The sequence below is a fragment of the Cibotium barometz genome, chromosome 52 (assembly GCF_041138505.1).
Source record: "Cibotium barometz isolate CiBa-2024 chromosome 52, ASM4113850v1, whole genome shotgun sequence".
Taxonomy (NCBI): domain Eukaryota; kingdom Viridiplantae; phylum Streptophyta; class Polypodiopsida; order Cyatheales; family Cibotiaceae; genus Cibotium; species Cibotium barometz.
This window is the reverse complement of record NC_141097.1, coordinates 8,680,346-8,752,434: the sequence shown is the minus strand read 5'-3', so window position 1 is coordinate 8,752,434 and position 72,089 is coordinate 8,680,346. Positions and strand designations below refer to the sequence as shown.

Sequence of the window (72,089 nt, the reverse complement as noted above, 5' to 3'; positions counted from 1 at the left end):
TCAAGAATTTGATCTCTAGAAGGAATAGTAGTCACATCATTCAACTTTTTACAATCCACATATACCCTCGACTTTCCATTATTTTTTATAATTACAATAGGAGAAACCTAATTAGACTCTTACAAAGGAAAAACAAACCTAACTTGAAGAAGCTTATCAATTTCTTGCTTTACCATAAGTGAGAACTTAGGGCTCATGTGGTAGCATCATTGCTAAACTGGTTGTGCCCCATCCGCCAAATTCCACTTGGTGTTCCACCATGATGACTTGTTTGAGATACTTGTAGTCAACTACAAAAAGATGACCATAACAATGAAAAAGAGAGGAAGTTTTCCTTTTTATGATCGGTGTGATAATGTCTCCTAGCAAAATGGGTTGAAGTTGTTCCTTATCAATCTTTGCATCAAATAGACAATGCCTATCCGATGGAGGTCCCACCTTTGGAATCACTTCAAGTGCATGCAAGTCAACCTCCGTGTCTTCATCCATCTTTGTGTCCAAGTCAGAGTATCCATACTTTTCATTTTCTTCACTTTGCATCAAATAGACAATGCCTATCCGCGATGGAGGTCCGACCTTTGGAATCACTTCAAGTGCATGCAAGTCAACCTCCGTATCTTCATCCATCTTTGTGTCCAAGTCAGAGTATCCATACTTTTCATTTTCTTCACTCTGCACATTTTGTGACACAATGACATTAGTAGGTGAGATAAATATTTTCTCCTTGTGGGAATTCTTACCAATGGTTATGTACCCTTCACTCTAATTTTCCTTTTCATGAACCCTTTTTAACCAAGGTCTTCCAAGAAACACATGAAAGAAGTTAGATTCCTCTTCATAATTTGAAAATCTAAAGAGGTTGATAGTCATAGCACCTTCAGGTTTCACACTTGCCTTGTTTGCCATTCTTAAGGTAACATTAGACTTGCAACTAATTTTAAGCCCCAATGTTTCCATTAAACCTTAGAAATAACATTGACTGCAGAACCACCATTAACAAGAACATTCTTTACATGCAACATGCAAACCATTATATACTACATCAACCAGAGTAGAATAGATGTCCGCTTTTGCCTTCACTAATTAAGCTTGTATATCGCTCTATCTCCTTCTAGCATTGATGCTGCTTCTCAACCCCCTTCTCAAATAAGGAGCTAATGCAACAGAAGGCCCTTAACCCTTGGAGAGGCCAAAGTTAGTAACTCCCAAGTGCCTTCTTCTTCTTTGAGCTTTGTTGCTTTTACCTTTTTCTTTCATTTTTTGCTTTCAAAGAAGCTCTTTCTCTTCTACATCCTTATCCTTCATGGGTCACAAATAATCGATACCTTTACCTTTATCTTTAAGAACACATTCCTTCTTAGTGACATATAGTAAATTTACAGGACTAGAGGAAGAAGAAGCTCTCTCACGATAATCTCTTTGATAATGCCCTTTCTCTTGTGAGACCTCAATTAGCAAGTGATCATACTTATTCTCAGGTAAGAATTCATCCAACAAGATTGCATTTAGCTTATCCTAGTCACTCTCATCAACACTTTTTGCCTCTTGATCTTCTTCCCAATTAAGAGCTTTGATTTTCCTTAAACTCTCACCGCTGAAAAGAAAGACAGTAAGTTGTTGATGGAAAATCTTTGACTCACTACAAGATTCACATATAAGGGAGGGAAGGGTTATATGAGAATATTTTGGCAAAACATTGAGACATGAATGTGTTTTTACCTCCTTTTCTTCGAATAGGATTGATCTCCTTCAATCATGAACACTATTGAAAATCATATGTAGGTTGGAGCCTTCCATTAGCTCTACTTGAACAAATCAGCCCCACCATAGCACCTTTGTATGAAGCATACCGAGCAAGGTAATCTGTACTCCTTGTGTGTAGTGACACCTTCTACACAGTCTATCTTAGAGTTAAATATATACTGCATATAAACTCAATATATACTGCATATAAACTCAAAACATTATCCCAATAGCTCGTTTGTAAAAAGATCTCAAAGAGCACTATAACTTTTCTTTTTGAGGCACTCAAAGATTCATTCATTTGCAATAGTTATTGCCAAAATAGTTAGGCTTGATGCCCAAAAATAGCACGAGGCCTTTCCACATCAATTATGAATGACCACCTTCCACCTCTAAAGCTTGACCTTACCAACAATCCAAGGTGCTAAATAAAGACATTAGTTAGAACTTCCAATTGTATCTATTAATTTGAAAATACCTCCTTTAGTGATGCTTAATTACATGGCCCAAAAAGTTACATTTTAGGACATCTTTGACTCTCTCCACATAACAATCTCACTTAGAGCTCAATATATTCTACATATAAACTCAAAAAGTGGCATCCATAAGCTCATTTTCATAGTTTGAGAGATATGATCAAAACTGTGAAGTTTGAGAGATATAATCAAAACCATGAAAATGGATGGGTTAAAAAAAAAAGCGAAATAGTGACTTTTTATTTCCACATGTGAATAACATTACTCACATCATGTCCCCTTATTGAGAAAGATCTTGGTTGTTGTAATTTAGCTTTTGTGGTGCCTTTAAATCCCCCACACCAATTTGGAATAAGTCCACTTTAATTGATGATAATGAAGAACCCAAAATCGATGACTTTGAGATAAAGCTCCTCTCCTTCTCCTTGAATTTGATGAGGTTGTTGAGATATCGAGCTCAAATAGTGTCGCTTGGGTGATAGCTTTTGCACTTACACCATTAACATGGTGAGATTATGTGTGATATACTACTAGTGGTTTCTTACAGGCTGTGTGATATACTACTAGTGGTTTCTTACAGGCTGTGTGACAGCCACTTTGGTGTACTAGAGTTGTGGCATAGTTGTAGCACGAGATCATGTAGTCGTGTTCACGCTTTGGTGTACTAGAGTTATGGCATAGTTGTAGCACTAGCTGATATAGTCGTGTTCACACTATGGATCGATCTTTGTATATTATATTAGGAGAGTAATCTCCCTCATATTATGTACGCTTATCTCTTTATGTTAATGATTTTTGTAGAGAAGAGAAGGGAAAGAAGAAAATTCAGTCATCCATCTCTCTTGTGTGCTAACCTTTGTATGTAATAGTAAGAAAGTACTTTCCCTTATAGTATGTACTCTTATCTCTTTATGTACTTTCCCTTATAGTATGTACTCTTATCTCTTTATGTTAATGGATTTTCTAGAGAAAAGAAGGGAAAGAATAAAATTTAGCCATCCATCTCTTTTGTGTGCTAACCTTTGTATGTAATATTAGGAGAGTACTTTCCCTTATAGTATATACTCTTATCTCTTTATGTTAATGGTTGTAGAGAAGAGAAGAGAAAAAAATTCAACCATACATCTCTCGTGTGCTTGTCTATTCTTGTGTGTGTTTGCTTGTAAGGAGCTCAAGCTAACGCTCTCCCCCCTATTCTTCTCATGATATTAGAGTGCCGATTTGTGATAAGAGCTCAAGAGGCAAGCAAGCCAACGGTACACGGGCAAGGGTAATTTCATCTCTTTATTTCTTTGATTTTGGAGTAACACCTGTGAGAGCTACAAGAAGGAGATAGGGAAGTTACTATCTTAGATTGAAGCATCCTCTTAGGTGAAGGAAGAAGACCTTGTTGTGTTTAGTTAACTTTTTAACTCAGTTTAATGGCATTTCAAGGGGCAATTTGGGCGCATTTTAGGGGTGCCATTTTGGCTCTGCAAGCTTTTCGCACTTTGTGAAAGTGTCGATTTTGATTATGTATGCCTAATTTCTGGGTGCAAAGTGTCAATGTTGATTATGTATGCCCAATTTCTGGGTGCAAAGTTTTGATAGAAATTTGGTTGGAAGGATAGTTTATGCAGAGACTATGTGATTGTGTATGCTCAATTTTTGGTTCAATGCAAAGTTTCGGCATAAATTTTGTTGCTGAATAGTCTGTGTAGAGAATTTGGTTATTGGATAGTTTGTACAAAGAATACGAGATTTGCAGGTGGATATATATTTGTGTGATTGTTCCATATACAATTATAATATAACATGTTTATAGTACCATTGTGTTGAAGATTGCAAGTTTACTATAAGTGTGTAGAAGTATATGTTACTATAAAGGTAAATAAAGTTCCATTGTTTATGCAAGATGGCAAAATGAAGTACTTGGTAGATGTGCTTCTATTAGTATATGTTCAATGCCCGCCTCTCAACATGTATCTCACATTCATGTATGGTGCACATTTGCACGGCCCCGCCCCTCCCATTATGAGGAGAAGCCATTGGTGCACATATCTTTAGTGGGAACCCCAGCTTAGATGTTAGAAGGGGTCATAGTTGTGATCATTGATGGTTACGAGATGATGAGGGGGGCACAAGCATTAGCCCAAAAAGGTATAGGGAATATTCTTTGTAATATTTTCTTGGATACTAATTTCGTCATCAGGGGTAGTGGTTGGTTGGGATGCGTTATGAATACGCGGGTGGTGATCCACGTCAATGCAGCGTAGCCCACGCCTTGGACGCGTCCACTACATTACCTACTGTAGCACTATAAATGGACATAGTTGGCACAAGCTAAGGCATCCAATGCTTGTGAGCATATATTCCCTATACTCTCAGTATGCCCTCCATCCAGAGTTTGTATCCATTGCCATCTAAGCTCTATACTAGAGCGCACGGGTGGACAACACCATCATATTGTACTTATCTCTTGCTTGGTATAATCTGAATTTTAAAATTCTCTCCATTCTCTCTATTGCATTGTCTAGTGTACTTTCTCTTGTTGTATCTTTTTGTGATGTGCCATATTCTCACAACTTCATGTTCTCAATATTATAAAAAATCTACTTTTTGTTGACAGATGGTTGAGCAAGGTCTGCAAGTGAGGTTCAATCCTCAAGGGTGCTTTATGAAAGGCTTTAAAAAATCAGTACCTCTTGGTTTTAAAGGAGGGTAACAGAAATGGCAAGATATTTACTTTGGATGTTAACATGCAGGAGGTGAAGAGAGCCATGTTTGCACATGGGACATCGGTCATTATAGATATTGACACATGGCATAAGCATATTGGTCATGTGAATATACAATGGCTGAAGTCTATATATAGGCCCAAAATATTGTTGTAGGTTTGGCAAAGTTTAAGGTTGATGGTATGCTCAAAGTATGCAAAGCATGTAGCTTTGTAAGTAGGACAAACATGCTTTTCCACATGAAAAGCATGTCAGTGTGCAAGGCCATTGGATGTTAACATTCTGATGTACAGGGGACCGACCAAGACCATAATAATTGCATGTTGTATGTACTATGTTACATTCATTTATGATCACACTAGGAGGAAAGTGTGGGTTTACTTCGTGAATGAGAAAAGTGAGGTGTTTGCTTACTTTTAGAGATTTAAAGCCTTAGTTTGAGAAGGAAAAAGGTACATAGATCAAATGCCTATGGCAGGGGAAAATATTTTTCCAATGAGTTCAGTGATTTATTGAGAAATGAGGGAATCAAGAGGCAATTCGCATGCACGTACACTCCGCAAACAGAATGGTGTTGCAAAAAGGAAAACTTTACACAAGTAACTTATATCTTGACGTCTAAAAAAGAATATGCTGGATTATTTTTGGGCTAAAGTAGTAGTAGTTGTTTACATGATGCTTAAACAGAAGTTTATAGGCATAAAACCAAATGTGTCTCACTTAAAAGTGTTTGGATGCATATGTGCATGTTCCTGAGATGAAGTGATAACCAACTTGGATCCAAAGGCAGAGAAATGCATCTTCATTGGTTATGCTTTGTAGCAAAAAGGTTATAGATATTATTACCTACCACTCGTAAGATGCAAGTAAGCAGAGATGTTGTCTTTGATGACATGAGTAGCTAGTATGCGCACTAGTGAAGGTAACTAAAGATGCAGATGTAAGAAGTAATGATGTTATCTCATATGTAAATCACATGTTTTTAGAACCTAGAGAGTCCTCTAGTAGTGGATCCAATGTTAATCCATGGTCAAATGGGTTGAGAACAGATGCAAGAAATGTAGATGTATCATCTCGTGGTACTACAGGTGTTGGTACACATTTATCATGCAAAGGAAAGGAAAAGGTAGTGCAACCTTTTATGCTTGATCTGTCAGCAAGGCAAGTCACTCTTATGTGGATGGTGACTATAGTGGCTCCAAGAAAAGCCTTGATAAGGAGATTGGCATTACTCCAGGTGCACGGAGAACCAGGGTTGTTTTGAGGACACCTGTCCAGATGGACGCAAGTCTACTTAGGTTAGATACCATGTTGATGAAAGGTTGAGAGATGGCAAATATATAGCCCATCACTATGCTAACATGTTAAAGCAATACAAGAGATAGAGCCTAGTTGTTTTGAGTAGGCACTTAGAAATAAAAAATGGGAAGATGTCATCGATAAGGAGATGGTAGCATTGGATACAAATACGACATGGAATTTAGTACCTTTGCCTAAGGATAAGAACACAATTGACTATGAGGAGACATTCAGCTCGATTGTGAGAATGGCAACCATGAGAGTTGTCGTTACTATGGCTATGCAAGGAGTTGCGTGAAGGGTTGGTCTTTACATCAAATGGATGTAAAGAATGTATTCTTGCATGATGGTAATTTATAAGAAAAAGTTTACATGGTGAAGCCACCAAGTTGAGCGATACACATTTAGATTTTGTGTGTAAGTTACTTAAAGCCTTGTATGGCTTGAAAAAGCAGCATGGTCAAACAAGATCACGGAGTATCTTGTTACCATTGGATTTCAAATATCCAATGCATGTTTTTCACTTTATGTGAAAAAGATAGAGGGATCATACTATTAATCATTTATGTGGATGACTTGATTATCATTGGTGATAGTGATGCTGACATACATGATGTGGGGATGATTTTGAAGTAGAAGTTTGAGATGAAAAGTTTGGATGAGTTGTAGTATTTTGTTGATATAGAGGTGGTAAGATCACTTGATGGCATTTAACTGTTATAGAGGAAGTATGGCTTGGACATGTTGTCTAAGTATGGTATGATATGCTGCAAGCCTATGCCATTAGAGTAGAACACTAAGCTTCTACATATGGCTTTTGGGTAGCTTGATTACAAGGCTAGATTTGAGATATGCCCTTCGACTTGTGAGTTGGTTAGCTCCTAGAGGAAGCCACACTTGCGAGTCAGCTTATGTAATGTTCTAGGAAGCCATACTTGGATGTGGCTAGACGGATTCTCATATACATAAAGTCCACAATTTATTATAGACTTTTCTATGAGGCTGGTAGAGAGATACAACTATATCGATATACATATGTTGATTAGACAAGTAGTGTCTTAGACAGGAGATCTACCAATAGCTTTACGTTTTCTTTTGGGAGTACTGCTATGAGTTGGAGCAACAAGAAATAGCCATCGATAGTTGCTATGGCAACTTGTGAGATAGCGTGATTTTAGGAGCTACTAGTGATACGGGTGAGTTCATGGATAGGGCCATTGTCATTTATTGTTGCGACAATATAAGTAGCATACAACTAGCCACTAGTGACCTAGTCTATCATGCTAAGCATACAACTAGCCACTAGTGACCTAGTCTATCATGCTAGGACGAAGCATATTGAGGTGCATTATCATTTTGTTGGATAGGGCCATTGTCATGGATAGGGCCATTGTCATTTATTGTTCATGGATAGGGCCATTGAGGTGAGTTCATGGATAGGGCCATTGTCATTTATTGTTGCGACAATATAAGTAGCATACACCACTAGTGACCTAGTCTATCATGCTAAGCATACAACTAGCCACTAGTGACCTAGTCTATCATGCTAGGACGAAGCATATTGAGGTGCATTATCATTTTGTGAGAAAGAAGGTTCTAGCAAGTGATGTAGATTTGGTATACACAGAGGATCTTATGGCTAACATCTTCATGAAGGCACTGGGTACAAAGAAGCTCCACAAGTTTAGGAGCTTACTTGGAGTGCAGAGTGTGGAGTTGAGCTTGAGGGGGAGTGTTGAGATATTGAGCTCAACTAGTGTTGTGGACATTGATGACCCACTTGGGTGATAGCTCCTACACTTATGCCACTTGTATGGTTGGTGAGATTATGGGTGATATGCTGCTAGTGGGGCTATGTGATAGCCCTCTTGGTGTACTAGAGTTATGGTATAGTTATAGCACCAACTCACGTAGTCGGGTTCACACTATGGATTGACCTTCGTATGCTATAGTAGGAGAGTCCTTTCCCTTATAGTATGTACTCTTATCTCTTAATGTTTACGGCTATAGAGAAGTGAAGAGAATAGAACAAAATTCAGTTATCCATCTCTCTTGTGTGCTTGTCTACTTTTGTGTGTGTTAGTTTGCTTAATAAGCTCTTGAATTAAACAATTAGCAAACCCTCCTTCTGGCATGTAGTTCCGCTTGCATAGGTTTGAACATTTGTTCATCGAGGGCATTAAAGATCACATTTATTCCTTAACAAGTTTTGCGCTTGTGGATGTTTTCTTGGCTTCAACCTCGCTTATTGATGTCTTCTACTTGCATTTTTTGACTCATGAAGGAGCTTCCATGAGGTGTAACTTTCTAATAGCTGATCCACAGAGCTTAAATTTCCCTTTGAGCATCCATATCCTTGTTTTTTGCCGACTACAGTTTCAAGATGACCTAAGTTCCCACATGATTCCCTCATATTCAAACCCTTTTTGTCAAAGTGTGTAAATTGAGCACCTATTTCGCTCGCGAATTGGCTTTGGAAGCAATCATTCTCTTGTGCAAGACACCTTCAGGGTGTGCCCATTTTTCAATGTATTTGCTCTTCCCAGAGGGTCATTTGTCATATCAATCCTCTGCTCAAAAGCTGCATTTCACATCTTATTGAAAGATATGAAAATCTCACCTTAGATCTCACTTTAATTTTAGGCTCTAATAACAGTGCAAGCCAGACTCCGCAATGCTTTAACTGTAGCTTCTTACATAAACTTGCCCATGATTTTTCACATGTGTTTTCACCAAGCTAGGAACCTATAGCCTCCCCCCAATGGGTCACACAACCTCCGATTGTCCCCATGGAGCTTTTGCATAGTGTCCTTTGCCCTAACCTCCAATGACATCCCTTTTCTTAACTCCTCATTCTGAAGAGGAGACATAACAACCAGAGAAAACACAAAAGTGGTAGCAAACAATGCAATCATGAAGCCATTTTGCAAACAATACAAACTCTAGCTCTAGATGTGTATGATTCTAAAAGGCAAGTCTCTTAACTTCCACAGTAAAGCAAGCCATGTTGACTACATAAATAATCAACTAAATTCATACATTCAATCTCAATCGCATCTAATTTCATGCCCAAGTGTTGAAATTTCCTACATTTTCCTTGATTTCTTTCCCAATTTGATTTGACAAATGATACTTCGAAACCTTGCCGTTTCATCCCGATGGACGAAACGAAATGTGTAGAGAAGATGAAACAACAAAACAGAGGAAACGTTTCTTGCAATTTTGTTTTTTTACTTGTCCACATCAAGTGCCTCCAAGATTTCGCATTGTACTCTAAGCTCTCTATTTGTAATTCTAATTAAATCTTCAACGAGAATCAAAAATCACAAATCAAGTTTCACAATCCAAAATGTTTGTTTTTCACAATGGAAAACCAAAATATTTATTTTTCACAATGGAAGTAACCTTTTAGTTCTGGATCCATGCATCCATTTCAACCCATTGAAATACACATTTGAGAGCCATGTTTATTTAGGTCTTCTTTACTCTATGTACTCTTCTATGAGGTTCTGATACCATTTGTGAGGCTCCAAATTACTCAACTAAAGATATTGCACTTGAACACTATACACAACGAATTTTTTTTTGAAAAATCCACATGAGAAAATCTCACACTCTTGAAGCCTTGTTTGTATGTTCAAACCCATGTGCAAAATCCGTATCATTACAAATATCGACTATCACATATGACATCACCATGACATGAATATATAACATCTTTAGAACCATTAAAAACAAAAATAAGACACAAGTATGTATTCACCTCAAATGTATCAGCTTTAAAATGGCTTCAAATTTTACATGTTTTCTAACATTTCACAAGAATTTAGGAAGTTTTTGGGTCAATCACAAGATTTTTTTGTTACTTTTACACCCCCCTAAAGTTACAAAAACATTCAACGTAAAGGTACGACACACTTTTGGAACGTGTATTTAACACCTCGCAACTACGCAATTAGCAGTAATATATTACAGACAAGAGGACACTATAACCAATGGAAAGCCCTTGAAACAAGCCACTCACATCGATCTATAGGGATAGCAGCTATGGATGCTACCACATTTGGTGAAAATTCTATGAGGAGACATGCAAGCTCTCCAAAAAAAACCAGTTTCATATCCTGATTGAATGTGATTCTGTACACTTATACACTAATACAAAACGAGAGGAGATACAAGTTGAAAGATGAACGTAAGACAAGTACAGTTTTGCATTTCACAGCTTCTTGGTTTGTATAAACTAAGATGGATTTAAAAACCTTCTATGGTGACATGATTGAAGTTTGCTCATTTGAGTTTGATATAGAATCACTTCCCCTTTACAAAACTGGCCCTGCTAATTCGAGGATAACAACAATTTGTTATCTCGAAATTCTGGCAACACAACCTACTTGAAATCCTCTCGTGCATGAGAGAAGATGGCACACTTTGTGTGTGTATGCTGATGCAGTGTTAACAAGCTTGCCTAATGTAAGCATGCATACAACTTATTCGCTTCCCATGGCCATCAAGAATTCTCCCTCACAAACCACTTCACCACCAACATAAGCTTTGCCTTCCATCTTTGCTATTCCGAACCGCTTCTGCAACTTCACAAGATTCATACGCATGACCAGTGTGTCCCCAGCAATGACAGGCTTTCTGAATCGCACTTTGTCAATTCCTGCAAAAAAGAAATTGTCTTTCGAGCCACCGACTTCAGGCTGCAGCATCACAATGCCTCCAACTTGTGCCATTGCCTGAATCATGCATAAGTAGCTCCGATTCAGATAAATGAGTGTTGCTTCCCCAAATAAAGCAAGAGATGCAATCATTATACATATCATATATCATGCTTGCATAGGCATTTCACATATGACATTGCCTGCATCATGCATGAATTGGTGATTTCCATGTCATTGCCTGCACCATGCATGTGTTGGCAATGTGCGTGTGCTGTTAACAGCCTGCATTGTGCATGCATTTCAATGTGCACACGAAATTGCTTGCATAGGTTGTGATATGGATATTTAAGCCATGTGCATATGCCATTGCCTGCATCATGCATTACGTATATGTAGGCCATGACATGTGACATTGCCTGCGTGCTTGTGATGGCAATGTGCATGTGCCCTTGCTGCTTCATGCATTATGCATGTAACATTCTTGCATGCTTGCAATGGTAAAGTGCATGTGCCATTGCCTGCATCATGTATTATGCATATGTAGGCCATGGATGTGTAACACTGCCTGCAGGCTTGCAATGGCAATGTACATGTGCCATTGCCTGCATCATGCATGCTTTGCAGTGTGCATGCGACGTTGCCTGCATTATGCATGCATGAAGTGTAGGCAATGTGAGTGTGTCATTCCCTGCATCATGCATACGTAGGCCATTTGTGTGTGCCATTACCTGCATTGCATGAGTTGCCAAAGTGTGCACGACATTGCCTGCATCATGCATGTGAGACTGTCTGTGTGCCATTGCTCACAGCTAGTATTGAATACACAAGGCTGAATCCATTTACAAAGTAAAGAATGCTATTCATTTGACACAGAGATTTCAAGTCCTACTTTCAGCATTTACCTCAACCATTAGTACACCCGGCATGATTGGCCTCTCGGGAAAGTGGCCAGGAAAGAAATTGTCATTGATAGTCACATTTTTTATTGCAACAGCTGATACACCAGGGGTGAACTCTACTACTCGGTCCACTAAAAGAAATGGAAACCTGCGTTACACGCGCACAGCCCCCCCCCCCCCCCCCCCCCCCCCCCCCCCAAAAAAAAAAAACAATGCATGCATGGAAAGAATATAGCATAAATCAAAGTAAATAGCACAGCATGCCAACACCAAAAAAAAAAAGACCTAATCCATGTCCTATTTTGTGCTACAGCATGTTACCTGTGTGGAAGAATGTCACGAATCTGATTAATGTCAAGCACAGTAGGGAATGCTGGGAAACCTGTTTACAAAAGAAGCTGTGTAGATATAAATGAGGCTTTTTTCCTGTACGAAATGCAGCTGTTCGAGGGGGCAAAACAACAACAAAGTTTTCTTGTGAAAATGCAGCCGTGATTGCAAAATGCATCATCATGTGTCCGCACACACTTAAACACACGTGTAGAACAAATGCATGTAGATCGATCTATGGCCAACCATTTTGGCTGATTACGGTGAAGATGAAGATTATGCCAGCCCTAATTAGCCTGATTAGATTAAAGATGAGAGCGCCTAGTTAACCTGATTAGCATGAAAAGGAAGGCCATGTATGCTCTGGTTAGTCTGATTAGCATGGAAACAAAGGCCATCGTTGGTCTGATCATCATGAAAAGGAAGCCCATGTGAGCTCTCGTTATTCTGATTAGCACGAAGACAAAGGCCATGAGAGCTCTGGTTAGTCTGATTCGCATGATGAAGGTCATTTGAGCTCTGGCTAGACTGATATGCATGAAAATGAAGACTACGTGAGCTTGGCTAGCCTGATCAGCATGCAAATGAAAACTCTGGTAAGCATGATTAGCACAAACATAGGAAACGCGAGCACTTGTTGGCATCAATATGATGCCCATTTTACACGAAAGTGAAGGCCATGCTGTATGGAAAGGTAACCCTAGAGAGCCTGATTAGCATGAAAAAGGAACCATTCGTAGCCTGATTAGAGTGAAAATGGGGGGCCCTGGTTGAGATGAAAGAAAGAACCTACGTTTTTCGATGGGGATCTCGCTGTCGGAGGTCTCGGCGGCGATGGGAGAGGCGGAAGCCACTTCGAAACCGGCGCGGGCGGAGCTCCACCGGAACGGCCGAATCTGCGGAACATGAAAACATGGTCGAGAGAACTTCTGTTTCTTCCCTGCGCGCAAGCTCGATTGTGGATTGCTCCAGGAGGCAGGCAGGGCAAAGTGCAGAGAAGAATAAGCAGCTGCCATGACAAAAACCCGTTCGCTTCCGACCTGCGAACGGGGCTATGGCGGACGTAGTGTCAGACTTGTGGTTTGTCCGTCATTTTGTGACGATTACCCCAATGCGTGCCTCGCCCCCCGGCCTTTCTCCCTTGTGTGGACTCGTATGGACTGCATTTTTGGTTGTAAAATACTTGCAAAATTTTAAAATACCAGTCACAAATTACACTAAAATACAAAAAAACTTTTTTTTTCCACCAAACCAGACAATTTTGAAGGGCAACGGAACCCGCCAAAAATAAAGCCCGGGTGGACCTACAAGGCCCTTGCAGACTTAGCCGGCATAACAGCTTTCACAATGGCCACTAGAGATGAAACACTGTGATCTATTTTATTAATGAAAAAGAGACTTTGATTGGATTAGTGAGCGGTTGTTTCCCTTCCAACATAAGCAAAAAAAACCAAAATTCGTCAAGCTCACTTGTTCACGTGAACCTATAATTGGACAAGAGTTGCTTGTTTGCATGAAGTTGTTGCACAAGTCACAGTGAAGCTTGTCCATTTCGTTTGACACTAGACATCTTTAGAAGGCACTGCAAGGGTTGCACATAATTCCTCATGTAAAGCCACCCTTAGCACAAAAGTTTGAATTTGCAACCATGAAAGCATCATGCCCTTACAACATCTTATAGATGGTTGGAGAGTAAGACGTAGCAGTTAAGCAAGTACAATGTCAACTTTTCATGATGAAAGAAATGAGTTTAGTTTGTAAAATGGAACTCAATCACAACCTACATCTCCTTCCCAATAACAAGAAGCACAAGTAGGTGACCCACACATTGCTGCGTGTGGCATGAAGTTTTTGCTTGTATGCATATGTGCATATGCAAGTGTATGATTGCATGTGTGCGTGTATGCATCTATGCATGTGTATGTATATGCAAGCATGTGTGTGTGTGTGTGTGAGTGAGTGTTAGCATGTATATGTGTCGCATGTGTATGTGTATGTGTGTGTACGTGTGTTTATATATACCTGTGTGTATTTGTATGCATGTGTGTATACACTTGTGTGCGTGTGTCTATGTGTGACTCTCTCACATAGACACATATCTATGTATGTCTCTCTCACATTCTCTCTATGTCTTTGTCACATGCACAAACACACGACCCTCTCACATGCATACACATGCATGTGCATTCTCTCTCTTCTCACACCCGTCTCGCATATACACTTTCTCACACATGGTAACTCTCTCTCTCTCACACACACACACATATACACACACCTTGGGCCTTCACACGCACGTGTGTGACTGTGTGTATGCATATGTATGTGTGTGTGAATGTGTTCATATATAATAGTATTATTGTATATTTACTATATATATGTTTAATTTTATATATTTTAATTTTTTAATTATATATTTATATCGTATATTATTATCTGTATTTATATATTACATTGTATTATCCATATATCTTTATATTAAATTACCATATTTATAATATATTTACTATATATATGTGTGTGTGTGTGTGTGTGTATTCTATATATATTTTATACTTATTTATTATATATCTTTATATTTTTGTATTGTATTATTTATTTAATTTTCTTCTCCAATGTACCCATACTCTCTTGTCTCTCTCCCCCCTATTCCCTCTCTCTCTCTCTCTCTCTCTCACACACACACACACAAACACATGCATCCTCTCTCTCTCTCTCTCTCTCTCTCTCACCACGCACACACACACACACACACACACACACACACATATACATACTCGTACGTGCACTAATGTAAATGCACACTCTCTCCCACCACATACACTCTATCACACATAGAAATTATCTCCCTCTCTGTCTCTCTTTCACACACACACACACACTCCCTCTCTCTTCTCACACACACTATCCCACACATAGAAACTCTTTTTAGACGCATATATCTATACATACATTTACATGTGTATTTATATAGCATATATCTATACATACATACATATATATGTGTATTTATATATAAATAAATTCATATATACACACATATACACATAATTTTAAGTAATTAAATTTTAATTTAGATTAAAATTTAATGGGTGGGTATGCATGGTGAGGTGTGCTCACTCTCAAATAAGTGCATCTTATATGTAATGTCTCTCTCTCTCTCTCTTAAAACACACACACGCACACACACACACACACACATGCACCCTCTCTCCCTCTCTCTCTCTCTCAAAACACACACATGCACACACACACATGCACCCTCTCTCCCTCCCTCTCTCTCTCTCTCTCTCTCTCTCTCACTCACACACACACACACACACACAAATGTTGAAACTCTATCTCTCTCTCTCTCTCTCTCTCTCTCTCTCTCTCACACACACACACACACACACACACACACATGCGCACATGCACTAATGTTAACACACACTCTCTCCCTCCCACATACACTCACTCACACATAGAAATTATATATATATATATATTGTTGAGATATCGAGCTCATCTAGTGAGGCGGTGGACACTAATGACCCACCTGGGGGATAGGCCCCACACTTACACCACTGGCATGGTTGGTGAGATCATGGGTGATATGCGCCTAATGGGATGACAGGCTGTGTGACAGCCATTCTAGAGACTGGCATAGTTATAGCGCCAGCTCATTTAGTTGGGTTCACACTATAGAGAACCCTAGTATGTATTTGGTTGAGTACCTTTTCATATTGTGTGTACTCTTATCTTTGTATATGGTGTGTTGAGTGTTGAGTGAAGAAGAAGAAGATTTTCAGCCTCTCACCTTGTGTGTTCTCTTTTAGGGTTTTGTGAGTGGGTGCGTGCTTGCAAGAGCTCAAGCTCTCTTCTCCCCTGCATCTTTTCATGGTAGCAGAGACTGGTTTATGCTAAGGACCGAGTTGCAAGCAAGAGAAGCACAGGAAGCGGTACGAGGGTAAGAGCTTCATCTACTCTTCCCTATTTGTGTTGGCGACTACACCCTTGTCGGGAGCTCTACGGGAGGCATCGGAAACGATCTCTCATTGAGGAGCTTTCTTCGCGGGAGTACAACTATAAGGCAACTACATTGTCTTATCGGACTAATATTTTCAGGCCGAAAACGCGTTTCGGGCACGTTATGACCTCCGTTTTCAGAAAGCAGGTGATTTCGAGCACTGCGGGTAAGTCATCGATTCTATGCAGAACTCTGTTTTAAAAATTGCAGGAAGACATATTGGTTGTGCAGACATTGTGTGTGCTGCAGGGAGGTCAAACAGTTGCCATTGGGTGTATGTATGCACATTGAGGTCACTAGTTGTTGTGACATTTGAGTGTAGTATAGTACCGCTGCAGAAAATACAGCGGTTTGTGCAGGACAAACCAGAGTGTTGTTTCTGGTGAATTTATGTATTTGGCAAGATGTCAAATGATGGCATAAACTAGATTATTGCTGAGAAGCTTGACAAGAACAACTTCCATGCTTGGAGGTTAAGGTTGACAAATTTCCTCATGGGAAAGGGTTACTGGGACTACATAGAAGGTGAGCATGAAGAGGCACCGGAGATACCGGAGATCAATCCGACTGCTCTGCAGCAGATGTGAAAGAGTTCACGGATTGGAACCAAGGAGCCATGTATTGGCTCTCTATCAGTATACATGACACCATGATTTGGCACATACAGGATGCCAAGTCCCCCAAGGAGGCGTGGGACACCTTGGTAAAACTCTATGAAACGAATACCAAGGCATGAAAGATACAGTTGAAGAATGAACTTCATACTGTGGAGAAAAAGAGTATGTCTGTGAATGACTATGCATTGAAGATCAAGGGTATTGTGGAATCCCTTGCATCTATTGGCGTTTCAGTAGATGATGATGATAAGGTGGAAGTCTATCTACGTGGTCTCGGGCCACAAGACAAGGCGTTCAAGACGTCTATTCAGACTCGGGAAAACATTCCCAATTTCATAGATTTGGTGTCTATGTTGATTATAGAAAAGAAGAGCTTGGGTGAAGACCAGCAGTCTTCACAAAACAAAAACAGTTCAGAGAGCAACAGGCCTTCTACACAAGTTCAGGAAGAGGACGAGGTAGAGGAGGCCGTGGATGTGGCCAAACAGGTAATCAGAATTATGGCAGCACTAGCAACAACAACAGTCCCAGAATTCACAACAACAACAACACGTAGGTGGAAGAGGCCAATTCAGAGGCAGGGGGAGTCAAAGAGGTCGTGGAAATTGGCAAAGGCAGTATAATGATACACGTGGATGCTTTTATTGTGGTAAGCCTGGACATGTGCAGGCAGATTGTCATAAGAAGCAAGGTGACATGCAAAATGGGAAATTGCAGCAAAACAACTATGCATCCTCGAGCAAAAACACTGAGGATAATGAAAGCTTGTTTGTTATGCAGCATGTTGTTAATGCCATGTCTGAAAATGTTGAAGCAGCACATAAAAGATGATGTATGGTACGTTGATTCAGGTGCTTCGAACCACATGACAAGTCATGGGGAACGGTTCAAGGAGATGAAAAACCTTGAAAGACCAGGTTTTGTGGTGGAAACAGGGGATGACACTGCTCATCCAATTGCCCATGTTAGAGATGTGCCATTGTCTATGCAGGATGGCAAAGTGAAGTACCTTGCAAATGTACTTCATGTTCCGACTATAACAAAGAATCTGGTTTCAGTTGGCCAGATGATTGAGTAGGGTTTACAGGTTCGGTTTAACCCTGATGGTTGTTATGTTGAAGACTTTAAAGACAAGTGCAGGTTGGTTGCAAAAGGTAACAGAGTGGGCAGAATGTTTACATTGAATGTAAACATGCCTAAAGTGAGTGCTGCTATGTTTGCAAATGGTTCAGGAATTGTTGTAGACACAGACATTTGGCATAAAAGAATTGGACATGTGAATGTGCAGAGAATAAAGTCTATGTAGACTAAAGGAATTGTGACAGGGCTGCCAAAGTTTAAAGTTGAAGGTATGTAGAAAATATGTGAAGCATGCCAATTTGGAAAGCAAACAAAGCATGTATGTCCACGTGACAGAAATGTGAGCAGAAATGCACCAGATGTTGTGCATTCAGATGTATGGGATCCTACGAAGACCATGTCTATGGGATCCTACGAAGACCATGTCTATGGGAGGCTACAGGTATTATGTGACATTTATTGATGTGACCACACAAGGAAAGTGTGGGTATACATCATGAAGGAGAAGAGTGAGGTGTTCACTCATTTTCAGAATTTCAGAGTTATGGTTGAAAAGCAAACAGGGAAACATGTAAAGTGCCTAAGGTCAGATGGAGGGGGAGAGTACTTCTCCAATGAGTTCTCTAAATTTTTGCAGAAGAATGGTATTCAGAGACAGTTTACATGCATATACACTCCGCAGCAAAATGGAGTTGCTGAGCGAAAAAACAGGCACATTGCTGAGATTACGCGAGCATTGATGGGAGAGAAGAATATGTCGCATAGCTATTGGGCTGAGGCTGTTTCTACAACAGTTTACATCATGAACAGGACTCCAACTGTAGCCATACATGATGTAACTTCAGAGGAGAGGTTTACTGGCAAAAAACCTGATTTGTCTCATTTGGATGCATTGCATATGTGCATGTGCCAGATGAGCTGAGAACTAAGTTGGATCTAAAAGCTGAAAAATGTGTGTTTATTGGGTATTCCCTTGAGCAAAAGGGATACAGGTGTTATAACCTTGCTATACGTGAGTTGAGGGTAAGCAGGGATGTTGTTTTTGATGAGATGAGCAGCTGGTATGCTGCTGGAAATGTGGTTGCACAGAATGCAAGTAAGCAACAATCACAGTCTTTGAGTGGACCAGGAGAATCCTCATCTAGTGGTTCAGTTGATAGACCATGGAGTGGTAGGCTGCGTCATAATACTAGTCCTACAAATGTGATTAGTACATCACATAAAGGAAAAGAGAAAGTGATTGAGTCCCTTAGTATGCTTGACATTTCTGTAGGGCATTCTCATGTTGATGGAGAGTCTAGTGGCTCAGAGATGAGCCTTGATGAGGATCTTGGGATACCAGCTATGAGAACACCTGGTGTAAAGAAGGCTATGGAAGCCATGAATGCAAAGCTGCGAAGATATGGGAGAGTGAAGAATCTTGTGGAGAGGTTTACCTATGATGGTTATGTGGCACATCACTATGCATACATGGCAAAAGTTGTGCAGGTTGTAGAGCCCACATGCATTGATGAGGCTGTTGGAAATGTGTGTTGGGAGAAAGCTATGGATGAGGAGATGGATGCACTATATGGAAATGAGACTTGGGATTTAGTGCAATTGCCTGAAGGCAAGAAAGCCATTGTGTACAAAGTAAAACATAACAGTGATGGAAGCATAAGCAGGTACAAGGCTAGATTGGTAGCCAAAGGATATGCGCAGACATATGGCATTGATGATTATGAGGAAACTTTAAGCCCAGTTGCCAAGATGGCAAAAGTGAGAGTTGTGATAGTAGTGGCTGCATCAAAGCAATGGTATTTACATCAGATGGATGTAAAGAATGCATTCTTGCATGGGGATTTGCAGGAAGAGGTGTATATGTTGCAGCCACCTAGTTATGAGGATGTGAGTCACCTCGAGCATGTTCACAGGTTGAAGAAAGCCTTGTATGGTGTAAAACAAGCACCAAGAGCATGGTCTGATAAGATTTTTTGAATATCTTGTCACTATTGGCTTTCATATAGCCAATGCAAATTTCTTGCTGTATGTGAGACATAGTGATAGAGGGGTTATGCTTGTTGTTATCTATGTAGATGACCTGATCATTATTACGGGGGACCATGATGTAGAGATCTTTGATGTAAAGATCTTGCTTAGACAGAAGTTTGAGATGAAGGATCTGGGGGAGCTCAGATATTTCTTGGGCATTGAGGTGATTAGGTCACGACATGGTATTGGATTACTGCAGAGACAGTATGGCTTGGACATGTTGTCCAAGTATGGTATGACAGGCTGTAAGCCTATCTCAGTGCCATTGGATCAGAATGGCAAGTTGAGTGTAGATTCAGGAGAGATTTTGGAGGATTTTGGAGGATCCTACTATGTATAGGATAATAGTAGGAAGCTTGATCTACATACGATCACCAGGCCAAATTTGAGGTAAGCTGTTGGGTTGGTGAGTCAGTTTATGTAGGTTCCTCAGAAGCTGCATTTGGATGCATTGAGACGCATACTGAGGTATGTGAGGTCTACTTTGCATTGTGGACTATTTTATGAAACTAGGACAGAGATATGTGTACATGGGTACATCGATGCTGATTGGGCTGGTAGTATCTCAGATAGAAGATCTACTAGTGGCTTCATGTTTTCTTTGGGGAGTGCTGTTGTGACTTGGAGCAAGAAGCAGCCTACGGTTGCTCTATCCAGTATAGAGGCCGAGTACAGAGGTGCTGCTATGGCAGCATGTGAGGTAGCTTGGTTGAGAAAGCCACTTGCAGATTTGGGTCTAACAGTGGTGGATAGACAAGTTGTCATTTTCTGTGACAACATTAGCAGTATATACAGTTGGCCAAGAACCCAGTTGGTATACTAAAAAACTCGCAAAATCCACATCATTGCCAATCATGGAAGCCATGCTAGCAAGGATTACATGTGCCTCGTTAGCACATTCACATGAGCATTAATCACGGCTGCATCTGGCGAGGATCATGGCTAGGATCACGGCTTTGGTGCCATGTAGGATATCACGGTTGGTGGGTCACTGATGTGACTCGACAACAACAGGAAGCTCGCACCATAGAGAGAGAAGAAAACTTAAATTTAGAGAGAGAAGGAGGTGAAGATAGAGGAGAGAGAAATTATAAGATAAAGATTTTCTTACTTCCTACTTATGATCTTATCCCAAAGCTAATCAACATAACCATTGTAGTGAATGAAATGAGCCTAAAGATAGATTTTTGACACTTTTTGATAATGTTCTTTGATGATTTTGGCACTTTTTGATAATGTTCTTTGATGATTTTGGCACTTTTTAATGATGTTCTTTAACAAATTAAATGCTCCAACCTAATACTAACCCCTATTGCATCCAATTGCAAAATCAAAATGCTAATCCAAAGCAAAATATGAAACTAATTATTCGAGCATTCAACTCTTGATAAAGAATGCCTCCTATAAGCATTGGGATGTTAGATTGGTGCAAGAATATATCAATTCTTGAGTTATAATTACTGCACCCCAACCAATCTTAGTTCTCATTAGATCCTTTATTTTTTGATTTTCTTATCTCTTGAAACACGCTTATCACCCTCCTTAATAAAAAAACAATCCGATTAGTAAAATTAGTGAAAATCAAGTTGGTTCTGTTTTTTCATGATTTTTTAATGCTATTCCCTATAATGCACAAACATACAACAAAAAACACCTAATAGATGAAAAATTATAATTTTGTGCTTTATGTTAAAACATGGAAGAGTGCTAAGATTCAATGCTAATCCCTTATTTGATTCAATTAGTACAATCTAAACATAACTAGGCAAAAACACATTCTTTGAAATATGAGAAGAAAAAGAGTTAAAAGACAACAAGAATCACATAAAACTCACACCAATCAACTCACGATCAAATCCACCTCTTTTTCATGAAAAATCACTAACCAAGAGCACTGGCAATGTATGCTATGGCAACTTGCAAGGCAGCTTGGTTTCAGAAGCTACTTGGTAATATGGGTGAGCCCGTGGTAGAGCCCTTGTCATTTATTATGACAACATGAGTAACATTATAGCTAGCCAATAACCTAGTCTATCATGTTAGGACAAAAAACATATAAAAAAAGGTAGAGATATTGAAGGATCATCCCCAACTTAATAGATGAGGACATCTTGATTCTCGAAGAGGAGGTGCATTATCATTGTATGAGGTAGAAGGTTCTAGCAGGCGATGTGGATTTGGTATATGTCAGCACAGAGGATCAGGTTGGTTGACATCTTTATGAAGGCATTGGATACATAGAAGCTTCACAAGGAGCTTACTTGGAATGCAGTGTGTGGAGTTGAACTTGAGAGGGACTGCTGAGATATCGAGCTCAACTAGTGAGTGATGATCTACCTGGATAACTTCCAGACTTATGCCACTAGTTGGGTTAGTGATATTATGGGTGACATGCCACACTAGTGGTTTAGAAGTAGATATTGAGCTCAACTAGTGATGACCTGCATGGATAGCTTCCCCACTTCCGTCTCACTAGATGGGTTGGTGAGATTATGGGTGACATGCCACTAGTGGTTTAGAAGTTGTATGATAGCCACTTTGGTGTATTAGAGTTATGGCATAGTTATAGCGTCAGCTCATGTAATCGCGTTCACATTATGGACTCATCTTTAAATGTTGTAGAAGGAGAGGACTTTCCCTTATAGTATGTACTCTTATCTCTTTATATTATGGCTGTAGAGAAAAGAGAATAAAAAAACATTCAGCCATCCATCTCTCTTGGGTGCTTGTCTAGTCTTATGTATAGAGAATAGTATGTACTCTTATATCTTTACATTATGGTAATAGAGAAGAGAAGAGAATAACATTCAACCATCTATCTCTCTTGTGTGTAATAGAGAAGAGAAGAGAAGAGAATAGAATAACATTCAACCATCTATCTCTCTTGTGTGTATTTGCTTGTAAGAATCTCAAGCTCATTCTCTCCCCTACATTCTTCTTATCTAAATCTAGCACTGTTTTTTTTTAATACTACCCACCATTGGGTTCTACTATGGGAGTACTTTTTTTTCACATGTATGATGTTGAGATATCGAGCTCATCTAATGAGGCGTTGGACACACACTGATGACCCGCCTGGGGGATAGGCCCCACACTTACACTAGTGGCATGGTTGGTGAGATCATGGGTGATATGCGATCATGGTTGGTGAGATCATGGGTGATATGCGACCAGTGGGATGACAGGCTGTGTGACAGTCATTCTAGAGACTGGCATAGTTATAGCGCCAGCTCATTTAGTTGGGTTCACACTATAGAGAACCCTAGTATGTATTTGGTTGAGTACCTTTTCATATTGTGTGTTCTCTTATCTTTGTATATGGTGTGTTGAGTGTTGTGTGAAGAAGGAGAAGATTTTCAGCCTCTCACCTTGTGTGTTCTCTTTTAGGGTTTTGTGAGTGTGTGTGCTTGCAAGAGCTCAAGCTCTCTTCTCCCTTGCATCTTTTCATGGTATCAGAGCTTGGTTCATGCTAAGGGCTGAGCTGCAAGCAAGAGAAGCACAGGACGTGGTACGAGGGTACACCCTTGTACACTTGTGTCGGGAGCTCTACGGGAGGCACCAGCAAACGATCTCTGATTGAGGAGCTTTCTTTGCGGGAGTAAAGCTATAGGGCAACTAATATTTTCAGGCTGAAAACGCGTTTTGGGTGCGTTACAACCTCTGTTTTCGGAAAGCAGGCGATTTCGAGCACTGCGGGTAAGTCATCGATTCTATGCAGAACTCTGTTTTAAGAACTGCAGGAAGACAGATTGGTTGTGCAAACATTGTGTGTGCTGCAAAAGGAGATCAAACAGTTGCCATTGGGTGTATGTATGCACATTGAGGTCACTGGTTATGACATTTGAGTGTAGTACAGTACCGCTGCAGAAAATACAGCAGTTTGTGCAGGACAAACCAGAGTGCTGTTTTTGGTAAATTTGTGTGTCTGGCAAGATGTCAAATGATGGCATAAACCAGATTGTTGCTGAGAAGCTTGATAAGAACAAATTCCATGCCTGGAGGTTCAGGTTGACAAATTTCCTGATGGGAAAGGGTTATTGGGACTACATAGAAGGTGAGCATGAAGAGGCACCGGAGATACCGGAGATCAATCCGACTACTGCAGATGTGAAAGAGTTCAAGGATTGGAACCAAGGAGCTAGAAAAGTTATGTATACAGGACACCATGATTTGGCACATACAGGATGCCAAGTCCCCCAAGGAGGCGTGGGACACCTTGGTAAAACTCTATGAAACGAATACCAAGGCATGAAAGATACAGTTGAAGAATGAACTTCATACTGTGGAGAAAAAGAGTATGTCTGTGAATGACTATGCATTGAAGATCAAGGGTATTGTGGAATCCCTTGCATCTATTGGCGTTTCAGTAGATGATGATGATAAGGTGGAAGTCTATCTACGTGGTCTCGGGCCACAAGACAAGGCGTTCAAGACGTCTATTCAGACTCGGGAAAACATTCCCAATTTCACAGATTTGGTGTCTATGTTGATTATAGAAGAGAAGAGCTTGGGTGAAGACCAACAATCTTCACAAAACAAAAACAGTTTAGAGCAACAGGCCTTCTACACAAGTTCAGGAAGAGGACAAGGTAGAGGAGGCCGTGGATGCGGCCAAGGAGGTGGCCGAACAGGTAATCAGAATTATGGCCAGCAACAATAGTCCCAGAATTCACAACAACAACACACAGGTGTGGAAGAGGCCAATTTAGAGGTGAGGGGAGTCAAAGAGGTCGTGGAAATTGGCAAAGGCAGTATAATGATACACGTGGATGCTTTTATTGTTGGTAAACCTGGACATGTGCAGGCAGATTGTTATAAGAAGCAGGCTGACATGCAAAATGGGAAATTGTAGCAAAACAACTATGCATCCTCGAGCAGAAACAATGAGGATAATGAAAGGTTATTTGTTATGCAGCATGTCGTTAATGCCATGTCTGAAAATGTTAAAGCAGCACATAAAGATGATGTATGGTACGTTGATTCAGGTGCTTCGAACCACATGACAAGTCATGGGGGGAGTGGTTCAAGGAAATGAAAAACCTTGAAAGACCACGTTTTGGGGAAATAGGGGATGACACTGCTCATCCAATTGCCCATGTTGGAGATGTGCCATTGTCTATGCAGGATGGCAAAGTGAAGTACCTTGCAGATGTACTTCATGTTCCGAATATAATAAAGAATCTGGTTTGAGTTGGCCAGAGAGAAGGGTTTGCAGGTTCGGTTTAACCTTGATGGTTGTTATGTTGAAGACTTTAAAGACAAGTGTAGGTTGGTTGCAAAAGACAACAGAGTGGGCAGAATGTTTACATTGAATGTAAACATGCATGAAGTGAGTGCTGCAATGTTTGCAAATGGTTTAGGAATTGTTGCACACAGACATTTGTCATAAAAGTATTGGACATGTGGATGTGCAAAGAATGAAGTCTATGCAGACTAAAATGCCAATTTGGAAAGCAAACAAAGCATGTATTTCCACGAAATGTGAGCAGAAATGTCCTAGATGTTGTGCATTCAGATGTATGGGGTCCTACGAAGACCATGTCTATGATGGGAGGTTGCAGGTATTATGTGCCATTTATTGATGACCACACAAGGAAAGTGTGGGTATACTTCATGAAGGAGAAGAGTGAGGTGTTCACTCATTTTTCAGAATTTCAGAGTTATGGTTGAAAAGCAAATAGGGAAACATGTAAAGTGCCTAAGGTCAGATGGAGGGGAGAGTACTACTCCAATGAGTTCTCTGAATTTTTGTAGAAGAATGGTATTCAGAGACAGTTTACATGTAGATACACTCCGCACAGCAAAATGGAGTTGCTGAGCGGAAAAACAGGCACATTGCTGAGATTGCACGAGCATTGATGGGAGAGAAGAATATGCCGCATAGCTATTGGGCTGAGGCTGTTTCTACAGCAGTTTACATCATGAACATGACTCCAACTGCAACTATACATGATGTAACTCCAGAGGAGAGGTTTACTGGTAGAAAACCTGATTTGTCTCATCTGAAAGTTTTTGGATGCATTGCATGTGTGCATGTGCAAGATGAGCCGAGAACTAAGCTCAATCCAAAAGCTGAAAAATGTGTGTTTATTGGGTATTTCCTTGAGCAAAAGGGATACAGGTGTTATAACCCTACTACACGTGAGTTGAGGGTAAGCAGGGATGTTGTTTTTGATGAGATGAGCAGCTGGAATGCTGCTGAAAAAGAAGTTGTTGGGGCTGATGTGAGTGGAAATGTGGTTGCACAGAATACAAGTCAGCAATCACAGTCTTTGAGTGGACCAGGAGAGTCCTCATCTAGTGGTTCAGTTGATAGACCATGGAGTGGCAGACTGCGTCATAATACCAGTCCTCCAAATGTGATTAGTACATCCATAAAGGCAAAGAGAAAGTGGTTGAGTCCCTTAGTATGCCTGACATTTCTGCAGGGCATTCTCATGTTAATGAGAGTCTCGTGGCTCAGAGATGAGCCTTGATGAGGATCTTGGGATACCAGCTATGAGAACACCTGGTGTAAAGAAGGCTATGGAAGCCATGAATGCAAAGCTGCGAAGATCTGGGAGAGTGAAGAATCCTATGCAGAGGTTTACCTATGATGGTTATGTGGCACATCACTATGCATACATGGCAAAAGTTGTGCAGGTTGTAGAGTCCACATGCATTGATGAGGCTGTTGGAAATGTGTGTTGGGAGAAAGCTATGGATGAGGAGATGGATGCACTATATGGAAATGAGACTTAGGATTTAGTGCAATTGCTTGATGGCAAGAATGCCATTGGATGGAAGTGGGTGTACAAAGTAAAACATAACAGTGATGGAAGCATAAGCAGGTACAAGGCTAGATTGGTAGCCAAAGGATATGCGCAGACATATAGCATTGATTATGAGGAAACTTTCAGCCCAGTTGCCAAGATGGCAACAGTGAGAGTTGTGATAGCAGTGACTGCTTCAAAGCAATGGTCTTTACATCAAGATGGCAACAGTGAGAGTTGTGATAGCAGTGACTGCTTCAAAGCAATGGTCTTTACATCAGATGGATGTAAAGAATGCATTCTTGCATGGGGATTTGCAGGAAGAGGTGTATATGTTGCAGCCACCTAGTTATGAGGATGGAGTCACCCCGAGCATGTTTGCAGGTTGAAGAAAGCCTTGTATGGCTTAAAACAAGCACCAAGAGCATGGTCTGACAAGATTTTTGAATATCTTGTCACTATTGGCTTTCATGTAGCCAATGCAGATTTCTCGCTGTATGTGAGACCTTTATGCCATGTTTTGGTGTGGCCCACTAGTTCTTCTTAAAAAATCCACAGCTCATGAAGATCTAGACCTTTACGTAGTCTTTATCATGTGCATGAAGCATAAAACCAATGCTTCCAAAGGTATGGGGTGGAATTCATATCGCAGGAGGTTGGTTATAATCTAAACCCCCCATAAATGTCATCTCCTTCCAAAAACCTCCAGTTATCCCATTCATTCTATCCATCTACATTTCTATCTAGCGACGCCACCCCTTTTCCATCGACACCTCCATCCATACCCCCTTCCATGCCTCCACCATCCATGCTCGCTTAACCCTACTATCTCCCCAAAGTCATGTGGGGTTCAATGATACCTCATCATCCACTTACATCATTGCCACTCGAGAGGATCTAGGACAAGAACAAACGAGCTCTCAAAGTGGTTGTTCTTAAGGATGCTTTAGTGATATTAGTGTATGCCTTGGTGGAGACGCTAGCTTGCCATCCATGGAGGATGAGAGGGACGATTCACGCACAATGAAGAGTTTATATTACATGGTGGATGTTGATGGGAGTGTTCTCATGGATGCCCAAGGAAATTGTGCCTATAAACCTTGGTCAACCAAACTTTCAAGAACTCACTTATCAAGTGGACCACACAAAAGACTTGGAACAAGCTATACATAATAGATGTATTGAATACAACATTTCCAAATCCCAGTGCTTTGACCAAAGAGTAAACCATGGTGGCCCCTACCCTAACAAGGAGTGAAGAATTATAGAGAAGAAATAGTTTAGAGAGAACCCATAAGGCCATGCACAACAAAGGGTAGCAGTTCAACATAAATTGGTTATGATGGGGTTCTCACACTACGGTTTGGATGGTAAAGCCACCTTTCGCATAAAATTTGTAAGTATTATTACTTAAGAAAAACCTTTAGTATTATGCATAGACTTGCTTAAGTTGATTGATTTGTTTTTCTAGAAGAATATGGTTATCGTCAAAGACAGAATGAGAAAGAAACATGGTAATGGCTTCTTGAAAAGGGAGCAATAGTTAAAGCCCCTATTGACGTGAATTTAATAGTCTATCATATTCACTTTTATCTTTTCTAACAAAATTATAGTTCTCTATGTGTTTTTTTTCTATTTATATAGGATGATGATGATGAAGAGCTTGAGAGGAAATATGGCACTCTACGATAGTTTTGTTTTGTTTTGTTTAGAACACATGGTTGAGAATATGATTCCTCTTTTTGTATATATCATAAATATATTTTTGGAATTTGGATATTAAATGTAATGTCTTTCAATGCTCTTAATTGCTATTAGGTCTCCCCCATTTTGCTCTAATATTTTGTGATTTTTTTCAACACAACCAAGCTTCTCTCTCTCTCTCTCTCTCTCTCTCTAAATTACACTCTTCATTCCTTTGTTGGAAGGTGCAAGTACACTTGTGAAGCTGGAATGTTTCTAAGACTTATCCTGATAACTTCATTTCTATTAACTGAAGAGACTTGTCATGGTGTCAAAGTCTCCAAGTATTTGTGATACACACATGGATAAGGATATTGAACACTTCTATAGGGTGAGCATGAATTGTAACTAGCTTGTGACAGTTTGGAGCTAAGTCACTTGCTCTAAGTGTTAAAAGGAAGGTGTAGACAAGCGTACTATGGGATGCATGTGTTACTTGCTCTAAGTAATAAAAGGAAATGAGAGATTTAGAGGCCTAAAGAAAACCTTGGAGGCATGGAAGTGACGAATGCATTGAGTGGCTTTGTAGCAGATCAGGTTAATCAAGAATTATGTTTGATTTTGAAACAAAGAGGAGGACAATTGTGATACCGTACTCTTCGAGATTTCTGGTTGTTTGAGTGACATTGGTCCTCGAGGAACGATGATCCCTAAAAGGGGAAAAGAATGTAATTATCCTACATGTTGAAAATGTGTGGGGCTGCATTTAGATGCACATCACGGTTTCTGTGATTAAGTGTGAGTGGGTAATGTTTTATGCTGATTTGGGGCTGATTTGATGCGCTTATGGCTGTAGGGCTGCTGAAGATGCATGCGTTGGAGAACCAAGGTTGGTTGAAGCAAACTCAAGCACTCCAAGGGCTGGATGAGACTAGTCTAGTGCTGAAGGCAAGGGAACTCCTAGGGCTGAGGAGGAAAGCTTTTAGCACATTGAAGACTGAATGAGAAACTAAGCCCTATGCAAGCCTATTTATACTAACTAGAGGTTGGTCAAGTTGGCTGGTCATTTAATAAAGTTTATATTTATAAATGACAATAAATGTTAAATAAATACCAAAAATATGAAAAAAATACCAGATAAATCCTAGTAAATTCCCTAAGGCTTCTGGGATGTTCTAAATGATGCACAGGCATATGAATGCATATTATGTAGGATGCAGAGTGCTTTCTGATGCAAACCCTAATGCTTCTACTGACTCTACATGCATGAATGATTCTCTCCAAGTGGGTTAAGGGACTTGACTGACTGACTGACCCGCTAAGACTGAGGAATGACTTACGTAGCTTGTGCCTGACTTATCCTGGACTGAGGATGTTCAATGGGTTTACGACGTACGACAAATATCATCCTACTGGGTTCTAATACTGTACAACTGTTGCATTGCTGATGATGAGCCATCTTGTCACCATGAACTGAGTGCAGAGTGCATGTGACAGATAGTGGAGTATGAGTTGCCTTGTATGGACTTCCCAAATGACATGCTATCCACGTTTTCATGTAAAGAAATTAAGCTTCTAATCACAATCACCATACAGTGTATGCCATGATTCATGTTACATGACCCTATTTAGTCATTCAAATTTTCATGGTTTACATAAAATTTAATAACTATTTTTTGAAGTAACCCCTCGATGTTGTTCATTTGTTCTTTCTCTTGATGGATAATCTTGGCTTTGATGCCCTTTGAAACCTATTTAGAAGCATTGCATTGTAGTACAAAGCTTTTAGGGTCAGCAGGCCTAGGACGACGAGCTGGTGGAGACAAGCAATGGGTGCATGGTAGTAGCTCTGGGTCTGGTACTACATAAGTTAAGCTGTAGCTATTGAGATCCCATTGGGATGCATCTCAGACACCCTTTGTTCTTGTCGAGAGAGCATGTGCATGTATGATCTGAAACTTAATTGGTCGATCCGTGTGCGCACCATGCACTGAAAGTGTGAATGGGGTGGCCTCTCCATGTGAGGGTGAGGCTGCTAGGGGGGTGGGGTCCAGGGTCGGCTTCGCTTTCATGGCGGGAAGCTTGGAGGAGATCCCACTGAGGGGGGTACATTTTGAGGAATATCCGAACACTATGTAGCACGTCCTCTCCAAGAGAGAGAGCCTCAAATCCAGCACAAGTGAGCCGTTGGCTCCACCCGCTTGAATGCTCCCTCTTCTCATCGGCCTCCATTCTCTCCCAGACACGAGTATGACCATGATTGGTGGATCCTCTTTTTTGTTCTTCTTCATCATCATCTTCATCACATGCTATGCTGTTCATGACCATGAGCCTGGCCATCCTCTCCTGTACATCAAGCCTCCCCTGATTGTCCACCATGTCTGGCCTGTCCAAGGAGCCAAGAAACACTGAAATAAACCTAAACATCTCAGTGAACCGATCTGCAAAGCTGCCGGATACCTGATCTACCTCATCCTCGATCACGACCACAATCTTGGGGTTGTTGCTGCGCAGGGTCTGAAGAGCCAAGTCACGTGGGCTTTCGAGCTCATTTTTGCTTGCTTTGGTAGGCAAAGAATGCAAACTTTGGTTCATATTGACTGCAAGGGCCTCCCCAGGCCTCAAGCCCAGAACGTCTGCATTGAGCTTTTCCACTGCCAGCTCATGTACCACATTGAATTCAAAAGGCAACCCCATCAAGCGTGCAAACCTTGTGACTTTATTGCCAGCTTCTCTCATTGCCTTGTGTATCATGGGTTCACTTCTCGTCAGCACGACTGTTAGTCGGAAGTGGGGAGGCCCCTCTGACCTCATTGCAAGAGCCTCTAGCAGGGTGGGCCACTGCATGCATAGGTATGTCCAGTGGCTCACATCAACCACGTGGACATTCATCTCGCCCTCGAATGCCTCCAACAATGCTGCATTGGCTGCCATTTGGCCAAATGCCACCCACGGGCTGACCTCCCTCCACACCAGTATCTTCTTAATGGCACTATCTACGTCTAGCTTGATGTTTTGTAGGGCTCTGTTCAGTGCCTTTCTCACTGCGCGGCCGGTCCTGCCTACTTTGCACTGCAACCCATGAACAAAATAGGACGCCAGCCTACAGTCCAGCCCATCATCCTTAGGGGATGCCAAGCTGTTCAGCACCCACAAGAGATGTTTCATCCTCTCTATTTCTTTTAGTGCAACAGACTTGGCGCATTCCAAGAGCAGAGTTGGAGCCCAGTGTGTGCTGATCAACCAAGGAGCTGGATGTTGCAGAAAGGTCTGTTCTGCGAACTCTTGGCTTGTGTAACAGGTGAACACATTTTGTATCTCACTGCCAGATGTTCCTTCCCATGCCCGATATGATTTCTTGATAAATGCTCGGACCAAAGGTAGGCCATAGCGCTTGGAGTCTTGCAGAGCTACACCGCATTCTGATGTAACTGTGCCTTCATCATTTGGGCTGGAGTCCTGCTCATTGCAAGGTTCGGAAGCTTCAATCTGGCTGAAATTCTCTGACTGAATTTGCAGGGCTTCATCGTCATGATGCCCAGAGGACTCTGAACTGGACTGCCCTTTATCACTTGAGGTCGTTAAGAGACCTTGCTTCAGAGCTTCACTGGATTCGAAATCTACATGAAGCAATTCAGTGTAATTCAAATGATTTGCAATCATATGCAGATCTAGCCATGCATTGGATGTTTCTGAGCCATTCAGCCAGTAAGAGGGTTTGCCATCTGCTCCACAGGTAGGGATGGCTTCATTAACAGAATAAATGTCATCTTTTGGAGAAGCATTGTGATGACTTGTATCATCATCATCATCCACCAGCACTACTGCATGCCCCTGTATTGCAGCATTTTCTGGTCCACTGCCATCTCGGTGAATTGTTGTTCTTTTAGGGGGGGGGTATGATTCAGGCAAGTCGAATGGCACACCGGTGTGATAAGGGGAGTCTATCTCGAGAAAACGCTTCAATGTGGTATGTATGTGAGGATCCATGAGGTGTAGGAGCAGGGTGGTTACCTTCTTGGCAAAAAGAATGTGATGGATAGGGTGTAGGGCAATGAATGATGAATGGGATGTCTGTGGCAATTGATGTTGTGTTGATGTACATATGATGGTGAGCATAGGCTAGGCTGATGGCTATGCCTCACATGGATGCAATCCAAATTACCACTTAATCTTGGACATGGAATACTTAGTGCAAAGATTATGGTTATTTAAAACCTTTAATAGATTGAGCTATGAACCTCTCCAGATGAGAGATTAATTACCTCCTTTATAGGCTTTAGCTATGGTCCGCTGTTACGACCATTGCAAGGGGATTTTTTTTCTTCCAAATAAACAAATTGACATTCAAGGGATCTTGGGGTTATCGCCATCCGAATGTCGATTACCGGGGTTTCTAGGTTCTAACGCCCCTCCTTTTCTCTCTCTCTCTCTCTCTCTGCATTTCGCTTGGAATCTTACACCCTTTGGACTTATCACCAAATTCTATATTCTTCACGGCATAAATAAATAAACATGAATCCATGCTAGCGCGCTCTCTCTCTCTCTCTCTCTGTGCATTTCGCTTGGAATCTTACACCCTTTGGACTTATCACCAAATTCTATATTCTTCACGGCATAAATAAATAAATATAAATAGGAATCCATGCTAGCTTCGTTTTTTTCTTTGGTGGGTGTGTTTAAGGTTTTGTGATTGTATTCTCTTTAGCTAAAAATGTGGTCGAATCTACCATAAAACACATGGTCATTTGTGATTGTATTCTCTTTAGCAAAAAATGTGGTCGAATCTACCTTAAAACACATGGTCATTTGCACCCATGTCACTTCGGGTGTTTCCACACTTGGGTGGAAGCCCACGAAAAAGTTTTGTCCGACCCACAATCACCCGCCCGTCCGACATTTCTTTACAGACTGTGACCACGCCCACGCACCCTCAACGTTGCTGTGTTTGCTGATTGGAGCCCAACCACCACCGTTCCAGTTCTAGGCGGAATAGCTTGCACACAGCTCTCAGTTGTCGGACGCCTTTTCCGTGGGCATGCTCGTGGTCTGTAAAGGGTATTGTCGCCCAGCAATTGTTTATCAAAAAGATGCCTGCCCACAGCTCTCAACCTTTTTCGTGTGCAGGCCCGTAGTTTGTAAACACCCTCAAGCCCTTGCATATCCCAAATCATGCAGAGTGTAGTGCTCTCTCTCTCACTCACTTGTGTACAAGAGCCTCATCCATTGATGCCATCTGACAAGGGTCTTTAAGACCCCGTGGGAGATAGTGCTGAGGGGAGGCTAGGGCTGCATCATGGAAGGGAACATGTGCTTGGAGAACTGGGTGTATAAACGACTTGTGTGAATATAATTTATTTACCCAAAAATATTTTTGTACATTTGATTAAATAAAAACAGCCCATAACTATGCTTCAAAGCCTTCGGTTCAAATAGGGCAACAAATTGTTTTTTTTTTTTGCATTTCCATTAAATACATTATGTGAGTTTTTTAGGAATAAGAGTGTTTTTCTAAGGTTTCATTTTAGTATGTAACTAGTACTCAACCCGCGCGTTGCTCCGATATGTAAATAAAAGACATTAAGAAGCCAAACACAAGAATGGAAGCCAAAATACAAAGGGTCAATTGAAGGGTTTTTTTCCTCTTGTTTTTTAGAAATCCAGGAGTTCTTTTCTCTCTCTCTCTCTCTCTCTCTCTCTCTCTCTCTCTCTCTCTCTCCTCTCCTTGTGTGCCTTGGTTGTCCATGGGTTAATATTAGTATGTAATAATCAAATCTTGAAAAAGTCAATGCAATCATGATGCTCCTTGCCCTTTCTATTTGCATGCAATTCACCCATATCCTTTCTATTTAAGGTCTCACAATTTATTTAGTATGTAATGATTAATTCTTGAAAAAGTCAATGAAATGATGACCCTCCTTGCTCTTTCTATGTGCATGCATTCACCCATATCCTTTCTATCTAAGGTCTCACAATTCTCTGTAAAAAGCCTCAAAGGGCTGATTCTACGAGTAGGAGGAGAGGGAGGGGGTGGAGGCTAACTTCTAAGGTTGTATTAATTAAATGCCAAGTTGTGTGAATATTTAGTAATTCAAAATTAGTTCATGAATTTTTGGGAAAAGATAAGTTAGTAGCCATGCCTTTCTAATTTAACCGTGGGGGAAATTTTCTCTAAGAAAGGAGAGCCTTGATTCTCAGGCTACGCTCAGCAGTCTCTCGGTCATGCTCGTTGGACTGCATGGTGCTCTCTCCCTCAGGCTGCACCCGTCTCTAGTCGTTTTGTGACTAGAGAAGCATCCTACCTGCCCCATAAAACTCCTTCAACCCCACAACCCCCCCCCCCCCCTCTCAAACCCTATGAAACTCTTTTCTTGATGTTTTGCATATTTGAGGTATAAGTTAGGTTTTTTGCTAAGAAAACCTTTGTTTCATGCTGACGGGCGAGATCTTCAGCCTTGAAATACGATGAACCTTGGAAAATCTTTGTTTCATGTTGTCGCGGGCAAGATCTTGGGCCTTGGAAATACTTTTATGTATCATGTAAATATGTTTTCTTTTGGTTTGATGAAGTTTCTGAAATTTCGAGTTTGCTGTCATGCTCTTCGAAAATTTGAATTTGTTGTAAAATTTATAATTTTCTGTTGCTGTGATTATACAAATTTAGGTTTGCTATCGATTTTCTCTTGTGTTGGGTTTGGTGTAAATTTTACAATTTTGAGCTTGCTATAATATTTTTTATTTTTTTGTTTTGTGTATTTTTTGGATTCAAGTTTGTAATATATATTTTGAGTTCTCAGTATGCTCAAAAAAAAATTAAACATAGTTTCTTATATATTTATTTTCGTTTGTCTTGATGTTGGTTTTTTCGAGCTAGAAGGATTAAAATTCGAAGCAAATTCGAGCTAGAAGGATTAAAATTCGAAGCAAATTTAAGAGTAGAAAAAAATGAATTCGATTAAAAATATTAAACAGACTTTACACCTTAGTGTTATTAGAAAAATTAATTGATACACTAAGGTTACTTAAAGGTTGCAAACCTTCAAAAACCTAAGGTCTATAAAAATTTAATTAAAACACACCCGAAAAAAATAATTAATATGTGAATAAGACACCCAAAAAATTAATTAATTATGCGAATAGGGCCTGAAAAATGAGTAGAAAAGAAAGTTAGATTAATTAATTCTATTTTTAGTGTATTGTTGGCTAGCATTTAACCTTTGATTATAAATTTTTGAAAAACCTTAATTTGGGATATGTTTATTTTTGAAGCTTTCATCTTGAACAACCATATCTTTGAAGATATTCAATCAATCTGAGAATTGCGATTAGTTACAACTACAATTGGGAACTTAACTAATTTTAGTTGTAGTGTGTTGTTGGCTAAAGTTTGATTAGTGCAAGGATTAAGCCTGTGGACTTATGCATCGCCACTGGTATTATTATAATTGTGTACATGCTATTTATTCCATTGCGCAGAATTAGAGTCAATTTCTCCTACTAACCCTTACATCTCATGGAGTCAAAAGCATGCATGCAGGGTTGGTAAACGCCACGCTATATTTGGCAATTGTAAAACTACATGGATTTCAGAGTTAATCATGCATTAATTAAGTAGGAGTTTGGGAAAATCCCCATACTTTGGGAATTCCAAATGGTAGCACTTTTGATTCTACTAATTAGAGCATCTTGAACACACCAACTCCAAATTTGTTGGAGATTGTTTATCTAGAGCCTCAACATCAAGAGCTTTCTAGCGATATGTCACATAAGGGGGTTTTGACAAAAGATTGATAGGGTTCACCGTGCTCCTCATTTATTAATATTTGCAAAGTGGGAATTGGGAATTTTTCAAACTCCCTAATATTGAATGTATAGTGGACCAGTTTTAAGTTTTTCTTGAGAATTATAACTCCCTAATGTCCTGTAATCTGGCTGCAAAGCAAAGCATCCATGGTTACTCCAAGCAAGCGAGTGTCCCTCTTCGCTTACCTTGTGTGATGTGTTGTGTTGGATTCTCCCTCCATACCTTGCATATTGTCTTGCTCCTATGTGCATGGCCTACTTTTCCCATTTGATTGCCTCTAGTGCCTAGGTGTTAGGGTTTTACCTTAATGAAGATCTCTTGTATCTTTGTGTTTAAGCCTATTAGAGATCAAATCTAGCAATGATTAAGCCTATTAGAGATCAAATCTAGTAATGATTAAGCCAAATTGCATATCGATTCACAACGAAGAATTGTTGGATCTTTGCAAGAGAAGATTTATGTCACACATTTGAAGTAGGGCGAAGAGAGAGAGAGAGAGAGAGAGAGAGAGAGAGAGAGAGAGAGAGAGAGAGAGAGAGAGAGAGAGAGAACTAATTTCTAAGTTGAGATAGTTTTAATGAAATTTGGCAAACTTAGTCTTATGTTGATTTTTGTGTTTAGGAAACTTGATCTATGCTTGAGACATACATGTTGTGTGAGATGTTATTGCCTTGGCATGCTGATATTAATGCAACACATTAGCCTAGTGATTTTTGGATCCAGCAAGTTAGAGCTTATTTATATGGGAAAAAGGAGACTATGACTTGACCATGATATGTACTAATTTTTTTCTCATGTCATTTTCAAGAAAGGTAACAAATGATACAATTTTGATCTCAAAGAACTCATTGGGGTGGGTACATGTTTGATTCTAGTGTGTCAAGACATGCATCCAACTTTAGATGGAGTGAACTAGTTTGAAACACTATGCTCTAGCTTGTCACTTTTTACAAGCTTGAACTCTCCAATCTCCTCCTATAGATTAAATTTCACGTTAATTGAACTCCTTGTAAGGTTCTTCAAATTGAGGAATCATTAAGAGATAGTTTGAAACACTATGCTCCAGCTTGTCATGTTCAAAGGCCTGAATTCTCAAATCTCTTTCTTAAAAAAACTTGACCCACTCTCAAAATTATGCCAAAAACATGATTTTTTTCCAAAATTCTGAAATTGGTCTTAAAGGGAAAAGTGCCAAAATTGTGAAATTTTCCCAAAATTCCTAAATTGGTGTTGTAGTTTCTTATTCAGTTTTATGTGTATCTACATAGGCTCTATGGAGAAATTGAGAAAATCATCTTCCTTGGCACCATCTATAATAACAAAGCCTTCTTCAAGGTGAAAAGGCCATGAATTGATAAACTTTGAGGATTTGCCTAGTGAGTACATTTCTTTATTCTTCACAATCTCTTTCTTCTCTCACACAAGCCAAGAATTTTATCCTTACTTAAGAATTATTGTTGTTGATTTCTTGAAATATCCTGTCTTTGTATGAGTAAATTCATATACAAGTATCATCAAGTTTCAATGCTAGGGGTATTCTTACTCTTTTTCTTTTTGCCTCTTATTTGTGTTCCACTTATGAACATTCCTAAGCTGTATTTTCCCTGAAAGACATTTTTGTGATTTGTTTTATACCAATCAATAGTGATAGATAATATTGTGTCTCCATTTTTGTGATTTGTTTTATACTGATTAACAATGATATATAATATTGTGTCCTATGACTTTACTAATCCAAAATGGACCAAGATCATCATCATTTAGCAACTTAATGTCTTGGTGATCTCCACTCAAAATCTCTCTCAAAGTTATTATGTTCTTACTTTTAGATCTTACTAACTCTAGGTACATCTCCCTTGTGTTGGCATGAAGGAGTGTGTAAAGGATTAAATAGATCCCAATCATCTATATAAATATTCGCAAGAATTTTCTCTTGATCATTAAGTAACTCCTCCCACCGTTTCAAACCTTGTTTTCATACATATTGGTTGGATATATTGTAAACAATATCTTTGCCTCTCTTTCTTGCAATCCTTACCTCTAGGAGTCATCTTGTCATCTTGTGGTTCTTAGTGTGCTCTCTTGCAATCCTTACCTCTAGGAGTTCTTTGACACTTCTAATGATCAAAACTCCAAATGTGTGTCATCACTTCTTTATATACCTTGATAGGGGGAAAAATTTCTAAGATCATAAAGGTGCTAATTTTAGGATTTTTTTAACTATCCTTAATTAGGTTATTATTTTATCACAAGTATATCTACAAATAGTGGTTCATAGCTCATTATCCTTTCATTTAAGGAGAGAGGTTCCCTTAGTGATAACCCTTTCATTTATAGAACTTCCATAAGGAGAGAGGTTCCCTTAGTGATAGCCCTATGAGCCTAACAACTTTACCGTCACCGATGCTATCAAAAGGCCTCTCCATTTTGTCTTGCAATTCTCTAACCTCAAAAGGTGTTGATAATGAGAGAATTTTATTTACATCTTCATGTGACAAGAAAGGCTACCATCAAGTGGGTCTATTCTTCCTCAAATTTGTATTAAAAGTAGTTATGGAAAAGATGAAGCCAATTAAATGCTTGAAAGAGGCCCCAATGAGGAAAGAAGTTTAAAATTTAAAGCTTCTTAAGACTTTTTTTAATGTTTAACATTGAGTTTAAAGGTATTATTGGATCATTAGCAAGAAAGAAAAAAGTATAAGTATTATTTAACATTGGATCGTTAGCAAGAAAGAAATAAGTACAAGTCCCCAATGAGGAAAAAACTCGCAAGCCTTGAACTCGATGTTAAACATCAAGTTCATGTTTCTAGTAAAAGCACTTGAACTCAATGTCCAATATCAATACTTGATCCATTTATGCCCAAATTAATAACTTGTGTGCCTTGCACTTGATGTTGGGCATTGAGTTAAAGGCTCCAGACTCGGCTACATGTTGCCTTTTACAAACATGTTTGCATAGTTGAGCCTCCAACTCCATGTTCAACATTGAGCTGAGGATTTATTCCACTATATCATGAGCCTCCAACTCCATGTTCAAAATTGAGTGGAAGGCTGCATTTATCTTACATTGTTTGAAGCATCTTAAACTTGATGCATGCTTGTTTTAGATATTCAAAATCTCTATATTTCCTTAGAGATAGAATACTAAGTTGTTGCCTTATTTAAATACTTAAATGCTTTGTATTTATTTAGAGATAGCATACTAAGCTACTGCCTTACCTTAATATCATGCCTCATTCATCTAAAGCTCTAAGACTTATATATTAATTTATCCCTATTAAAGTCATGAAAAAACCAATAAAGATTTTTGTGGACTTGACTAACAACAACAACAAAGAAGACTTATGTTGTCTTGACTAGAGTCAACACAACAAAAAAGAAAATTGAAGTAATTTTGTTGGAAAGAGAGATGGTTTGGTTGAGACAAGCTCATCTCCTCAAGAGTCTATATTGAAAAATGAGATAAGAAATTTGGGTGTAGTCAACAAACCAAATTTAGTCAATAATGAGAGAAGAAATTTGGGTTTAGTCACTTGGGGTACCATTTCTAATAAGCCTCTTGAGGGAGGACAAATCCAAAAACGTCCTCAAAAGCGATGTTCTGAATATTCAAGGAGGAGTACAATATTCTAAGATGTATGATTACCATGCCAAGCCAACATTGCTTGACAAATGTTATAAATGTGTCATTAATTTTGAGGACAACATGTTGGAACCCTAACTAGATGATGACTACAACTGTGGTTACTTCTTCATAGCCTTTTAGGTGGCATAGCAACTTAGAGAAGGCTTGAAAACCATGATACAAGATGTCCCGATTCCTTTGGGCCACAACAAATCATAATTCCCACAACAACATTTAGCAAGACCATCTTTGGCACTATTGGCACCCCTTGTCCATAGGAATGTTCAAGGAATTCATGTATTTAATGTGCAAACTATAATAGAGGGGAATGTATAGGATACCTAGCATACCTATACCATTATCAGTACTATCACCCCCACGACCACCATCACCTAAACCAGTGCCTGTGTTTAAAACCACAACACAATGGAAGGGAAGGGACATGAATGTCGTGAAGAGAGCCCCATAATAGTGCTACTATTGCCAAGGTCCTCATTGTGTGGCCATTAAAAGCCCACACAAGTTGTCCTCAACAAGCCAAACAGCCTATGCAAAACACTAGAACCCTAGTGCAAGCTGTGTAAAATGTGGAATAGATCACCTCTTTAAGGATTGTCCTTGTAAAATAAATAATGAAGTGTTCACTTATGCCAACTCTATCATAAGATTCAGAATGATGAGTGTGCAACATGGATTGGTTACTATACCTCTCAAGGTCTTAACACGAGCTCAAACATGAATTAATGCTACAAAGATTCAGAATGATGAGTGTTCACTTATGCCAACTCTATCATAAGATTCAGAATGATGAGTGTGCAACCTGGATTGGTTACTATACCTCTCAAGGTCTTAACACGAGCTCAAACATGAATGAATGCTACAAAGAGACCAATCTTGCTTCTAACTTAGCACTCAAGGTCGGAAGAAGAAGAAGAGTTAGGAAGGTAGGATGAGTTGAATCACTAGTGACTATAGAGGATGGGTTTGATGAGGGAACTATCAAAACCATATCTACATAACCCAACAAGGAGGAACCACAATATCAAGAAAAGAAGGGTGAAGCTGGCATGAAATAGAGCTGAAATGAGGCTAGCTATTCCAAAGGGACTTGAAGAATATCCCAATGCACAACTAGAAATTGAAAAATTGGAGGCTGCAAGAGCTTTAGTTTGAGAGAAACATGATATATTTGATGAGAGAATAAGATCTGATTGGGCTATATAGACAATTTATTTGAATACACAAATGATAAGGAAACCCAAAAGAACTTTGGGTCCCTTGCTGAACAAATTGTAGAAGGGTTTGACTCTGAGTCTAAGATGAAGGAGGACATGTTCAATGTATGTTTGATAAAGGGGGAGAACTTTCTCCCATGGAATCAACCATTCCTAACAAGGATCCTTAATTACTCAAACCATCCATGAGATGTAGTAGGACTTATGGCCTTCCTTCCATCAAAAATCAAGATGCCAGTAGGACCATGCTGAGAGGAAACCAATACTTGTGGATGGATCTAAAAGAATGGGTAGAAGGAAGACTCCAATCTAGACCAAGGTTTAATGACAACCTACCAATGCCCATTGAGGAGGACTTGACTATGATTGGAGAAGCAGAACTACTATCATAACTTACATAGATTTTGATGAGCCATTTGGGACATTATTATGAGAGTGATGACACAAATGCAACACTGCCAATATTATAGCGTAAGGGCTATCAAGCTACTGCTATCTTATATGAAGGAGCGGTAGTAAGTATCATTACCAAACAATGCTAGGAAAAGTGGGATATACTGAGCTTAAATAAAATGAACCTGATTGTAAAAATGGTGGATGGAACGATAGCAAAAACCATGAGAGTTTTACGAAACCAAGAAGATTAAGATATTCTCATTTTGATTAGTCCATACTTTTGTGTTTATGAACTTTTCTAGCCAACCAACTTGTTATGATGACATCATCCTTGGTATACCTTTTATGTGAGGGAGGCTAGATTGGTGCATGGTGGGGCCAACAGACCATATATTTACAAAAGGAGTCACAAATCCTCAAGGTTGATTTTTTCTTATGGAAAAAGCGTATCCTATGGATGGTGGTTTGTTTGGAAATGATTTTAATAACATGAAGACAGATCCAGGAGAGTAGTGCAACTCTATGAGGCATTGCTCTCGTTGATCTGTTCGAGTGGAAAATGCATCCTATACGGATGGAAGTTTATTTGGAAATGATTCTAATACCATGGGGAGAGCCATGATAGTGAAACTCTACAAAGCATTTGAAAACTGGGGAAGAGTAAGGATGAATACATGTTATATGCTTCTCGTCCTTCTAATCTCTATGAAAACTAAATGCATCTATTGGCAACAAATGGAAGTGCTGGGGAATGCAGGAATGAAATACGTTGAAGAAGACCCCAAGGGAGTAAGTGAGATCACCATTGTGAGAATGATGAGCCCATTGTTATCAACACTCGACACGTTAGCACGTCAACCAAAGATAGTTCTAACATTGAATTGGATGTAGCCATCATGAACCATGTCTTTGGATAAAAGATTTACAGATGGCAAGAGAAGAAAAACTACCAAGCTACACGTCATGAGGCAATGCAAAGATAATCCACTAATTCTCAATGGGCTAAGATATGTCGAGGCCACTGAGATTCATGCTGCATAAGAACTAGGGAGAAGACTTGAGTTACGTGATGATGCAAGAAGATGATGAGCTGATGGAGAAGCCTGAAACTAGAAAAGAGCCTAAGTTGTCTAGATATAAAAGGCAAAAAAAGGAACAAAGCCTTGGTAGAAGCTAAGAAGGAAGCCAAGAAGATTATGGCTCAGAAGGAGGATGAGGAAAAGATTTATGTGAGGTTCCCGAAAACTTCAAGACCTTTGACATTGATGAGAGAAGTATAGTCTATATTAGAGCACAAAACTTAAAAGCTGGGAACTCATGAATCTCACATGATGGACCGGTGGTGAAGTTAAGGAGGTGGACATTACATACACTCGAGAGGTGGACATTACATACACTCGAGAGGAGCCCAAACTAGTGTATATTGTAACTGACCTAAATTTGAAGGAAGAGGAGGAATTGATAGAGTTGCTGAAGGAGTATAAAAATTTCTTTAATGAAAGTTATACCACTGAAGGTTGTTTAGAACTTAAGTTTGATTATTAAGGGTTCAAGGTAACCTTATGAAATAAACCCTAAATATTCAAAGGAGAAAATTGATAAACTCATTGTTGCAGAGTCCATTTTTACAAGATTAAACATAGGGATTGGGTATCACCAATCATTATTGTGCCAAAAAAGAATGGCAAGCTCAGGGTGCATTTAGATTTGAAGAAGGTTAATGCAATAATGTGGAAAGATCATTACCCTTTACCATCACTGAGAATGTTTGAAGAGTGGAAGGTTAATGCAGCAAGGTGAAAAGACCATTACCCTTTATCATACATTGAGAATGTTTTTAAAAGAGGGAGGTGGAAGGAGAAGGATAATCTCTTTTTGGACATATTTTGAGATGCAATCAAGTATTCACAGCCCGTAATACTTATAATCTTTGAATGGACCAAGGAATGTCAACATGCATATAATGAATTAAAAAAAGTGCTAGCTAGTGCATCTATTTTAAGACCACCGAATTAGGATGTGATTTTTCATGTTCACATCGATGCCTCCAACTTTGTAATTAGTTGTGTATTGGTGCAACATGGTGAATTCAAGTTAGATTACCCAATGTTCTTTTGATGAGTAGACAGTTCAGAATGAGGTAGAAATGAACTACACAACTAAAGAGCATGAAAGATTAGCAATGGTTTATGTGGTTAAAAAGTATAGGTGTTAGTTTCTTACTAATAAATTTATGTTATTTGTAGATCATTAAGCCTTGTCATACCTAGTCTCAATAAACCATGTACAACTAGGTGTATCACAAGATGGTTGCTTTTATTGATGGAGTTTGATTTTATTATCTCATAATTAAGAAGGGAAGACATGTATTAGCAAACCATATGTCAAGGATTCCTAAAACAGAGAACCTACCATAGGTGTTGATGATGAAGTACTAGATGATACAGTTTTATTGAAGCTAGACTTGGTGCCTAAATGGAGTGAAGAAATTTCAGAGTCTCTCGCTTATGGATTCCCAAATGATATGGCCCTAAACAAGGATAGGATGTGATGACTTAAAGTTGGTAGCACTCTATCAATTAATAGTAGGATAATTGTATAAATTGGGTAAGGATAATATGCTAAGGTGTTGTGTAAGAATGGATAAATTACTCCCTATTCTAGAGGAAGCACATTACAAAATTACAGAAGGGCACTTCACTAGAGAAGTGAGCTTGCAAGATTCTACAAGTCGGTTTATGGTGTCAACTATGTTTAGAGAATCTATGGAATCCATAAAGAGGTGCATAATTGTCAGCACTCCAATGTGCCTCAAGAGAAGGATATAATGCCCCTAAAACTTGTAATTGTACAAGCATCATTTGAAAAGTGGGGGATAGATTATATCAAGTCCATTAGCCCGTAGAGGTAGTGGCTTGATAGAACCAAGCTTGATATAATAGCCAAGCTCGATATGTCATATCGGGTTTGGTAGAGCTAAGCTCGATATGTCATTGTAGCCACATATTATTTCACAAAGTGGGCAGATGCTCAAGCTACATAAAAAGCCAACGCTAACCAAATTCTTGTATGAACATGTGATTTTGGGATTTGGTTTCCCATTAGAGTTGATCAAGGATAGGTCATCACACTTCATTGTTATGCTAAACCACACCTCCAAGAGGGAACTCTACACATTCACCTAATGGATGAGCAATGAAACACAACCGTCGTGGGGTACCTACCAATGCTTTGAGCTCGTGTCTCTTGAAGCCTCCAAGCTTGCATATATGCTCCAAACTCCAAGCTCCACCTCCTCACTGTCACCGTGGAGTTGCTCACTCCATCACATAGGCCAATCACACTCTCTCTCACTCTCTCATACAAGGATAAACACACAAGCATGAGAGAGGCACAATGCTAGAATGCTCTTACTCACTCTCTCATGAGTACAAAGGAAGAGCTCTCAATAGCACAAAGGGGATTGTGTTCTTTCATTATGAGAAAATACCTTATATACAATTGGCCCTTATTCATACTTGGGTGCCCAAAACTTACTAACTAGGCCTTGGGTGGCCAATGTCTCATAATGTACAACCTTTATAGTGCCTTTACATAACACTTATTAATGTCCTCAATTGAGGATCATGGTGTTAATCCAAATGGGATTAACATTCCCCCTTTCCTTGAAGTAGGTTCTGTCCTCAGAACTTGTTACCGAGGTCTGAAGACCTGGTCACCGAATTCATGGCGATGAAAATTGCAGCGAGACTCGAGTTTCCTGAGTGTGCGTTGGAATGCCGAATGAGACTTCCAGAACTCGGTGTCAATCATGTCTTCAAATGTTATGTGCATATAACCTAGAAGACATCTTAGATGATGGTAATATATCATTATACCTCTGTCTGTTGGCCCTTGGTTCATGTCTACTACTGAGCTTCGTAGTAGCTATCATAAGGTTCTCTAGGTTGGTCTTTCAGAACCACTAATAACTTCATGAACCTAACACTGGCTACAATTGCAAGATGTGGTATATTTCGCCAAGTTTTGATCCAATTGAGTAGTTGTTGTCTTTGTGCCTGAATACTGGCAAATGTTTCTGGGTTAAATATTGGAAAATTGTAGGAGACATGAGAATCCCTCTCTTTTGTTGCTTGAAACTCCAGTGGTGTCCACCTCCTCTTGATAGGCATGTAGAGTGGATCCACTCGTAATGTTGGTGGCACACTCATGTAAATGCTACTGTATTCAGTGAGACTGTTAGAAATTCTTTTCTCCATGAAGGTTGCACTCCAAAATCTTGCAGTTGTGGTGCCTCTTCAATTGTGTGTATGGTAGTGTATCCACCTCTGGTGTGCACTGGATGTTTCCTCCTCCATCTTCTAAGAATAATTGACCATAAAAGTGACCATGCGAATTTCCAACAAGTCTGAGAGATGGGGGTTTGCTAGTTTCGTGTGTTTTGCCACATTGGACCATAATGTTCCTTCTCCAGCCAATGGCAGTAATTCCTATAATTCTAGACGAGTGGCCCAGAGAGGGTATGGCACATAAGGTTGCTGAGTGGGGGTGATCGCAGAATATGCCTCTGCGAGAATCTTGCTTGTAGGATTGAATGGGGTAATCTACATCAGGGCATTGAACATAAGCTCAGGCTTTAATAACAGTAGATTGCCTTGTTATATGAATTCATCATATTCTGTAGGCTGTCATGGAATATAAAACATTATTGTTAGTGTAAGGTGTAACCACCTGTGATGACTAATTACCCATTGTTGATAAGTATTAGTCATAACCTCGTAGTTAGCTGGTGTTGCTGGTATGTCATCTGGAACAAACAGGTCGAGTTTGTCGACCCTGTTGTGTCCAGAATTTTTGAATTTTGTAAGACACATGACGCCAACTATGGAGGTTGAGGACTATTGGATGCAAAGGATAAAAGAAGATATCTTATGGGTTAGTTAATATCAGATCCCCCCTCAAAATGCCCATAATGATGGTTAGGTCAGCATCACGCTCGGTATTTTGTTTAATAAGTGTTAATTCTCCTAAACCTATATCTTCAGCTAAGTTAATGTCGTATTGAAGTAATGAGAGTGTTAGTGTAGACAAAAACAAGGTAAGAGTTTGAGAAGGGGCCCGAGGAGTTACTGTGGCAATTGTCCCAATTCCGAGGCATGCTCAAGGAGGGTACAAAAGTCATCTGTGGGCTCCGGTCTTTGACTCCTTTCCTGTGTGGCTAGTTGGCGGGCCAATTCTTGCATGGTGGATATCAGCATTGCTGAGCTCTGTAGAAATGGCTATTTCTCTGATCATCCAACCAGCGCATTGAATCTTCTTGTTGCCACTTCTTGTGCTCTTCTGGCAGTATCTTCTCTTTGATTGGCGTCAGTAATTTGAACTACCTATTGTGTTGCCAATCTTTGTGCATCTTGTAATTGGTTTTCTAGTTGTGATATTGTTTCTTGGCTTCTTTGCGCCGTTGTTTGGTTTGTGATGATTATTTCATTGAGAGCCTTTAGTTTTTCTACATGTGCTTTGTTAACTTGCTCTCGTTTTCCTGTTGCAGTCCTTGTACTCTTCCTTGTTCTTCTTTGAGGTTGGTTGTGATGAGGAGCTCTATCTGTTTTGTCGAAGCATATCCGCAATATGCTTTGTGCTCTCCTGGTACTCCCCCATTTCCTTGGCATGCCTAGTTGTTAGGCCTTTTGTGTGAGTTATCTCCTTTTGTATTTGCTCCTTTGCTTGCTCCAGCCTTGCATTCAAGTCAGTATTCTCATTTATTTTTTGTACAATGGTTTGACTCAAAACCAAGTTGTTGCTCTCCAATGCGCTGTATCTTGTTTCCTGTTGTTCTGCAGCTTGTAAACTGTTAAATTTGCAGAAATGTGATGAGATATGGTGGATCAAATGCTAGAATCAATATCATTAGAAAAGATATTAGACGATAATTAACACGTGATTAGTGAGCAATTAGCTAAAAGCTTAATGTAGGCATGGATAATCAAAACCAACAAATTCTCATTAGGCCAATGCCTCAATTTATAGAGTTTATATCCAAGCATCTAATCCCACTGATTTCTCCTTGATTCACTCCACCTCTTTTGCCTGATTCTCTCCACCTCTTCCCAGAATATCTCCACACCTTCTAAATCTCCTCATGCTACCCTTTATTCTCTCCCAGTAGATACTTCTCACTTTTTCATAGCTTCTCTCACATTTATAGATTCTCTTTTACAGCCTCTTGCTTAGGGCTTGTTCCCGCACACACCTTATTCACTTGTATATTTCAACACCTCTCCTCAAGTGAATACTCCTAGCACTCCTAGACCCTATACCAAGTTTCCCTCTTACTTGATAGTCCGCGACTAGTGCCTCAAGTTCCTAAACTCATAGTCCTTGACACACTCTCTCTCTATGTGTCCAAGGCTACTATACAAGTGCCCGTGACCTTGACTAAAGTGCTCACACATACATCTACCACATGGCCTACATCATCGGTGGCTCAGAGGTGGTTTTACTCTGTTGGGGCAGGTTACATTGGGTTGTGGGGTTTCTCTCTCTCTCTCTCTCTCTCTCAGAAAAGATGATCTGACTCCAGTTCCTTAGGAGCCTCCATGAAGTTTGCCGATGTCGTTCCTTCTCCACTGGGTTTGCTGTAGTAGTCTCTTGCCATGTGTCCTGGCTTCCCACAGTTGTGGCAAGTGAAGGTCCTTCCTCCTACTCTGCCTCTTCCTCGTCCTCGTCCTCGAGAGAATCCTCCTCGGGTGAAGAATGTTTTTTCTTCTCCAGCTGTTGAGTCCAGCCATTTCTTCAACCTTTTTGCCAATGACAGTTGTTGCTTAATGCTTTTATATTTGTTCAAGTGTGTGATTAAAGGTTCACTTTCCTTCATATCGTTTGTAGAATTTTATTAATAGATTTATCTTTGAATTTTTTGCTTGAGTGCCAAATAATTTATTGAGTTTATCCCATGCATCTTTTGCCCATTGTATCCCTGTGACGTGATGAATGATTTCATCATTTAAATTGAGTGCGATAAGTCCTAATGCTTTCTCATTCCTGCTCTTCCACTCATTTTCCCCTCTCACCTCTAGGCATTCATGTCTCCCCTCAACTAGCCTCCACAAATTTTCCCTCATGAGCAGATACTCTAAAGTTATAGGGATCTGTATCAGATACCCAATAAGTTAATATTAGGTAATTTGGGAAACATCTCACATTTTGGGAATCAATTACTCCATATAGTTTTGGACATATCTTAAACATACTAACTCCAAATTTGTCGGAGATCATAGATTTAGATTTTACTCTTTAAGATCTTTCCGATGATATGTCACATGAGGGGGTTTTGACAAACTTTTAGACAAGTTCACCATGCTCCCATTTTTCAAATGGGAATGGGATTTTTCCCAAATTATCTAATATGGTGTTCAATGGTTAATTTGAACCCTCAATTGTAACAAAATATAGTGATTAGTAGTGATTAATCATTGATTAACAAAATAATCCTCTATTTTGTGTGGAGAAAACAGAGTATGCGGGGAGTCTAGATCTGGGGCCTTAGAGTTCAAATGAGCTCAAATCCTTTCAAGGCCATCAATAGAAATTAGTCTAGTAGAGGATTAAGCCAAGAGCCACCACAAGATTTGACCAAACATTGAATGCTTAATCTCTGTTTTACCAAAGTCACCTGCAGATTTGATGAAGAGCTTGGATTCTCACTGTAGACTTGATCAAATCAAAAATTGTCTTCACCAGCTTTTGTAGAGCACCCTTGAAAACCCCTAGGGCCAAGAGGAATTAGAGCCATTGTACCTGGTGTAGACAAGATCTCATTTTTCCTTCAGAAAAAAGGCGTTAGCGATTTAGCAGCGGTTTGATGATTTGTGTTGATGGGCTAGAGCATGGGGCTTGTGGCTATGTGTGGCTAAAAGCTTGGAGGCTATTGTTAAGCCTGAAGGGAGATCAAGCCCCTCCACTAGCTGGGGGTGTAGAGAGCTCTTTGAAAAAGATGTAAAAACTTAATTCTAATCTTAATTAGCTAAGTGATTAGCAAGATAATGGGCTCATAAACTTAATGGATTCTAGGCTAGGCTTTGATACCATGTTAAATTTGCAGCAATGTGATGAGCTGTGGTGGATCAAATGCTAGAATCAACATCATTTTAGAAAAGAGATTAGACAATAATTAGTGAGTAATTAAGATGATAATTAAGATATAATTAGTGAGCAATTAGCTGATAGCTTAATGTAGGCATGGATAATCAAAAACCAGCAAATTCTCATTAGGCCAATGCCTCAATTTATAGAGTTTACATCCAAGCATCTAATCCCACTGATTTCTCCTTGATTCACTTCACCTCTTTTGTTTGATTCTCTCCACCTCTTTCCAAAATATCTCCACACCCCCTAAATCTCCTCATGCTACCCTTTATTCTCTCCCAGTACATACTTCTCACCTTTTCATAGCTTCTCTCACATTTACAGATTCTCTTTTACAGCCTCTTGCTAAGGGCTTGTTCCCGCACACACCCTATTCACTTGTATATTTCAGCATAATCTCCTTAATGATTACTTCTTTACGAGTTTCCTCTGCTGCCACCAAGGTATCTTTCACACTTTGTGTTTGGGCATTGGCCTCTTGTAGCTGATTCCATAGGCTAGCGTTCCTGTCGTGTAACATGTGTGTTGTCAACAAATGGCAATGCCATTCCTTCTGTTCCTGTTCCCAGTTGGTACTAGTGGCCACACTTATTTTTGTATGGGGATCATTGAGGAGTGTGTTGATGCCTTCTAGTGTATCCTGGAGGAGTTGTTGAGAATCCATCTCCTTGAAGGAACCAAGATGTGACAGTGGCTCATCTTCATCCAATCTTCTTTGTTTGCTTGGCATGGACATTTCTCGGGATTGTGGCCTCTTACTAGATTCTGCTGGCGGCGTCACTAAATCTTGTTGCGCAACTGATGCCTCCTGGTGTACTGGTCCTTCCATAGTATGATCTTTCAGTGTTTGTTCTCTAGCTTCCTCTGTGTGCATCTCTGCTAGTTGTGAATCCTTTAGCAGGGAGAGGTCTTTGAATATTTGTTGTTGAGGGCTCGTTGGAGGCTGTTGGTGTTGTTCCTGCATAGTAGGGCTTTGTAGTTTTTCTTGGAGAGCCTCTTGGTATGTCTTGATCTTGGATGCCACAGCCACTTCCAATTGTTGAGATTCTGTGGCGACATCCACTAGTAGTCCTCTCATCCTTTTGTCAGTCTTCTTCTTTCGATCTTTCTTGATTGACTTTATGAGCTGTTATGTCTCCACATTAACACTGCTTGTCCTTCATCCACCCTTCCAGTAGCTTTGGTAGGTTGTGTTAGAATTCATGGTGGCTCAAAGAAGGTGATGATGTTCATGGTGGTGAAGACAACATTAGTGGCTAAGCAAAGGTGATTAGTATTAATCACATGATTAAGCTAATGAGAGGCATAATGAAAATGTGGACAGCATATAGATGAGAATTTAAGATGTGTTGTATCTCTTCCATCAGGTATGTGCCTTTACATAGGCAAGAGTACAAAAGGATTAGCCAAATGATTAAGCCATAATCCCAATTAACATTCTCCTAGATTTGAGCACCCATCTCCTAGAAGTGTACCCACTTGCCTAGAGTAGAGAGCAAGAAGTAGAGATTCTCCACTAAGGCATATAAAAAAGCTGAAAACAGGACCATCCAAAAAGGAGCTACTAACCCTTAGAGAAATAATCTACTAAGATCCAAATCTAAAGCCAAGCTACTAAACCTTAGAGAAATAATCTACTAAGGTCCACTACTAAAGCCATGTAGAGGGGCCATAAATTCCAATAGGTTGACTGGGGATTAGGGCTAGCGACAGGTTTTCCTCTAGTTCATCTTTTACTGGCCGTTGTGCCACATGATTAAGTATTTATGTTAATAGGTATGGGTTGTTGACCTTGGACTGATGTGCCTTGAGATAATTTTCCATTTCTTTGTGCATAAAAAAGGCCCAATCGTCCTCCTTTTCTTCATGTGCTTTGGCAATTTTGTTAAGGCTGACCCTGTTATACCTATCAACTAGTTTGATTTACATCATCAAGGACATTGCCCTGCAAGCTTTCTCCGTGGCTTCATCCTTGACGTTCTCATACTTTGCCCCATTGGAGTTATAAGAATCTCTCTTTAGCATCCTTGATGGGCATTGTATCTATTGTGTGTCTGTGGGCCATGACTGCCGAGGCGAGCTATAAGGCATCTCTGATAAGGTCTTCTGTTATGAGCAGTTCTTTCGTGGTACCATCTGCCTTTGTAATTTTTCCTCGCTTTGTCTGCTTGTCATATGTACGAAGATATTCTGCGCAGAGGTTTGTGTCGATCCATCTGTAGCCATTCTATCAAGGCCGACTTTTTTTCGCTTATCTTTTACTTCTGTATCTTCCAACAGATGGAGGCATTCCTTACTATGGCACTGCAGAGTGATTTTTCCATGTGGTGTAATGACCTATCTTCTGATGAGTTTTCCCTAAAAGGACTGGGCGTAAGGGCCCAAGAAGTTGCTTCTCAACTTGCTGACACTCTAGGACCATGTGTGGCACTGCTGGCTTGTGTTGGAGGTGGTTGCTCCTGGGACTCAGATTCTGACATAGACATCTGTACAAGCATATATTGTCAATCGAATGACTGGTGGAAGCCACCCCCCTTTTTTTTGGTGTTAGTATGTTAGTGAAAGATTCGTGATGGCCTTCCCATATAGTAAAATGTGTGAATTTGAAGGTGTGAAAAGTTTTTGTGAAGTTGCAGACTCGGGGACATGAAGTTCTCCCGTGAAGGTCTCCCGTTAAGTTGCAATCTTGGGGACGTGAAGTTCCCCTGTGAAGTTTCCCCGTGAAGTTCTCTCATGACGTTCTCCCGCCGTGAAGTTCCCTCGTGAAGGTCTCCCGTAAAGGTCTCCCATGAAGGTCTCCCATGAAGTTCCCCCCCGCGAAGTTGCAGTCTTGGGGACATGAAGTTCTGCCGTGAAGTTGCAGACTTGGGAACATGAAGTACTCCTGTGAATTACTCCCATGAAGGCCTCCCGTGCGTGAAGGTCTCCCGTGAAGGTCTCCCATGAAGGTCTCTCGTGAAGTTCCCCCCTGTGAAGTTGCAGACTTGGGAATGTGAAATACTAAGTTGCAAACTTGGGAACGTGAAATACTCCCGTGAAGTTCCCCCCTGTGAAGTTGCAGTCTTGGGGACGTGAAATACTCCCCTGAAGTTCCCCCCTATGAAGTTGCAGTCTTGGGGACGTGAAGTTCCCCCGCCGTGAAGTTGCAGACTTGGGAATGTGAAGTACTCCAGTGAAGTTGCAGATTTTTACATATTTGCATGACAATGAAGCTTGTTTTTATTTGTTTTCTATACCTTATGTTTTCATGCAGTTTTTTTGTGGAAGGCGGATTTGCATTTTACGTTTTCATTTGTTTTTCAGTCCATGAATCGGCAATAAAAAGAGATATACTTTAAACACCCGTCCCAAAAACTTTATACATTCAAAAGAAACAACAACGAAAACAAAGGATCAAAAAAGGAAGGAAAGGAAGGGTATAGCTCCCACCTTGAGAAGTCGCGAAGAAGGAGATGTCGAGAGCAAAGTCGAAAGTGCTCAAGGAATCGATGAAAGAGAACGCGTAATCACAAGTGAAAATGACGAAATTAAGAGAACAATCGCTTTTATAGTGTAGCCATCGGACAGGGCGGCTATGTTAAATGATCAATCCACGTGCCAATTTTGTGATTGGTTTCACATTTTTACCGTTTCACAATGTGAACTTGTACTTTTTCACGGCGTGAAACACTAAAATGGTTCACGTCGTGAAACATAAAAAATAGTTCACGTCGTGAAACATTTTGGGTACTTCACGTCGTGAAGTATTTTTTTGCTGTTTCACGTGAAGTTTATAAAATCAAATTTTTGTACTCAAATGCACCCGCATGCACATGATGATGCATTGATTTTTTTCTTTTAATTTTACCATGGAAACTAAAGGTTTTCTTTGGTATTTTTAGGCATTGTTTGATGAAAATGTTTTAATTCTAATCGTCGGGAGACTCTTAGTGTTCCTTCCACCCAATTAAATATTTTTGTTGCGGTGTCTGGTTGTGTATTGCTTATACTGGGGACACCCTTGTTTTTTCCTTCACACATATTGTTCCATTCTTTATCTACTATGGGTATTGTTGTTGCTTGAGTCATTCTCAACTCAAGTTGCTAAATTTGCTGTCTTCTCCACACAAGTGCAGGTGGGGGTTTGGGGAGTTGATGCTGAAAGCTCTTACCTTCTTTTGTATATTGATCCAAACCTATTGTGGCATCTGTCATTGATTTTCTTTTAGGTAACCATATTGTTGTATTTCCTTGTGCTCGTAGTAGGTCCTTTCGGATCCACTGTTAACAACAGTCACCACATGAGGCTTTTGCAAGTTCTTGACCTTCTACCACTTTGTAGGTGTGGTGTCAATGGTTGGCATTTGAACCGGGTTCTCTTATGAGAAAGTTCATCATTCATTGGTTCCTTCCTCTCAGGTTGACCCTTTGGGTGAATCTTGGGTACCCATTTGTATGTACTCTTGTATGTTGGGCTTTGTGTAAGCAATTTAAACACGGTCTGGTTTCTGAGGTACCGCTTCCTCAACGATTTGTTTGCCCTGATTTGTCAAGGTCCATAATGGTATGGATAGTACTTTTGTACCGATGGTTAGTAATGTTATTCTGTCTTCCCATTGGATATTGCACTTGTGGCACAGATCCAGGATCGTCCTCCTAAGATCATTTCCTCTTCCATTGTACCTGTAGGCATTACAAACACCTTTCCAACCAAGGGATTATTTATTGATGGAAATGTTAACATTTAAATACCCAACGGCCTTTGTGGTTGTTAAGTGCACACTACGAACTTTTGCATCTGTGTGTTTCAGGTTTGGTTATCATATGAGATTAAGTTGTGGCTCGATCCCAAGCTATCAATCCTAAGGCTATCCAAGTATCATATGAGATTAAGTTGTGGCTCGATCCCATATCTATCAATGCAACACTTGTTGCAATGCCCTTATTTGTGAGTCCCAACTTGAGTCTTGTTGGTTCAATGTTTAGATCCTCTTCGTCCACCAGGGTTATGGACGCCATATTGACATGAATCAGGTCCTTCTGCATTTTAGTTTTTGCTTGCCTAGCTTTAGCCTTGTCTTGCGCTAGCTGGATATTTTCTTTTGCTAATTATTTCTGTTTTTTTAAGAGGTGTTCTTGGAAGAGCATCTCTTGGGTTAATGGTCCAAAGTATTTTTTAAGTTTACTCCCATTGACATAGCCCTCCATTTGGATGCCGTCAATTGTCTCTATTCAGACAGACCCTTGAGGTGTTATTTCTGATACTACACGGAATGGTCCTAGACTGTGGTATTTCAGTTTCTTTTTCCTAGCACTTCCCACACCATACATGAGGATAAGGTCCCCTGTTTTTAACTCTTTTTGCTTGAGGTTTCTATCAAACCAATGTTTTTTGCGCAACTTTTCAACCATGAGTCCGTGTGATGCTATCAACCGGGTTTCATCCAGTTTTTCCAAGTCAATTAGCCTTTCAGCTAACGCATTTTCAATTAGACGTTCTTGTATAGCAATTCTTAAGCTGGGGACTAAATACTCCATGGGCATAACCGCTTTAACACCATAAGCTAGACGGAAAGGACTATATCCTATTGCCACCTTATAGGATGTGTGGTAGGCCCAAAGAGATGCTATAAGCTGGGGACTATAAATACTCCATGGGCATAACTGCTTTAACACCATAAGCTAGACGGAAAGGAGTATATCCTATTGCCACCTTATAGGATGTGCGGTAGGCCCAAAGAGCTGCTATAAGCTTATGCTCCCAATCTGTTCGACTTGCTTCCATAGTTTTCATCAGGATGGTATGGTGACGATTTATGATGGATTACAAAGAATCATGCAAGCAATTGATTAATCACCTCATTAATGAAATGTGAGCCGTGGTCACTCGCCAATTCCAATGGGCATCCGAATCGTGATATGATTTTCTCATATACAAATTTTGCAGTTGTTCGCGCAACTGCTTTCTTTGAAGTTATGGCCTCCGCCCACTTAGTGAAATAATCAGTGGCTATGATTATGTAGCGGGCTTGTGATGGATGAGCCACTAGACTTGTGGCATCTTGTCTCTTTTTTGTGGGATCGCGAAACGTTGGCATTCCTCGCATCTTTTGGCAAACTCATTAGCATCCCCGACGAATAACATGGGCCCACCAGAGTCCCAGCTTGGAGCACCTTCTAGGCTGTAATTTCTCCGGCAAAATGTCTGCCTACTATCCCGGAATGAGACTCTTCTAGTATGGTCACGAATTCATCCTCCCTTACGCATCGTCTAAGCACATTGTCTTTGCCCAGTCTATATAAATCACCGGCAATCAATTGATATGGTGCTGCAAGCTTGATAAGCCTTCGCATCTTATTCTTATTTAAGGGTACGTTCTAAGGGAAGCCATAAGCCAAATACTCTGAAATCTCTTCACTCCACTCCGGTATCATATCCAGTTTGAATAGACAAGCATCAGGGAGGTCATTGTCTACACCAGTTCGCTAGTTCTCCATTTTGAACTCTGGATAGGTGGTCGGCCAACACATGTTGTTTTCCCTTCCTTACCGTGATAGTAAAGTCAAATTCCAACAATAATAGTAGCCAACATGTGATTCTTCCCGTGGTGCAAGGTTATAGCAAATCTTGATGGTCCACAAAAAATATGAATTTGTTAGCCAAGAGATAATGTCGGTATTTCTTGACTGTGTAGACCATGGCCAATCCTTCTCTTTCGATAGTGGTGTAGTTCACCTCTGCATCATTCAATTGACGGCGGCTAGCAAAGGAAACTAGATAGTCCAACTTGAATTCACCAGGTTGGGGGCTAGCAATGGGGGCTAGCCAATGGCAAAATTTGACGCATCGATGTGTACATGGAATATAAGATCCCAATTGGGGGGTCGCAAAATGGGTGTGCTTGCCAAGGCTTGCTTCAGAGGATCATAAAACTCTTAACACTCCTTGGTCCACTCAAAGATAATGAGTAGTTTATACAAGGGTCTGGCTATCTCCGCATAAAATATGATGAAGCATCGATAATAACCCACATGACCCATAAACCTTTGCACACCTTTGTAGTTGGTGGGCGGTGGTAGTTCCAAGATCAACTTGACCTTGCTATCATCACTGGATATGCCATTTTTTGAGACTATGTATCCTAGTATCACACCATGCTTGACCCAGAACTGGCACTTCAAAGGGTTTAGTGATATCCGATATAATCGGCAACGTTCAAACACCTTCCTCAAATAGTTCAAATGATCTTCCCATTGAGAGTGTGCACATAGATCATCAATAAACACTTCCAACCACTTTTGCAAGTAGTCCTTTAAAAGTGGTGCACATCAATCTTGAAAGGTTGCCGGGGCATTTGTAAGACTGAACGGCATAACCTTGTAAGCGAATGTTCCCCACATGGTATTGAAGGTAGTCTTATGTTGGTCTTCTAGTGCTATGGACACCTGATTGTACCTTGAAAACCCATCCAAGAAGTTGTATGCTTCCTTTCCAGCCACTCTTTCTAGGACATGTTTGGTATATACGGCACTGGGTAATGGTCCCTTCGAGTGGCTGCATTTACTTTCTTAAGATCGACACATACTCTCAATTTTCCATTCTTTTTAGGCACTATCACAATGGGTGATAATTAATCCGTATGTTCGATCTCATAGATAAAGTCAGCAGCAACAATGAGCTTATCAATTTTCTCCTTTACAATTGCTACATACTTTAGATTCATCTGGTATGGTTTCTGCCTGCTGGTAGGCCGTGATCCTTCCATAATTGGAATCGTATGTTGTACCACCTCGAGCGGTATCCCTTTCATTTCCTTATAGTTCCAGGTGAAACAATCCTTGTATTCCTTGAGAAGAGAAATAAGCTCTACTTCTTTTGCAGAGGTCAAATCTTTGGCAATATATACGGATCTTGCTTCTTCCCCTGATTCTGCAATATCAACTTCCTTGACTTCTACCGGGCCATTGTATGATGTCGACAGCCCTTCCTCTCTTAACCTAGTGTGGCTAACATGGCCACTCTTTGATCATCAATTGTATAGTTCTTGAAATGGTTGAGCACAGAGAGTACATCCATTTTGTCCTCATTGTTTTTTTTTGTTTCTTTCATGATTTTCTTGGCCTCATGTTCTGCCTTTGCCAAAGCTTTGTTGCATTTTGTGCATCTTGTTTTTGTAAGTTTGGGTGTATCGGTTTTCTTAAGGGTGTTTTGCTCTAGATTCCTCCCTTCCAATGATATTTTACTCAACTCTTCACCCCAATCCTTAGAGAATTCATCAAACCATTGGGCATGGTTTGCTTCTCAACAATGCATTTCGTTAGGCTAGGTACTGTTTTTGTTTCTGCCATTGCCTGATGCGCTCACTACTGGTTTGAATTCGTGCCACGATACCTTCTGTACTTGATGTCTCCTCCATTGACTCCCCATCCATGGTTTGCCAATCAACCATGTAGATAGAAGTCGTAGTAGGGATGTTTCTAGAATCCAAATACTGGGCTCCCTTAGGTTGCATCACATCAATTGTAGCCAACACATGCATCCAATTCTCACAGAAATCCAGGGGAGGTAGTGATGCATACATCTCCGTATCCTCCTCATCCTTGGTTTCCCCTTCTATGAGTTGGCATATCTATAGGGATGTGGTTTGCCCCTTGTGACCGAGTTGTTACCGAACAATTGCCCTTCCATGGGGTGTGCCTTCTATGCTCTTAGATCAATCTTTAATGTTTGTGAGTCCTTGCATACATATACATGATCCAAAGCCCAATCATGCACCAATTTGGATTCCCTCATGAAAGGTCATCCCAATATTATGTCATATGTATCAGGTTGGCGTAAGAAGTCCATGACCACAAATGTATGACGATATTGAAATGTAAAGAGTCTGAACTTCACATTTTCCAAGAGCCCAATGGGTCTTGAAGATATTCCATCAGCCATCTTATTAGATCTGCTCTTTTTAGATTCGGCTTACCCCAATTTTCCCAGCAATGTTTGGTAATGATGCTGACACCTGCCCCACCATCCAAGATGGCTAATGCCTGGTATCCATTATGATGAATCGGAATGGTAGTGTTTGTGTCGTCACTCTCATAGTAGTGTCCTAGTTGGTTAACTGGTATCTTAACCACTCGCATTTCCTTTGCATGCCTCAAAGGTCTTTCTACCAAGGGTGGCAGAGCCTCATCCATATTCTCCGCTGGCCTTAGACCTCCTTTGACCCATTCTTTTACATGTGTCCCATAGGGTGGGTGAATTGCATAAAGGGCATCTGAACAGGCATGGATAACACTGCTGCTAGGCTTCCTATATCCCTGGGTTCCTTAGATATAGAGTGTTCTTCCCATCGAGGTGTCTCATATTCTTCCATAAGGAAGGAATGAATGGATCCCCCCAACTGATTTTCCTTGAACAGTCTAGTCATTTTGTTTGGGAATCTGCTTCAATTTCTTCCAGAGTGGGTAGGTTCAAGGCCCTATTGCGGGGTGGTACATCCAGTGGTGGGATAGATGGTATCCCTTACTCCCGCTGGCCCTAGGCTCTAGGGCCTTGGCATCTTCTAACTTCCTTATTTCTTCATTCAGCATTAGGATATTCACCAACCCCCCTTGGGGTTGCTGGTTGTTCTCCTTGTTTTCCCCAGTCTACTAACCCTTCCAGATTGATCCCTTGACCCCCCTCTTCCTTTGATTGTGTGGATCTGGTATCAATTGTGTCTTCTTTGGATCCATCTTGGATTGTAACCCGTGTGTCCCCCTTTGCTAATTTTTTCACTCTTCTCCTGCTGCGACCATATTTGGAAATAGTAGCATCCGTTCGGTTCCTCCGTTTGTCACCCAACTGAGCTTGAGCTCGTGTTAGGACATTGAGCGGTGTGATCTTCCCAGGCTGTACACTAATGGTATGAATGGTGGCCTGATTATCAGTAGAAGCTGAACCGCTTGCTCGGTAGGGACAATCTTTGATCAGATGATCAATTCCACACTTAGTGCAAGTGAGCACTGGCATGTCATTGGTGGGTGTGGTCACTACTTGTTGTGGTTGGAGTATATGAGTCATATTTTTATTTGGGCATTCGGCTACTCGATGTGGCCCACCCAGCCATAGCATTGTAAAGGTCCTCTTCTCAGATTTGAGTTGATTTCCTTGCCCTTCCACTGTATCGTGGTTTAAAACATAGGTATTGGCTTGTTATTCTGTACGACATAATACTTTAGCGTGACATCACCCATATCCTGATAGTATTCCCCACTAAGTTCCAATTCCCATACCAGTTCAATATCTTTCGATGGCTCTTCAATCACTACTTGATTGATCTTGGCCTGTGGTGGTTGTGGCGGTAGAATTCGTGGTGGAAAGGGAAAAGTGTCTTGTACCCAAAACATCCCCTTAGGTAAGTAAGAAAGGTTAGGTTGTACAGCAGTGGCAGTGGTTTGCACAGGTGGTGTCGGCAAAGCTAGTGGGGCTCTATTTGTTTGCAGTTGTGCTATATTTTGAAACCTTGGAAATCTACACGATGATGTGTCATGAATTGTCCAATTTTACATAATGTGCACAATACAATAATGGTCTTGTCCCTTAATTGCGGAAATTCAATGGTGGTATGGTTTAATCTGCACATGGAGCACCACACCAGCTCCTTCGGGGGGGTAAAGGTGACTATGCCCATGGCCCGACATCTCTCTTCCTTCCCTTACCTTTAATTTCTCCAATATAGCATTGCTGAGCTCATCCACAGTCATATGTCCAACTTGTTTGCTTCGAGTTCCAATTTCTTGAGATGACTCGAGACACGCGAAGTCATGGTTGTTGTTTGCTGCAGATGTTCTAACATCCTCAGGTTGTTGTGGCAATTCTAACATGTTATCTTCGTATTCGATTGCCAATTTGCAACATGCATCAAGGGTTGCTGGCCGGGCTAGTACCAAAGTAATCATGCATTTTATGGTCCCTAACCCCTCTCATGAAATAAGGAAACAATTGATCATCTGTCAATCTTTCTCAAATTTTGCATCTTGAATTCAAGTGTTTCAAGAGGGGAGAAACATAGTCTCTCATAGACTCATCTTCCTTCTATTTGATGTTATGTAGTTAGGCCACAGGGCTCCATGAAAAGATGCAGGGGAGAAGAGAGCTTGAGCTCTTGCAGGCACACACACACTCATAAAACCCTAAAAGAGAACACACAAGGTGAGAGGCTGAAAATCTTCTTCTTCTTCACACAACACTCAACACAACATATACAAAGATAAGAGTACACACATATGAAAAGGTACTCAACCAAATACATACTAGGGTTTTCTCTATAGTGTGAACCCAACTAAATGAGCTAGCGCTATAACTATGCCAGAGTCTCTAGAATGGCTGTCACACAGCCTGTCATCCCACTGGTCGCATATCACCCATGATCTCACCAACCATGCCAGTGGTGTAAGTGTGGGGCCTATCCCCCAGGCAGGTCATCAGTGTCCCACCACCTCAGATGAGCTCGATATCTCAACACTCCCCCTCGAGCTCAACTCCATCTCATGTACACCAAGCGAAGCCCTGAATCTGCAGAGCTTCTCTTTACCCAATGCTTTGGTGAAGATGTCAGCGACCTGATCCTGTGTGCTGACATAAACAAGGTCAACGTCTCCTGCCAAAACCTTCTCTCTGACAAAATGGTAGTGGACCTCTATATGCTTCGTGCGAGCATGAAAAACTGGGTTCCTGGCCAACTGTATATTGCTAATGTTGTCACAAAAAATGACAACTTGTCTATCCACTGATAGACCCAAATCTGCAAGTAGCTTTCTCAACCAAGCTACCTCACATGCTGCCATAGCAGCACCTCTGTATACTCGGCCTCTGTACTGGATAGAGCAATCGTAGGCTGCTTCTTGCTGCCTCAAGTCACAGTAGCACTCCCCAAAGAAAACATGAAGCCATTAGTAGATCTTCTATCTGAGATACTACCAGCCCAATCAGCATCTGTGTACCCAGTACGTATATCTCTGTCCCAGTTTCATAAAATAGTCCACAATGCAAAGTAGACCTCACATATCTCAGTATGCGTCTCAATGCATCCAAATGCGGCTTCCGTGGAACCTGCATAAACTGACTCACCAACCTAACAGCATAGCTCAAATCTTGCCTGGTGATCGTCATGTAGATTAAGCTTCCTACTATGCGCCTATACATAGTAGGATCCTCCAAAATCTCTCCTGAATCTGCACTCAACTTGCCATTCTGATCCAATGGCACTGAGATAGGCTTACAGCCTGTCATACCATACTTGGACAACATGTCCAAGCCATACTGTCTTTGCAGTAATCCAATACCATAATCCAATACCATGTGGTGACCTAATCACCTCAATGCCCAAGAAATATCTGAGCTCCCCCAGATCCTTCATCTCAAACTTCTGTCTAAGCAAGATCTTTACATCAAAGATCTCTGCATCATGGTCCCCCGTAATGATCAGGTCATCTACATAGATGACAACAAGCACAATCCCTCTATCATTGTGTCGTCTCACATACAGCGAGAAATCTGCATTGGCTACATGAAAGCCAATAGTGACAAGATATTCAGAAATCTTGTCAGACCATGCTCTTGGTGCTTGTTTTAAGCCATACAAGGCTTTCTTCAACCTGCAAACATGCTCGAGGTGACTCACATCCTCATAACCAGGTGGCTGCAACACATACACCTCTTCTTGCAAATCCCCATGCAAGAATACATTCTTTACATCCATCTGATGTAAAGACCATTGCTTTGACGACGTAGCCACCATTGCTATCACAACTCTCACTGCTGCCATCTTGGCAACTGGGCTGAAAGTTTCCTCATAGTCAATGCCATATGTCTACGCATATCCTTTGGCTACCAATCTAGCCTTGTACCTGCTTATGCTTCCATCACTGTTATGTTTTACTTTGTACACCCACTTGCATCCAATGGCTTTCTTGCCTTCAGGCAATTGCACTAAATCCCAAGTCTCATTTCTATATAGTGCATCCATTTCCTCATCCATAGCTTTCTCCCAACACATATTTTCAACAGCCTCATCAATGCATGTGGGCTCTACAACCTGTACAACTTTTGCCATGTATGCATAGTGATGTGCCACATAACCATCATAGGTAAACCTCTGCACAGGATTCTTCACTCTCCCAGATCTTCGCAGCTTTGCATTCATGGCTTTCATAGCCTTCTTTACACCAGGTGTTCTCATAGCTGGTATCCCAAGATTCTCATCAAGGCTCATCTCTGAGCCACTAGACTCTCCATCAACATGAGAACACCCTGCAGAAATGTCAGGCATACTAAGGGGCTCAACACTTTCTCTTTGCCTTTATGTGATGTACTAATCACATTTGCAGGACTGGTATTATGATGCAGCCTGCCACTCCATGGTCTATCAACTGAACCACTAGATGAGAACTCTCCTGGTCCACTCAAAGACTGTGATTGCTGACTTGCATTCTGTGCAACCACATTTCCACTCACATCAGCCCCAACAGCTTCTTTTTCAGCAGCATACCAGCTGCTCATCTCATCAAAAACAACATCCCTACTTACCCTCAACTCACGTGTAACAGGGTTATAACACCTGTATCCCTTTTGCTCAAGGGAATATCCAATAAACACACATTTTTCAGCTTTTGGATCCAGCTTAGTTTTCAGCTCATCTGGCACATGCACATATGCAATGCATCCAAAGACTTTCAGATTGAGACAAATCAGGTTTTCTGCCAGTAAACCTCTCCTCTAGAAGAGTTACATTATGTATGGCTGCAGTTGGAGTCCTGTTCATGATGTAAACTACTGTAGAAATAGCCTCAGCCCAATAGCTATACGGCATATTCTTCTCTCCCATCAATGCTCGCGCAATCTTAGCAATGTGCATGTTTTTCCGCTCAGCAACTCCATTTTGTTGCGGAGTGTATCTGCATGTAAACTATCTCCGAATATCATTCTTCTTCAAAAATTCAGAGAACTCATTGGAGAAGTACTCTCCCCGTCCATCATCTGACCTTAGGCGCTTTATATATTTCCCTGTTTACTTTTCAACCATAACTTTGAAATTCTGAAAATGAGTGAACACCTCACTCTTCTCCTGCATGAAGTACACCCACACTTTCTTGTGTGGTCATCAATAAATGTCACATAATACCTGTAGCCTCCCATAGAAATGGTCTTCGTAGGACCCCATACATCTGAATGCATAACATCTAGTGCATTACTGCTCACATTTCTGTCATGTGGAAATACATGCTTTGTTTGCTTTCCAAATTGGCATGCTTCACATATTTTCTGCATACCTTCAACTTTAAACTTTGGCAGCCCTGTCACAATTCCTTTAGTCTACATAGACTTCATTCTCTACACATTCACATGTCCAATTCTTTTATACCAAATGTCTGTGTCTGCAACAATTCCTCAACCATTTGCAAACATCGCAGCACTCACTTTAGGTATGTTTACATTCAATGTAAATATTCTGCCCACTCTGTTGCCTTTTGCAACCAACCTGCACTTGTCTTTAAAGTCTTCAACATAACAACCATCAGGGTTAAAACCGAACCTGCAAACCCTGCTCAATCATTTGGCCAACTGAAACCAGATTCTTTGTTATGTTTGGAACATGAAGTACAAGGTATTTCACTTTGCCATCCTGCATAGACAATGGCACATCTCCAACATGGGCAATTGGATGAGCAGTGTCATCCCCTGTTTCCACAAAACTTGGTCTTTTAAGGTTTTTCATCTCCTTGACTTGTCATGTGGTTCGAAGCACCTGAATCAACGTACCATACATCATCTTTATGTGCTGCTTCAACATTTTCAGACATGGCATTAACGACATGCTGCATAACAAACAACCTTTCATTATCCTCATTGTTTCTGCTTAAGGATGCATAGTTGCTTTGCTGCAATTTCTCGTTTTGCATGTCAGCCTGCTTCTTATAACAATCTGCCTGCACTTGTCCAGGCTTACCATAATAAAAGCATCCACGTGTATCATTATACTGCCTTTGCCAATTTCCACAACCTCTTTGACTCCCTGCCTCTGAATTGGCCTCTTCCACCTGCATGTTGTTGTTGTTGTGAATTCTGGGACTGTTGTTGCTGCTGTGCTGGCCATAATTTTGATTACCTGTTCGGCCACCTCCTTGGCCGTGTCCATGGCCTCCTCTACCTAGTCCTCTTCCTGAACTTGTATAGAAGGCCCATTGTTTTGAACTGTTTTTGTTTTGTGAAGACTGTTGGTCTTCACCCAAGCTCTTCTCTTCTATAATCAACATAGACACCAAATCTGTGAAATTGGGAATGTTTTCCCGAGTCTGAAAAGAGGTCTTGAATGCCATGTATTGTGGCCCGAGACCACGTAGACAGACTTCCACCTTATCATCATCATCTACTGAAACACCAATAGATGCAAGGGATTCCACAATACCCTTGATCTTCAATGCATAGTCATTCACAGACACTCTTTTTCTCCACAGTATGAAGTTCATTCTTCAACTGTATCTTTCGTACCTTGGTATTCATTTCATAGAGTTTTACCAAGGTGTCCCATGCCTCCTTGGGGGACTTGGCATCCTGTATGTGCCCAATCATGGCATCCTGTATGTGCCCAATCATGGTGTCATGTATACTGAGAGCCAATACATAACTTTTCTGGCTCCTTGGTTCCAATCCTTGAACTCTTTCACATCTGTAGGAGTCGGATTGATCTCCGGTATCTCTGATGCCTCTTCATGCTCACCTTCTATATAGTCCCAGTAACCCTTTCCCATCAGGAAATTTGTGAGCTTGAACCTCCAAGCATGGAAGTTGTTCTTATCAAGCTTCTCAGCAAAAATCTAGTTTATGCCATCATTTGACATCTTGCCACACACAAATTTACCAGAAACAGCACTCTGGTTTGTCCTGCACAAACTGCTATATTTTCTACAGCGGTACTGTACTACACTCAAATGTCACAACCAGTGACCTCAAAGTGCATACATACACCTAATGGCAACTGTTGACCTCCTTGCAGCACACACAATGTCTGCACAACCAATTTGTCTTCTTGCAGTTCTTAAAACAGAGTTCTACATGGAATTGATGACTTACCCACGCAGTGCTTGAAATCGCCTGCTTTCTGAAAACAGAGGTCGTAACACGCCCGAAATGCGTTTTCGGCCCGAAAATTGTAGTCCAATAGGATATAGTTCCCTATAGCTTTACTCCCGCGAAGAAAGCTCCTCAATCAGAGATCGTTTGCTACTGGTGCCTCCCGTAGAGCTCTTGACAAGGGTGTAGTCACCAACACAAATAGGAAAGAGTAGATGAAGCTCTTACCCTCGTACCGCTTCCTATGCTTCTCTTGCTTTGCAGCTCAGCCCCTTAGCATGAACCAGGCTCTGATACCATGAAAAGATGCAGGGGAGAAGAGAGCTTGAGCTCTTGCAAACACACACACACTCACAAGGTGAGAGGCTGAAAATCTTCTTCACACAACACTCAACACACCATATACAAAGATAAGAGAGCACACATATGAAAAGGTACTCAACCAAATACATACTAGGGTTCTCTATAGTGTGAACCCAACTAAATGAGCTGGCGCTATAACTATGCCAGTCTCTAGAATGGCTGTCACAGCGCGTCATCCCACTGGGCCGCATATCACCCATGATCTCACCAACCATGCCAATGGTGTAAGTGTGGGGCCTATCCCCCAGGTAGGTCATTAGTGTCCACCACCTCACTAGATGAGCTCGATATCTCAACACTCCACCTATCACCACTACGTGAAAAGCTGGACACAAAAATGTTTTTAACCTGGTGAAGTTAACCTTGTCCTCAGGCTTAAGGGTTCTGAACAACTGATGAGCTTTTCCTTCCAAGGTCAGCGAAAAAGCATGTATCATGGTCACATCACTGACTGGTCCGTAGGTTTCACATGTAGATTCAAAAATCTCTACACGCTGGATAGGATCTCCATCCCTAGAGAATTTTTGGACAAGTTTTGAGATGATATGGGGCTTCATCTGGGAAGGTCGAGGTTCTAAAGTAGAACCCAACTCCCTGGCCATCCCGCTACCCATCTCAGCAACAATATTTAACAAGTCTATCCTTGTGGCTCCATTAAGGTCCATGGCTAGATCGTTTCTAGGTCTCTGGGGAATTGTCCCCCCCCCCTTCCTAGACCTTGTCCCCTACCCATATTGGCTCTTCTTGGTATCTCAGGTTCGTGGACTTGTCCGATTGTGGTATCCTGGTGGGATTCCCCAATAGTAGCTTCCATGCGTCTTTGTGTAATTAAGAGCTCCATATCTTGTAGGAATGTAGAGTGGTTGATCATTAGCTCTATGTACGTCTTGGTATAGAGCTAGTCCTCAACTTCTACAGCCAATTTGGCTATGTTACCCTCTTCTTCTCTAGTTGTAACCCCTTCCTCTATTCTGAGTTCCTCATTGATGGGTTCCAAATTCGGAATATCCCCATCATCTCTACCTGTAGCAATTTTAGATTCCTTTCCTTGTGATTGGAGATGGTTAACATTATCTGTCTCCTTTCTCTCAGCTTTTGTCCTACTAGTATCAAGCTCTTGTTTTCTTAAGCTCAATTCTTGGAGTTGTCATTCCACCTCACTTCGTTGGAAGTCCAATTCCATTTCCTCAGTGGTGGGAAAGAATATTTGACCCATCCTAACTGCACTTTCCATATCTCACCTAATTCGAGGGGTGCCAGTATTTGACAGCCTAGAATTCAACGTCTGGAATGTGTTGGAATTAGGGTTGCAGGAATGTACACACAACTTCAAGAAGATGAGGAAGCTTGAGCACAACACAGTAGTGTATTATGAGTGCCAAAAATGAAAGATCACAAGCCCTAGAAGATAATGGGCGTATATACAATGCATGGGGGAAAAAACCTCCTAGTGAGGGAAAAAGTGCCCCGGCGGTCCTAAGTGTGTTCACACACATCACTACTATAATATGGTAACAAATCCCCCCTGGAGTGATGCGGTGAACAAGAGCTAGCACTCATGTATAGGGAAGTGTCTAGCTATGTGGACGAATCCACAAAAGGGAGTAAGCCCAAAGCTTTGCGAAAAGCTTCGAACTTCTCACGAGGCAGAGCCTTTGTGAAAAGGTCTGCAAGGTTATCCTGTGTTGGCACATAAGCCAAACTGATCTCTCCTGCAGAGAGTCTCTTCCTGACATAATGGTAGTGCACCTCAATGTGCTTCGTACGAGCATGGAACACTGGGTTCCGCGCAACTGCCAATGCGCTCTGACTGTCAGTGAAGATGGTGGTGGCAGATGGCTGCCCAACACCCAAATCAGCCATAAGGCGTCTGAGCCACACACACTCAACCGTAGCTGTGAAAGCTGCCCTGTACTCAGCTTCACAACTAGAAGTGGCCACAGTAGGCTGCTTCTTGCTCAACCATGATATGCATGAGCTTCCAAGCATGAAGCAAAAACCACTCGTGGACACGCGTGTGTCATAACAACCAGCCCAGTCAGAATCTGAAAAAACATGTAAATCTGGCGGCAATGATCCCCCCTTGGGATAAAACAACCCAAGATGCCGAGTACCACTCAAATAGCGAAAGATACGCTTCACTGCCTGCCAATGCTTAATGCCTGGGCTATGCATAAATCTGCTCACCTGTGAGACTGCAAACTGAATGTCTGGCCTCGTAATGCATACATAAATGAGGCAACCAACAGCTGTCTGATAGAGTGTGACATCAAAGTGATCTCCAGCATCATGAAGACTCAACTTCAAACCTGTCTCCATTGGAGTAGCAATAGGCTTGCAGTCTTCAAGGCCAAATCTCCGCAACAATGTTTCAATATACTTTGTCTGACACAAAGCAATACCTCCATCACACTGCTTAAATTGTATCCCCAAATAATGATGCAAATGCCCCAAATCTGACATCTCAAAAGAGGCATTCAAATCAGCCTTAAAATCAGCAATATGACTCTCATTTGGTCCTGTGAGCAGCATGTCATCGACATAGAGAGCAATGATTAGATGTACACCATCCACACGTTTAACATACAAAGTGCTTTCTGTTGGACTATTCTGAAACCCATGTGCAGTCAAATATGCATGTATTTTTTCATACCAAGCTCGTGGAGCTTGCTTTAAACCATATAAAGCCTTTTTTAACCTGCACACTTTGTTTTCCTGCCCTCTTTGAACAAAACCACGAGGCTGCGATACATACACCTCCTCATGCAAATCTCCATTTAAGAACGCAGTCTTTATGTCCAGCTGATGTACATTCCAACCATTATGAGCTGCTAATGCACAGATGCTACGAACAGTGGTCATACGACATGTGGGAGCAAAAGTCTCATCAAAATCAATGCCCTTCTCTTGAGCATAACCTTTTGCAACAAGCCTAGCCTTATGGCGATCCACTGTGCCATCAGGCTTACGCTTCAATTTGTATACCCACTTAGTGCCAATGGCCTTCTTGCCAGGGGGCAAGTCACATAAAGACCATGTACTATTCTTCATAATAGCATCGTATTCTGCTTGCATAGCAGCCATCCAATTTTCTGAACTTTGTGCCTCATCAAATGAAACAGGCTCACTTTCATCGCACATACTAGAAACAGCCAATGCATAACAATCTGACGCATAAGAGGCACCATGAGAGCCAGAACGAGTGCGACTAGACAAAGGGGCATCCAACTTGCTGTCACGCAAAGTCTGCACCAGCCATCTAGGCATATTCCTAGAGCCCTCAATCTCTTGTCTCTCATCCTCAAGTGCATCATGCACATCTGCATCAGATATACGCTGATCTGTGCCATCATTTAAAACCTGCATAGGCTGAAAAACTGCCTCATGAGGTATTGCACTTGACTGTGCACCACTGAAAAGAGGCAACAATGTATCATAGACATCACGTGAGCTGATATCTGTCTCCTTAGTACATGAAACCAAGGGCTGAACTGCATCTTCCACAAATACAACATCACGGCTAACCAAAATGCGCTTTGTCTGTGGATGATACAAACGATAGCCTTTGCTCTCAGCACTATATCCAACAAAAATACATTTGACAGCTTTGTCATCCAATTTTCTGCGATGTTGCACAGGCACTAATGCATATGCCAGGCAACCAAAAACACGTAAATGGCCAACAGATGGCTTGCGGCTATGCCAAGCCTCATATGGAGTGACAACCTGTAATGCTTTGGTGGGACACCTGTTTAGTACATAAGTGGCACACATGACAGCCTCAAGCCAAAAACCATGTGGTAGACTTTGACTCTTAACCATACATCTTGCCATTTCCATGAGAGACCTGTTTTTTCTCTCAGCCACACCATTTTGCTGTGGTGTATACGGCACTGTACATTGGTGTTTTATCCCATGCTCAGCCAGAAATGCATTAAATTCTGAAGACATATACTCCCCCCCTCGATCTGAACGGAGGGTGCTCATCTTACTTTCTGACACATTTTCAGCCATAACCAAAAACTGTTTGAAGCACAAAAACACTTCGGACTTTGCCTTCAAAGGATATACCCATGCATGCCTGATAAAATCATCAATGAAAGTCACGAAGTAAAGGTAGTTTCCAAATGATGGAGTTTGCATGGGACCACAAACATCACTGTGAACAAGCTGCAATCTGCGTTCAGCTCTCACTGATCCATCTTTGGGAAAGGAAGCACGCTGCATTTTACCCAATATGCAGCCCTCACAAACATGCTTGACAGGTGCCTCAAGCTTAGGCAAAGAAGACACCATTTTAGATTTCTGCAGGCGCAGCAAACTTGCAAAATTCAGATGACCAAAACGTGCATGCCACAGTTTTGCATTTGAAATAGCCTGCGTATCCATAATAGCACATGCTGAATCCTCTACACATTTGCCATCCATATTGAGCTTATACAGCCCTCGACATAGTGAACCAGATGCTACAATGATGTCACCACAAGAGAGATCATGAACAGTACATCTGTCATCCACAAATTTTACAACCAAACCTGTTTTGGCAAATGCGGAGACTGACAGCAGATTCTTTTTGATCCCTGGCACATACAATGCATCAAAAAGTGTAAAGGTGTTGCAATTTGCAACATTCAGCACAATCTGTCCAACTCCTTTAACGGGATAAGAGGAGTTATTGGCACAAGTGACAGTATTCCCTGTGGGAGCAGACTCAAGGAAAGTGAATAAACTGCGCTGCGAGGTGATATGCTTAGTGGCACCACTGTCAAAGTACCATACATCTGAATCTACTGCAGACATACATGTGTCATGCAAAGATGGGTCATAACTGCACTGCGCATTGAATGCCCATTCTGTATCTTGAACAACATTAGCAGATTCATTGTTAGAAGGAGAGGCATCTGCAACAGCCATACCAGCCTCTTTCTTCTTAGCCTCTTTCGCAGCCAGCTTAGGACACGCTTTGATGACATGATCATTTCCCTTACAGTACTTGCAAAATGTCTTCTGTTTGTCACCCTTCTTCTCATCTTTGTCTTCCTTCTTTGGTTGCGCAGCATTTGCAGATTTCTGCTTACTAGAAGAAAAGCCAGCTTTACCTTTCCCGCTTCTCTGACTAGCAACGAAAGCTTGATCTGCGACACGCATAATATTCCTGTTTTGCCTTGACTGGTCTTCTTGCAGCAAAACAGAAACTAACTCCTCAAATGATAAGGCATTGGGATTGCCTTTCATCATCAAGCGAAGAGTGGAAGCAAAACCCTGATAAGAATCTGGTAGACCATTCAAAACAGTCTGCACAAGTGAACTGTCTGACAGGATTTCATCTGCAGAAATGAGCTGCTCTTTGAAATCCTTGATCTTTGTCAAAAAGCTATCCATAGAATCACCTTCGTTCATATGCTCACTCTCCAACTGTTTTCGGAGGTAAGCAACACGAGCCTCATTTCTTGCCTGATACAATGTGGCAAGTACATCCCAAGCATCCTTAGAAGTCCTGCAGGAGCGAATATGTGGGATAATGGTACGTTTGACAGACAGCGCAATCAAGGCATGAGCCTGCGCATCTCTACCATCCCAACGAATCTGCTCTGCTGAAAGTGGTGGTTCTCGAACAGCTGCTACAGCACTTGTGCCTGCACCATCATCAACAGTACCTGTTTCTGATGTGTTTGCAGCATTCCCAGCCACAATAGGACGTGCATCAATACCCTGCACAATGTTCCATAACCCCTTTGCTACCAATACATGTCGCATCATATATGCCCACAATGGATAGTTGGTGCCATCCAACTTATCCTCAACAGCCAACATGCGGAATACATCATTGTTGTCAGCCATGGCCAATGACTGTACTACTAGATGTAAATGCTGTCTGTAAGAGGTAAACCTGTATAAAATCGACCTGTGCTATGTAGCACAGCCCAAAACAGACGAATGGGCACCTGTCCTGCAGATTTTAATCTTGACAGAAAATCTGCACAGTAGGACGATTTTGCCTGCGCAGTACTTGGAATGCAAAAACGGAGGGCGAAATGACTTCAGATCAAAATTCTGAAACGAACATGCCCTACGGGCTCTCCCACGGCATATACTAACCTGCAGCAGCAGACGCTCGTGAAACCTCGTCGC

At 40.9% G+C, this 72,089-nt stretch overlaps 2 protein-coding genes across 2 annotated transcripts; both read right to left on the bottom strand.

The window, feature by feature from the left end:
* Positions 1–10,442: 10,442 nt before the first annotated feature.
* LOC147608760 (uncharacterized) lies at positions 10,443–13,251 on the bottom strand. The gene is made up of 4 exons (XM_086788538.1): positions 12,922–13,251; positions 12,120–12,180; positions 11,802–11,946; positions 10,443–10,974 (listed from the first exon to the last, which is right to left on the bottom strand). Exons 1-4 carry the CDS (start codon positions 13,142–13,144, stop codon positions 10,723–10,725), a joined length of 681 nt encoding a protein of 226 aa, XP_086644664.1. The 5' UTR covers positions 13,145–13,251; the 3' UTR covers positions 10,443–10,722.
* Positions 13,252–30,208: 16,957 nt separating this feature from the next.
* LOC147608759 (protein SHORT-ROOT-like) lies at positions 30,209–32,287 on the bottom strand. The gene has a single exon (XM_086788305.1). It carries the CDS (start codon positions 32,285–32,287, stop codon positions 30,257–30,259), a length of 2,031 nt encoding a protein of 676 aa, XP_086644431.1. The 3' UTR covers positions 30,209–30,256.
* Positions 32,288–72,089: the final 39,802 nt, after the last annotated feature.

Excerpts from the sequence above, each read along its gene's own strand:
- LOC147608760 (XM_086788538.1), bottom strand. The coding sequence starts at position 13,144 with ATGGCAGCTGCTTATTCTTCTCTGCACTTTGCCCTGCCTGCCTCCTGG. Across the intron at positions 12,181-12,921 it reads CGAGATCCCCATCGAAAAAC|GTTTCCCAGCATTCCCTACT; the intron begins GTAGGTTCTTTC and ends TTTTGTAAACAG. Across the intron at positions 11,947-12,119 it reads CGTGACATTCTTCCACACAG|GTTTCCATTTCTTTTAGTGG; the intron begins GTAACATGCTGT and ends CGTGTAACGCAG.
- LOC147608759 (XM_086788305.1), bottom strand. The coding sequence starts at position 32,287 with ATGGATCCTCACATACATACCACATTGAAGCGTTTTCTCGAGATAGAC.